General features: G+C 44.1%; 2 protein-coding genes across 6 annotated transcripts in view; both read left to right on the top strand.

Annotated features, from left to right (window-relative positions):
• The first annotated feature begins 12,494 nt into the window (after positions 1 to 12,494).
• Positions 12,495 to 53,015, top strand: LOC106579545 (carboxypeptidase A6). 2 transcript variants are annotated; one of them, XM_045702693.1, is made up of 11 exons: positions 12,495 to 13,062; positions 29,717 to 29,792; positions 37,949 to 38,073; positions 40,296 to 40,410; positions 46,516 to 46,617; positions 46,720 to 46,824; positions 48,870 to 48,980; positions 49,150 to 49,240; positions 50,847 to 51,049; positions 51,160 to 51,244; positions 51,430 to 53,015. In XM_045702693.1, exons 1-11 carry the CDS (start codon positions 12,947 to 12,949, stop codon positions 51,657 to 51,659), a joined length of 1,359 nt encoding a protein of 452 aa, XP_045558649.1. In that variant the 5' UTR covers positions 12,495 to 12,946; the 3' UTR covers positions 51,660 to 53,015. The 2 variants fall into 2 exon arrangements, with proteins under 2 accessions (XP_045558649.1, XP_045558650.1); XM_045702694.1 differs by lacking the exons at positions 46,516 to 46,617; positions 46,720 to 46,824 and having other exon boundaries at positions 12,496 to 13,062.
• Positions 53,016 to 63,243: 10,228 nt separating this feature from the next.
• LOC106579520 (brefeldin A-inhibited guanine nucleotide-exchange protein 1) overlaps positions 63,244 to 72,089 on the top strand; it is a 113,605-nt gene continuing 104,759 nt past the window's right edge. For all 4 annotated transcript variants that reach the window (XM_014159496.2, XM_014159495.2, XM_014159494.2 and 1 more), the window contains exon 1: positions 63,244 to 63,613. In XM_014159496.2, the coding sequence (XP_014014971.1) occupies positions 63,490 to 63,613 (124 nt within the window). In that variant the 5' untranslated portion in view covers positions 63,244 to 63,489. The remainder of the gene's footprint in view (positions 63,614 to 72,089) is intronic.

Below are 72,089 nucleotides of genomic sequence, written 5' to 3'. Positions count from 1 at the left end.
TTCTAGTGCCCTCTGCAATTCTTTGATATATATGTTGAAGAGGGTGGGGCTTAAGCTGCATCTCTGTCTCACCCCATGGCCCTTGGGAAGAAACGCGTGTTTTTTACCTATTTTAACCGCACAGTTGTTGTTTGGTAACATGTATTTTATAATGTCATATGTTTTTCCTCCAACATCACTTTCCATCAATTTGTATAGCAGACCCTCATGCCAAATTGAGTTGAAGGCTTTTTTGAAATCAACAAAGCATGAGAAGACTGCCTTTGCTTTGGTTTGTTTGTTTGTCAATTAGGGTGTGCAGGGTGAATACGTGGTCTGTCGTATGATAATTTGGTAAAAAGCCAATTTGACATTTGCTCAGTACATTGCTTTCACTGAGGAAATGTACAAGTCTGCTGTTAATGATAATGCAGAGGATTTTCCCAAGGTTGCTGTTGACGCATATCCCACGGTAGTTATTGGGGTCAAATTTGTCTCCACTTTTGTGGATTGGGGTGATCAGTCCTTGGTTCCAAATATTGGGGAAGATGCCAGAGCTAAGGATGATGTTAAAGAGTTTTAGTATAGCCAATTGGAATTTGTTGTCTGTATATTTGATCATTTCATTGAGGATACCATCAACACCACATGCCTTTTTGGGTTGGAGGGTTTTTATTTTGTCCTGTAGCTCATTCAAGGTAATTGGAGAATCCAGTGCGTTCTGGTAGTCTTTAATTGTTGATTCTAAGATTTGTATTTGATCATATATATGTTTTTGCTGTTTGTTCTTTGTTATAGGGCCAAAAAGATTGGAGAAGTGGTTTACCCTTTTATCTCCATTTTGGATAGATAAGTCTTCATGTTGTTGTTTGTTTAGTGTTTTCCAATTTTCCCAGAAGTGGTTAGAGTCCATGGATTCTTCAATTACATTAAGCTGATTTCTGGCGTGCTGTTCCTTCTTTTTCCGTGGTGTATTTCTGTATTGTTTTAGTGATTCACCATAGTGAAGGCGTAGACTCAGGTTTTCCGGGTCTCTATGTTTTTGGTTGGACAGGTTTCTCAATTTCTTTCTTAGATTTTTGCATTCTTCATCAAACCTTTTGTCATTGTTGTTCATTTTCTTCGGTTATCTATTTTAGATTTTTAGATTTGATAGTGAAGCTGAGAGGTCAAATTACTGTTAAGATTTTCTACTGCCAAGTTTACACCTTCACTATTACAGTGGAACGTTTTACCCAGGAAGTTGTCTAAAAGGAATTGAATTTGTTGTTGCCCAATTGTTTTTTTGTAGGTTTCCAAACTACATCCCTTCCATCTATAGCATTTCTTAATATTACTCAGTTCCTTTGGCTTTGATGCCTCCTGATTGAGTATTGCTCTGTTCAAGTAGACTGTGATTTTGCTGTCGTCTGACAGGGGTGTCAGTGGACTGACTGTGAACGCTCTGAGAGACTCTGGGTTGAGGTCAGTGATAAAGTAGTCTACAGTACTACTGCCAAGAGATGAGCTATAGGTGTACCTACCATATGAGTCCCCTCGAAGCCTACCATTGGCTATGTACATACCCAGCGTGCAACAGAGCTGCAGGAGTTGTGACCCGTTTCTGTTGGTTATGTTGTCATATTTGTGCCTAGGGGGGCATATGGGGGAGGGAATGCTGTCACCTCCAGGCAGGTGTTTGTCCCCCTGTGTGCTGAGGGTGACAGGTTCTTGTCCGGTTCTGGCATTTAGGTCACCACAGACTAGTACATGTCCCTGGGCCTGGAAATGATTGATTTCCCCCTCCAGGATGGAGAAGCTGTCTTTATTAAAGTATGGGGATTCTAGTGGGGGGATATATGTTGCACACATGAGGACATTTTTCTCTGTTAAGATAATTTCCTTTAGAATTTCTAGCCAAATGTAAAATGTTCCTGTTTTGATTAATTTAATGGAGTGAGTTAGGTCTGCTCTATACCAAATTAGCATACCCCCTGAGTCCCTTCCCTGTTTCACACCTGGTCGTTTGGTGGATGGAACTACCAGCTCTCTGTAACCTAGAGGGCAACCAGTGGGTCCGTCTCCTCTATACCAGGTTTCTTGTAGGATGACAATGTCTGTATTTCCGATTTCTTTGATGAAGTCCAGGTTCCTGCTCTTTAGGCCAAAGGCAGATGACCTCAGGCCTTGGATATTCCAGGATGAGATAGTGAAGGCTTTGTGTTCCATAAAGTGTCCAATGTTGTTGGTCGTGTGGTTTGGCCTCAGACCAGTAAGTGTGAGCAGCCTATCTCTACCCCCCTTATACCATTCACACATAGCAATTAGGTTTGTGCCAAGCACAACAGACCTCCATCTCACATCACTTAGATGGGTCTCAAATTCATAATCCGATACCCATTTATCAGACTAGTCACAGCTTCAGGTCAGGACCTACGTACGTATGGGATGTTAAAGGAATATTACCCACTGTGACACCTTTAAAAAGTTCAGGATATGTTATACTTGAGGTGGATCAAAGTAGCTTTGAAAGGATAGCAACACCACATTTTTTCACTCAATGATGGAAGTACAGCACTCTTATGGAAATACGGAGATGGTTTCGTGTCCCACCTCCACCTTCAGTGTAATACAATATCTGTGGTAAGTTCCTATATCTGTGTTTAGTGTTGTGTGATGTAGCTACCATTGCAGGATGAATCATTCTCAGAATGGTGGGTGAACGTCCAAACATGTTGCTCTTGACAACATCACACCAACCCTGGGTGAGCTAACCTCAACCACATCTATCTCTGTGTACATCATCTCAATGTCAGAGTAGACAGACCTCAGCTGTTACTCTCCTCCCTCTCTCATCCCACTCGCTAAACGCTTACTAAGTTTCAAAATCCCACACAATAAGTGACTGTGGGTAACAGCCATGAAGGGCAACTATAAAGTGTTGAGTCCTTTTGAGTTCATCTGACACTTAAAAAAAAAAATTGATCTTCGGTCTTTTATGCTGCCCTTTCATATTTTTAATACCAGTGACAGACACACTGGTTCCTATTAACAGAGAGCTTCATTGTGTGTGGAGATGGAAGGCAGAAGTCTTTATTCTAACACTTCTTTTCCTGTCAAACACCCCTCTCTCTCTCCTTCCCCCAAGCTGTTGTGTTATGTACCCTCTACATCTCTATATCCAGGATCAGGGTGAAACAACTTCTCTAACCACTGAGTCAATCTCTGGATCTAGTCTAGTGTGTTTCCAATCAACTCTGATGTCCCTAATGTTGAGAGAATATTTCAGGACCTCAAAAGGGCTTCAGAATTCAGGCCCCTAACTAGCGCAACTAAAGCAAGTCCTGTCAATCCCTATGAAACCCCGAGTAACGACATTGCTGAATTTCATCACATTTAGGGATGAATATGACTGATTTTTCCCACAATTAATCCCTACACACACTCACTCACTCACTCCATCCCTACACACACACACACACACTCACTCACTCACTCACTCACTCACTCACTCACTCACTCACTCACTCACTCACTCACTCACCACCACTCACTCACTCACTCACTCACTCACTCACACCCTCCCCCCAAAAGGTCAAAGGTTGTAGATGTGTACTCACAGTCCGGCTCAGACTTAATCTCTGACCCAGCAGAGAAACAGGGGGGTTGGACATAAAGAACTGCAGTCACCCCCAGAGCATAGCAGAGTCAATCTGACCAGATGCTCCCTACAGAGCATAGCAGAGTCAATCTGACCAGATGCTCCCTACAGAGCATAGCAGAGTCAATCTGACCAGATGCTCCCTACAGAGCATAGCAGAGTCAATCTGACCAGATGCTCCCTACAGAGCATAGCAGAGTCAATCTGACCAGATGCTCCCTACAGAGCATAGCAGAGTCAATCTGACCAGATGCTCCCTACAGAGCATAGCAGAGTCAGTCTGACCAGATGCTCCCTACAGAGCATAGCAGAGTCAGTCTGACCAGATGTTCCCTACAGAGCATGCCCACAGCCCCAGGCCAACAGAGACATATTAAAGAACTCATTCACACCCTCGTTTCCACTCACAACACACTGTCCGCCTGAGAGAGAAAACACTCTAATTCACTGGCCCCCAGTGCCAGCAGTGACATTTTATCCGTACCAGGTTGTATAGACCCTGGCTCTGTGAGAGCCAGAGTGAGTGGGTCCTCCACATATCCCACAAACCACAGGAAGAGCTCAACGGTACACCGGAGCACTGCGTTCCTGTGCTTCAAAAACAACATGGAAACCACAGCGACTCCCAGAGAGGTAGCAGTGGCCTCCCTCTACATCTCAGAGTCTTTGACCGATCAACAAGTCATGGCTCAGTATTACTGCCAGTCCGCCAAGCAAGCAACACAGTCTTCATATATGCAACATATTTGTGTCCTCCCACAAACCCAGAACATGATATATACACACTAATACGCAAAGCAGGAGTCTTATGAATATGCTACTGTATGTGTGGCTGTCAAGGTACTCAAAAACACTTCCGTTGGGGTTTTATGTTATTTTGTAAACTGGCTATGGGGTATGTCAACGGCCCTCTGCATTGACCATATTGGTCTACTAAATGTACCTGTGAAGGTCACAAAAGTAGGAGGATTTCAATGATGTGTTTTCAATGGACGTCAGCTAAAACACATACCACTCTGCCTTTTATACCTGCCCAAAAAGACCAGTTCACATTTTGATTCAATGCTTCTGACAGGCAAAAATTACTGCTCTATTTCTCATGAACGTGCTTTTCTCTTTGAATGTGGCAGACAGATTTTGTTCAAATAGGCCGGTGGAATGTGCCAAAGCAGACTAAATGCAGAGCATGCTACACATCGGTGTCAAGACAGGCTGAGTTCCAATTATGATTCCATGATCACATTATATCTTCAGGAGGAAGGACGCCCAGCACACACACTCATTCACACCCCCTAAAAATCTGTTTTATTTTACAGTGAGCATAGCTGTCAGTCATTCTAATAGTACTTCATTATCCAGCACCTGAGAGATAATGGATGTTCACACTCGACTATCAGATTCTGACCCCGTTATTTTTTGGAGGTATGATTTGCAGTCAACTCGGTGAGCAGTGGTACTCACAGAATGATTGATTGAAAAACCATTACATTTCACAGCAAGCACACCATTTGATCCCATGATAATTGGTTCCACTTTGGGGCCCTGAATACTTGTCGATAGCAGGGACATCATCCCCAAACTGTGTCTTGTGGAATCACTTTTTCTGTAGATATATTTCAGTTGTATCCAATTGTAAATGGTGCATGGGAAGAAGTTCTCTATAGGAGAAGTTTCTTTACACTAAAATGAATATATAGACACCAACTTTTGCCACGATAATTATCATTATTAAGATAGTAGAACGATGCCTTCTACCAATGTAGAGAACCCATACCGTTTTCTATTACATGTACAAAGCTTCTCTCCTTCAGCTCACTGTCTGGGCAGGAACCAGAGCATTCCTGTCTGTGTCTGTTTGGGGGGAATAAAGTGTTGTACAGTAATCAGGTGTAAAACAGGTGGAGCAGTGTTGACATAGGAGGGAAGCATGTGAAAAATGTGCTGCTGCCATGCAATCACAAAGGGAAAAGCCAGGCGGTTGATTTAGACGTTTAATCACAGTGCTGGATGATAAGTATAGGATCAAACGAAGGCACGCGATGCCTGGAATAACTGGGAGAGCCACCTAAAGCCTACACAGGGATTCCTGGTGGAAACATGCCAACGCAGTAGCAGTGGGCTGGGATGGATGCCCCCATCATCAGGCCAGGCAGAACTGTATCACCTTCAATGGGTCTGAAGATTTGATGGGTGTCACGCTTGTCGTATGATGAAGGAGACCAAGGCGCAGCGTGTGTATCTTTCCACATTTTATTAAAACTGTGAAACTATGCAAGACATACAAATAAACTAATAAACAAAACAACAAACCGTGACAAAGAGGTGCAACATACACTAACTCAAAACAATCTCCCACAAGACCTAGTGGGAAAAACAACAACTTAAATATGATCCCCAATTAGAGACAACGATGACCAGCTGCCTCTAATTGGAGATCATCCCAAAAAAACAACATAGAAATACAGAAACTAGAACCCCACAAAGAAATACAGAAACTAGACAAAACTCCCAACATAGAAAAAAGAAACTAGAACCAACATAGACATAGACATAAATAAACTAGACAAAACCCCCTGTCACGCCCTGATGTACTCTACCATAGAAAATAAAAGCTTTCTATGGTCAGGACGTTACAGTACCCCCCCCCAAAGGTGCGGACTCCGAACGCACAACCTCAAACAACAACAAAAAAAACAAGGAGGGTTAGGGTGGGTGTCTAATGTCTGTGGTGGCTCTGGTGCAGGACGAAGAACCTTCACATCCCGCGGATCCTCCTGCATCGGAGGCGGTTCTGGTGCGGGACGAAAAACCCTCACATCCTGCTTATTCGCCAGAATAGGAGGCGGCTCCGGTTCGGGGCATAGCCCCCGCTCCTCCAGCTGATCCCTCCGCTTTTGTGTCACCGGACCTCGGGCCGCCGCCGGAGGCTCCGGACCGCGGGCCGTCTCGGGAGGCTCCGGACTGTAAAACGTCGCCGGAAGCTCTGGACTGTAAAACGTTGCGCGAAGCTCTGGACTGGGAACTGTCAGCGGAAGCTCTGGACTGGGAACTGTCGCCGGAAGCTCTGGACTGGGAACTGTCGCCGGAAGCTCTGGACTGGGAAGGTGCACTGGAGGCCTGATGCGTGGGGCTGGCACAGGTGGCGCCAGACTGGTAACACGCACCTCAGGGCGAGTGCGGAGAGCAGGAACAGGACACACCAGACTGGGCAGGCGCACTAGAGGCCTGATGCGGGGGCTGGCACAGGTGGCACCAGACTGGTGACACACACCTCAGGGCAAGTGCGAGGAGCAGGCACAGCGCGTACCAGGCTGGATAGACTCACTGGAGGCCGGGTGCGTGGGGCAGGTACAGGACACACTGGGCCGTGGAGGCACACTGGGCCGTGGAGGCGCACCGGAGGTCTCGAGCGTAGAACTGGCACAACCCGTCCTGGCTGGATGCTTACTTTTGCTCGGCAAATGCGGGGCGCTGGCACAGGACGCACTGGGCTGTGAATGCGCATAGGCGACACAGTGCGCGGAGCCGGCGCAGGATATCCTGGACCGAGGAGGCGTACTGGAGACCAGGAGCGCTGAGCTGGCACCACCCTTCCTGGCTGAATGCTCATTCTAGCCCGGCAAATGCGGGGTGCTGGCAACGAGAGCACCGGGCTGTGAATGCACACTGGAGATACAGTGCGCATCACCGCATAACACGGTGCCGACTGGTAACATGCTCCCTACGATAAGCACGGGGAGTTGGCTCAGGTCTGAACCCTGACTCTGCCAATCTCCCCGTGTGCCCCCCAATTTTTGGGGGGGCTGCCTCTCGGGCTTCCGTTGTTGCCGTGACTCCCTGTCTCGTCGCTGTTCCTCTCTCGCTGCTTCCACCTGTTCCCATGGGAGGCGATCCCATCCGGCCTGGATCTCCTCCCACGTCCAGGATCCCTTTCCGTCCAGTATGTCCTCCCATGTCCATTGGTCCTGACCACGCTGCTTGGTCTTTTGGTGGTGGGAGATTCTTTCACATTTGTCGTACGATGAAGGAGACCAAGGTGCAGCGTGTGTATCGTTCCACATTTTATTAAAACTGTGAAACTATGCAAGACATACAAATAAACTAATAAACAAAACAACAAACCGTGACAAAGAGGTGCAACATACACTAACTCAAAACAATCTCCCACAAAACCTAGTTTGAAAAACAACAACTTAAATATGATCCCCAATTAGAGACAACGATGACCAGCTGCCTCTAATTGGAGATCATCCCAAAAAACATCAATATAGAAATACAGAAACTAGAACCCCACATAGAAATACATAAACTAGACAAAAACCCAACATAGAAAAAAGAAACTGGAACCAACATAGAAATAAATAAACTAGACAAAACCCCCTGTCACGCCCTGACCTACTCTACCATAAAAAATAAAAGCTTTCTATGGTCAGGACGTGACAATGGGTAGCTGGGTAGCTACAATGCATTCGTAAAGTATTCACACTCCTTGACTTTTTCCACATTTTTGTAAAATGTTCGAAAATAAATAAATATGTTTTCGTTTTGTCGTTATGGGGTATTGTGTATAGTGTGATGAGCAAAAAAACAATTTAATCAATTTTAGAACAAGGCTGTAACATAACAAAATGTGGAAAAAGTAAAGTGGTCAGAATACTTTCACTGTAAGTTATTTCACAACAATCTAGTATTTCTAGCTCTATCTGAGCATTTGGGGAGATATTCTGTTCTCGTCCCAGTTCTAACACAGGGTCTGGCTTCACTCATTCCCCCATAGTCTGGGGCACACATTGACTGACTGATGGACTGATTAAATGGCACAAACCTCTATTGAACTCAGGGCTGGGGACAATTACATTATTCCAGTCAAGGAATGAAACCCCACAGATCTGTGTTTCCATTGAGACATGTTCTATAATGTGTAGAACTGCAGAAAATGAGCTTTAAAGCTGCACTTTTTTCTCTCTGGCAACAAGAGGGGTGTGAACAATTTGAACAGTTTCTGGTCGCATGCGTTGTAAGGTCGGTGTTTGTTACTAAGCCGATAAATGACATTATCCAGCCCGTCCTTTGCCACCTAGGAAATTTGTGTAGGAAACCTTCTCAAATAGTATTTGAATACCCTTGTAGGGTCTATGATTTACAGTCTAAATTAGGGTATATTAATATATAGACTTAACAGTCTTAATTAGGGCTCCTAAGTGGCGTAGCGGTCTAAGGCACTGCATCTCAGTGCTAGAGGCGTCACCACAGACCCTGGCTCCATTCCAGGCTGTATCACAACTGGCTGTGATTGGGAGTCCTATAGGGCGGCGCACAATTGGCCCAGCGTTGTTAGGGTTTGGCTGGGGTAGGCTGTCATTGTAAATAAGAATTTCTTCTTAACTGACTTGCTAGTTAAATAAAGGTTAAAAAATGTAAATATTTCAGTGTGCAGGAGCTCAGCAAACACTGAGTGGATTCATTTTTTAATAAAAAAAAGTGTTTTACAGAGTATGCCGACAGAAAGGACATATGAAGATTATCACTTTAGCTGTGCTTTATAAATATGCGTAAGGCTATGCTGTCAAAATAGTTGCATACTAAAACTGCTAAACAACTTATATTAAAGAAAATAGGCTACTGTATGGATAAACATTCTAAGTGTGAAATTAGGGGGTCAATATTGGGAGGGGGAAGAACAGTAGATGGGGGGGGGGGTCCTCCCCGTGATATATATACAGTACCAGTCAAAAGTTTGGTCACACCTACTCATTCAAGGGTTTTTCTTTATTTTTATATTTTCTACATTGTAGAATAATAGTGAATACATCAAACTTATGAAATAGCACATATGGAATCATGTAGTAACCAAAAAAGTGTTAAACAAATAAAAATATATTTTATATTTCAGTTTCTTCAAAGTAGCCACCGTTTGCCTTGATGACAGCTTTGCACACTCTTGGCATTCTCTCAACCATATTCATGAGGTAGTCACCTGGAATGCATTTCAATAAATAGGTGTGCCTTGATAAAAGTTAATATGTGGAATTTCTTTCCTTATTAATGCGTTTGAGCCAATCACTTGTGTTGTGACAAGGTAGGGGTGGTATACAGCCCTATTTGGTAAAAGACCAAGTCCATATTATGGCAAGAACAGCTCAAATAAGCAAAGAGAAACAATAGTCCATCATTACTTTAAGACATGAAGGTCAGTCAATCTGGTACATTTCAAGAACTTGCAGTCACAAAAACCATCAAGCGCTAAGATGAAACTGGCTCTCATGAGGACCGCCACAGGAAAGGAAGACCCAGAGTTCCCTCTGCTGCAAAGGATATGTTTGTTAGAGTTAAGTGCACCTCAGATTGGAGCCCAAATAAATGATTCACAGAGTTCAAGTAACAGACACATCTCAACATCACCTGTTCAGAGGAGACTGTGTGAATCAGGCCTTCATGGTTGAATTGCTGCAAAGAAACCACCACTAAAGGACACCAATAAGAAGAAGAGACTTGCTTGGGCCAAGAAACACGAGCAATGGACATTAGACTGGTGAAAATCTGTCTTTTGGACTGATGAGTCCAAATTTGAGATTTTAGTTCCAACCGATGTGTCTTTGTTAGATGCAAAGTAGGCGAACGGATGATCTCCACATGTGTGGTTCCCACCGTGAAGCATGGAGGAGGAGGTGTAATGGTGTGGGGGTGCTTTGCTGGTGACACTGTCAGTGATTTATTTAAAATTCAAGGCATACTTAACCAGCATGGCTACCACAACACGCCATACGCCATTCCATTTGGTTTGTGCTTAGTGGGACTATCGTTTGTTTTTCAACAGGACAATGACCCAACACACCTCCAGGCTGTGTAAGGGCTATTTGATAAAGAAGGATAGTGATGGAGCGCTGCATCAGATGACCTGGCCTCCACAATCACCCGACCTCAACCCAACTGAGATGGTTTAGGATGACTTGGACCGCAGAGTGAAGGAAAAGCAGCCAACAATTGCTCAGAATATGTGGGATCTCCTTCAAGAATGTTGGAAAAGCATTCCAGGTGAAGCTGGTTGAGAGAATGCCAAGTCTGTGCAAAGCTGTCGTCAAGGCAAAGGGTGGCTATTTTGAAGAATCTATAATATATTTTGATTTGTTTAACACTTTTTTGGTTACTACATGATTCCATATGTGTTATTTCATAGTGTTGATGTCATAACTATTATTCTACAATGTAGAAAATAGTAAAAATAAAGAACAACCCTTGAATGAGTAGGTGTGTCCAAGCTTTTGACCTGTACTGTATACAGTATATATATATTTGAAATGCATTTCTTGCAATTCTACACAGTTTGACATTACTTATTAACCCTCTGTTGAGGTTTATTTTGAGGGGTATATGGAGGGGTATTTTGAAAACACAGTATAAGTGAAAGGATAAGTAGAAATATTTATTTTAGGAATAAACAAACTTCCTGCATTTCAACACATTTTGCCATGGTGCAGAGAGAAAAATGTGCGGTTTATAATGCTATTCTATACATTTTGTCATGAGTCTGAGATAAAATGTTGCCGTTTTAAAGCTAATTTCCTGCAATTTTACACATTTTGCCATGAGGCAGAGAGAAACATTTTCTGTTTTAAAGTAACTGCCCTGGAAACATCTCACGTTTAAAAGTTAATATTCTGTTAACTGATACCCAAATAATGTTGATGACTTATCCTATACTCTTATTTGTGGCCAATGCATAACCACCTCAAGCTTCTATCTCAAACAGACCATTTAAAAAAATGCTTGCTATTTCCTCATAGAGGATGATGTCATTGCATTAATATGTTTTATGACCGGTATACGCCCACACCATTCCAACACAGAAAAGCTGCTTTTTAACATACTTGATTAAAATTTTTTGGAAGGAAACTATTTCACTTATATTGCAACTACAGTGCCTTCAGAAAGTATTCACACCCCTTTATTTATTCCACATTTTGTTGTGTTGCAACCTGATTAAATAAATACAAATTCTCGCCCATCTACACACAATACCCCAGTATGACATTTTACATTTTAACAAATGAATTGAAAATGAAATACAGAAATATCTAATTTACATAAGTATTCCCACCTCTGAGTCAATACCTTGTAGAAGCACCAGTTTTCACTTCATTATGGGTTATTGTGTGTAGATAGGTAAGAGAAAAAATATTGAATCCATTTTGAGTTCAGTCTATAACACAACAAAATGTGGAATAAGTCAAGGGGCATGAATACTTTCTGAAGGCACCATAATTATAGATCATATTTCATAGACATCTGGAAACAGTGGAAAGTTATTTTAAAGGTCGACTTTGTGCATAAATGCAAAAAAATGGCTCTAACTGATTAATGCACCATCATACCAGGTTATTTAATACCTACATTTTTTTTATATAAATGGAATAATATCTGTTCTCCAAAATGTATTTAAAGATTAAATAGTTCTTTTTTTGTTAGAGTTAATTCTGTCAGGCAGGCTATTATAGCCTGTCTACACATCCACACTGCTCTTGCCAAACTGACGTTTCTTCTCCGATAGAGCACCGGGAATTAAATTCAGGGTGAGTCGTCAGGCAAAGCCTATTTTGCAAGAGGCATATGGTCCTGTTCACAGTGTAACTAAACGATGCTATCGATTTAAATACCTCGCTTCAGTAACACGCGCATCGTCTCTGCTATTTGGAATCATCGGGAAGTCCCTACCCCATTGAAGTTGACATTTAACATTTTACATTTACATTTTAGTCATTTAGCAGACGCTCTTATCCAGAGCGACTTACAGTAGTGAATGCATACATTTCATACATTTTTTCTCCGGTTAAGGTAACGGTTAATGTTAGGGTTAAGGTTAGGGTTAAGCTAGGTGTTAAGGTTAAGGTTAGGGAGGGTTCCATGTATAGACGTCCCAAGGATACAGCATAGCACTATTCGTATCCAAACGGGATAGGGATCCATTTACCGTCCTCCTTGACACACACCGGGTCACGTGACAGATCCTGCACATTTTAAAAAGAACGGGATATCCTACAATTCACGCCAGGGCTTCACAGAGGTGGCAAAATGACTCCAGGTGCCAGTTGACCGACTTTCGCACCTCCGCAGCCCTTTTGTGCAATTGTCAGAGGAGCGTCAACGGGACAACGCGCTGAACGCACCAACGACCCATGAGACTTCATAATCAAACCTGTTGACGAGGCCCCGTCCTAATTTTTATCCCCGTTTCTATTCTTATACGAAGTTGATCTACAGCTTGCAGAGAAATCATATTGGAGGCCGAAAAGTGGGGCTATCCTCTGTCATTATTAATATTTGCTCGGGATGGCAGTGAACTTTAGATGCGCAGTTCAAGTCTTGGTTTTACTGGGCTGTGTGATTATCCTCAGTAACGTGCTATGTCCCGTCGGTGCGTACCTCTACAACAACCGCTATGCAGGGTAAGTAAGGATTCTCATTCATTTCTGCGCTTTGTGACTGGAAGAGTAAGTTGAATCCTGAGCTCTCATTCATGTTGAAGACTTGGAGTTGAACACCTATGTGGTAAAAAAAAGAAGGGTAAAACATCAAAGGAATTATCTGTATTTTAAAGTGGCAGTTGCTACATCCAGTTTTGGATTCATACATTCATGAACTATAGCCTACCCATTGATTCTGTAAGATTAGAACACAGGCTATAAATGAGTCATGAGCTTAGTTAAACTGTCGTTTCCCATCAGAACTCAAAATATAAGCTTGTTTTACCCCAATGTTGGTAAACAAAACAAAGTAAATGTCAACAACCTCTAAAAACATAGTGAAAACAATACATGTGATATCATGGATGGTAGTCTTTGCATCCATAGCTCCTACGAATTTGAGAGTGGTTAGGCCTACATTTTTCTAGCCCTATCCCTCAGCTTTTTACCGAAACAGAGGTGCGGAGTACGCTTTGTTATTGTTTCTACTTTGCCGATTTAAGTTGGTCTACTGAAAGTAATTCTATCTGCAGATCAAGCATGGGGTTTACTTCCTCTCATCTCCTGTTGAAAAGAGATGGATTTTTCAAAGCAACTTTGTATGTGTGACTACACGTTTTTCTCTCATATGGATAGTAAATAATCCCTGCTGGAGGCACGTGTTTTCTACTTTGTATATTCGAGACATATGGGACACCAAAATGTTCTGATGGATGTAAGATAAGCCTATAGTTGTCACGTTTTGGCCCAGCAGCTCTTATGATAAGTGCTGGCTAGTTAGAGATGCAGCAACTGCAGTTGATACCAGACAGATCCTGGGGAACTGGAACATTAGGAGACAGCCTCTTTTGGGACAGAGAACCTCAGCAAAGAACCTGCCTGTGTTGAAGATCTGGAATTCCCAGAGTTCTGTCAAGGTGCATGGGGCACACCGTGGGGGCACAGTGGGAACATTTTGGTTGCCTGAAGCACATTGGGGAACTGAGGGATAGTTCAGAGTACACTTTGGGGAATTTTGGAGGGTATTCCTGAGCAAGTAATTGCTCTCCTCTAGGCATAATTTCAGGGAGCTTTGGGGTAATTTTGGGAGGCACAGCAGGATCCCATCTGTCCTTCCATAGCCCCACCCCCCTCTTTCCCCTGCACCCTGGACTTGTTCCAAAAGCCCCTGTAACCCACCCAAACCTAGCTGCTCAGCACAGACGATCCCACTTTATCAAGGTAGGAGGGAACAGGGCAAGGGAACAAGACTCCCGACGTGGACACTGTAGGGAACTCTGTGCCGTTCTGTTCGGAATTCCTTATACAGTATGATAGTGGGTGTTGTCCCACTTAGTTTTAATCCATTGAAGGATTGCACAATGAGCCTTCAGTCTTAAGGACTAAATGGTCACTATTGTTGTTAAATCTTTGTGATTACATGAGTTTACTTTCGGTAATTATCATGTCTCCTGTTGGTTGAGCATGGTCTAATACCAGTGTTTCCCCTATGATTTTTTTCAGCAGAGGGGGTAAAGTTAGCATGGGGGGGTGAGTAGTGAGCGTGGCCAATTGCGCGGTTTTAAAGCTAATTCCCTGCAATTCCACACATTTTGCTATGGGGCGGAGAGAACATTTTACAGTTTTAAAGCTAGTTTCCTGCAATGCAAATGTTTTTTTTCATGGGGCTGAGAGAAACATTTCTGTTTTAAAGCTAATTTCCTGCAATTCTACAACCTTTTCCATGGCTTATTGTCATGATAATATAAATAGATCTGGAGACAGGCGCAGGAATGTGTAATAGGGGGTTTTATTTCCCAAATTACAGTGTGCCGTGTAAAGGCACGGGGACGAATACCAAACAAACACGTATACAAAACACAGGGTAGAAACCCAAACAAAAGAGCGAGGAGTACCTCGAGTAAATACACAATCTCACCATGATTATCACACGGGACGAGACCCGTAATCACCTGCACAATATACGTGGCACGAAAGCCAAAACAACATAGCACAGGTACTCACACGACCAATGGACATAGCAACAATAATCAACAGGACAATGGTGAACAAAGGGCACACTTATACAATTACTAATCAATGGGAATAGGGACCCGGTGTGCGTAATGACAGTTCCGGAGGGATCCATGACAGTACCCCACCCCGATGCGCTGCCCCCGCAGCGCAACGACCTCGAGGGCGATCACAGGAACGCAGTGCGGGTCGATCAGGATTTCGCCGATTTCAAGTTTTCATAACAATCGGTAATCGTCATTTTTGGACACCGATTATGGCCGATTACATTGCACTCCACGAGGAGACTGCGTGGCAGGCTGACTACCTGTTATGTCAGTGCAGCAAGGAGCCAAGGTAAGGTGCTAGCTAGCATTAAACTTATCTTATAAAAAAAACTATCAATCTTAACATAATCACTAGTTAACTACACATGGTTGATGATATTACTAGTTTATCTAGCTTGTCCTGCGTTGCATATAATCGATGCGGTGCCTGTTCATTTATCATTGAATCATAGCCTACTTCGCCAAACGGGTGATTTAACAAGCGCATTCGCGAAAAAAAATCACTCGTTGCACCAGTGTGTACCTAACCATAAACATCAATGCCTTTCTTAAAATCAATACACAAGTATATATTTTTAAACCTGCATATTTAGTTAATATTGCCTGCTAACATGAATTTCTTTTAACTAGGGAAATTGTGTCACTTCTCTTGCGTTCTGTGCAAGCAGAGTCAGGGTATATGCAGCAGTTTGGGCCGCCTGGCTCGTTGAGAACTGTGTGAAGACCATTTCTTCCTAACAAAGACCGTAATTAATTTGCCAGAATTTTACATAATTATGACATAGCATTGAAGGTTGTGCAATGTAACAGCAATATTTAGACTTAGGGATGCCACCCGTTAGATAAAATATGGAACGGTTCCGTATTTCACTGAAAGAATAAACGTTTTGTTTTCGAAATGACAGTTTGCGGATTTGACCATATTAATGACCTAAGGCTCGTATTTCTGTGCGTTATTATAATTAAGTCTATGATTTGAAAGAGCAGTCTGAGTGGTGGTAGGCACCAGCAGGCTCGTAAGCATTCATTCAAACAGCACTTTCTTCCATTTGCCAGCAGCTCTTCGCTGTGCTTCAAGCATTGCGCTGTTTATGACTTCAAGCCTATCAACTCCCGAGATTAGGCTGGCAATACTAAAGTACCTATTAGAACATCCAATAGTCAAAGGTATGTGAAATACAAATGGTATAGAGAGAAATAGTCCTATAATAACTACAACCTAAAACTTCTTACCTGGGAATATTGAAGACTCGTGTTAAAAGGAACCACCAGCTTTCATATGTTCTCATGTTCTGAGCAAGGAACTTAAACGTTAGCTTTTTTACATGGCACATATTGCACTTTTACTTTCTTCTCCAACACTTTGTTTTTGCATTATTTAAACCAAATGTAACTTTTCATTATTTATTTGGGACTAAATTGATTTTATTGATGTATTATATTAAGTTAAAATAAGTGTTCATTCAGTATTGTTGTAATTATCATTATTACAAATATATATATAAAAATCGTCCGATTAATCGGTATAGGCTTTTTTGGCCCTCCAATAATCGGTATCGGCGTTGAAAAATCATAATCAGTCGACCTCTAGTTGAAACCCAAACAAAAGAGCGAGGAGTACCTCGAATAAATACACAATCTCACCATGATTATCACACGGGACGAGACCCGTAATCACCTGCACAATATACGTGGCACGAAAGCCAAAACAACATAGCACAGGTACTCACACGACCAATGGACATAGCAACAATAATCAACAGGACAATGGTGAACAAAGGGCACACTTATACAATTACTAATCAATGGGAATAGGGGCCACGTGTGCGTAATGACAGTTCCGGAGGGATCCGTGACACTAATGCCGTGTTCTTATGCTATCTGAGTGACTCAAACATTATAACAAAATCCATCGGGGCCCCATACCACAACATTTTTTTCATACATACTTTATATCTGGTTTTAGTTGTTTAAGTTTACACTGAAAACGATCAAAATCATGACATTACCCTGAAGAAGGCACAGCGATGCCGAAACGTTGGTAAATACCCATTACATTGCTGGGAGATTACACATGGAGTGTGCGACTTTCTTTATTTTGACAGTTTCCAGTTTATTCGCCGTTAGTCAGCACCTCCACACAAACTATTATTCTGGGTGTGCGCCAGCTCATGTTTTTTATCTAAGTTTACACTGAACACATTTTATCATCCCGAAACAAAATATTATTATTATTATTATTATTATTATTATAATATATTTTAGTTTTTTTGCAGTGGCAGCCACAATTTGTGTGCCGCAACTAAATGCATAAAGGGGAAACACTGAATACAGTACACTTGTCAGATCTTGATATTGTGATACAGAAGTACTATGTGCCCCTATTCCCTCAACAATGGGACACACAGAGTTGGGTATATTGAAGGTGGGCCCACAGAGTGGAGCGATAATAGAATTTCTCTCAGTATCCAAAAAGACTACAGAGTTCCTTCTGTCTTAGTGCCAAGGGCTCAGTTAAAAGGTTACTGCCATAGAGAGAGCTGAGTGAAATGTCAGATTGACAGCTTAAAAGACAGCTTTAGCCTAGAAAGGAAAGCTACCAGTGCACAGCAGGCTTTTAACACACTGAGACACACTGAGACACACTGAGACACACTGAGACACACCGAGACACACCGAGACACACCGAGACACACCGAGACACACCGAGACACACCGAGACACACCGAGACACACCGAGACACACCGAGACACACTGAGACACACTGAGACACACCGAGACACACCGAGACACACCAAGAAGGCAGTGCCAGCGTTTTGACAGAGAGTCTATGATCCATGGGGATCGCTATGACAAGGAAAAGATGGGTCAATTTGGGTGATGATAAAACGCTTTTCTGGAGTAGAACTAAATGGTGTATTGGAAGTTGCATGAGCTACACAGTTTTCATGTTTGGGATGGAAAGGGATTTTGCCCTAGATAAACTGTCTCTAAGTCATACTCTAACCTGTAGGCATTGAGGCTGCATGTAGCATTGGGGACAGGCTGTTGGTGGCATTTCTTGTGGCCGCTGGAGTGGGGTGTAATGCCCTTTTGTTCCCTCTCTCCCTCATCCCTATAAGCGGCCCTGGGCCACCTTTGTTTAAGGGGGCCACAACACCCTGTGTCACAGTGTGAAAGACCTGGTGGAAAATGGAAACATGATAGAGAAAGGGATAAATAGACAGAGGGAGAGAGAGAGTACTATAAGGAGTGAGGAAGAGAAATAGAGAGGGGGAGAGAGAGTGCTATAGGGAGTGAGGAAGATAAATAGAGAGGGGGAGAGAGAGTGCTATAGGGAGTGAGAGAGATAAATAGAGAGGGGGAGAGAGAGTGCTATAGGGAGTGAGAGAGATAAATAGAGAGGGGGAGAGAGAGTGCTATAGGGAGTGAGGAAGAGAAATAGAGAGGGGGAGAGAGAGTGCTATAGGGAGTGAGGAAGAGAAATAGAGAGGGGGAGAGAGAGTGCTATAGGGAGTGAGGAAGAGAAATAGAGAGGGGGAGAGAGAGTGCTATAGGGAGTGAGGGAGAAAAATAGAGAGGGGGAGAGTGAGAGTGCTATAGGGAGTGAGGAAGAGAAATAGAGAGGGGGAGAGTGAGGAAGAGAAATAGAGAGGGGGAGAGAGAGAGCTATAGGGAGTGAGGAAGATAAATAGAGAGGGGGAGAGAGAGTGCTATAGGGAGTGAGGAAGAGAAATACAGAGGGGGAGAGTGAGAGCTATAGGGAGTGAGGAAGAGAAATAGAGAGGGGGAGAGAGAGTGCTATAGGGAGTGAGGAAGAGAAATAGAGAGGGGGAGAGAGAGTGCTATAGGGAGTGAGGAAGAGAAATAGAGAGGGGGAGAGAGAGTACTATAGGGAGTGAGGAAGAGAAATAGAGAGGGGGGAGAGAGAGTGCTATAGGGAGTGAGAGAGATAAATAGAGAGGGGGAGAGAGAGTGCTATAGGGGAGTGAGGAAGAGAAATAGAGAGGGGGAGAGAGAGTGCTATAGGGAGTGAGAGAGATAAATAGAGAGGGGGAGAGAGAGTGCTATAGGGAGTGAGGAAGAGAAATAGAGAGGGGGAGAGAGAGTGCTATAGGGAGTGAGAGAGAGAAATAGAGAGGGGGAGAGAGAGTGCTATAGGGAGTGAGGAAGAGAAATAGAGAGGGGGAGAGAGAGTACTATAGGGAGTGAGGAAGAGAAATAGAGAGGGGGGAGAGAGAGTGCTATAGGGAGTGAGAGAGATAAATAGAGAGGGGGAGAGAGAGTGCTATAGGGAGTGAGGAAGAGAAATAGAGAGGGGGAGAGAGAGTGCTATAGGGAGTGAGAGAGATAAATAGAGAGGGGGAGAGAGAGTGCTATAGGGAGTGAGGAAGAGAAATAGAGAGGGGGAGAGAGAGTGCTATAGGGAGTGAGAGAGATAAATAGAGAGGGGGAGAGAGAGTGCTATAGGGAGTGAGAGAGATAAATAGAGAGGGGGAGAGAGAGTGCTATAGGGAGTGAGAGAGATAAATAGAGAGGGGGAGAGAGAGTGCTATAGGGAGTGAGGAAGAGAAATAGAGAGGGGGAGAGAGAGTGCTATAGGGAGTGAGAGAGATAAATAGAGAGGGGGAGAGAGAGTGCTATAGGGAGTGAGGACGAGAAATAGAGAGGGGGAGAGAGAGTGCTATAGGGAGTGAGGAAGAGAAATAGAGAGGGGGAGAGTGCTATAGGGAGTGAGGAAGAGAAATAGAGAGGGGGAGAGAGAGTGCTATAGGGAGTGAGGAAGATAAATAGAGAGGGGGAGAGAGAGTGCTATAGGGAGTGAGGAAGAGAAATAGAGAGGGGGAGAGAGAGTGCTATAGGGAGTGAGGAAGAGAAATAGAGAGGGGGAGAGAGAGTGCTATAGGGAGTGAGGAAGAGAAATAGAGAGGGGGAGAGAGAGTGCTATAGGGAGTGAGGAAGATAAATAGAGAGGGGGAGAGAGAGTGCTATAGGGAGTGAGGAAGAGAAATAGAGAGGGGGAGAGAGAGTGCTATAGGGAGTGAGGAAGATAAATAGAGAGGGGGAGAGAGAGTGCTATAGGGAGTGAGGAAGAGAAATAGAGAGGGGGAGAGAGAGTGCTATAGGGAGTGAGGAAGATAAATAGAGAGGGGGAGAGAGAGTGCTATAGGGAGTGAGGAAGAGAAATAGAGAGGGGGAGAGTGAGAGCTATAGGGAGTGAGGAAGAGAAATAGAGAGAGAGCTATAGGGAGTGAGAGATAGAGAGAGTGAGAGAGAGAGAGTGATAGAGAGAGAGAGGGAGTGAGAGATAGATAGAGAGAGGGAGTGAAAGATAGAGAGAGATCTATTTGTATTATTATATTGCATTACAATGTATATTGTATACATTGTTGCTTTGGCAATATTGACACAATGTTTTTCATGCCAATAAAGCAGCTTGAATTTGAATTTGAGAGAGGGAGTGAGACAGGGAGTGAGAGAGAGAGAGATATAGAGAGCGAGAGCTGAGTTCCAGAAACTTCAATGTTCTACTGCTTGAGCTCCTGTTCCTCTTATAGAATATTAGCTCAACAGTATTGTGGAGCACCTGCACCTAAATATAAACAGTACCAGGACCTATTTCAGTCCAAGTCAAGCACTGTGTGCGTCTGTGTGTGCTTGTGTGTGTGTGTGTGTGTGTGTGTGTGTGTGTGTGTGTGTGTGTGTGTGTGTGTGTGTGTGTGTGTGTGTGTGTGTGTGTGTGTGTGTGTGTGTGTGTGTGTGTGTGTGTGTGTTAGTGATTGCTCTTCATCTGTCAGTGGCACCGACAAATCCTTGGAAACCCAGGCAATCTCGCAAGCACTTACAACTAGTGGATCATGGACATGAACATGGGCGTGTTGTACTGCACAGGTCTATAGCCTAGTTGTGATGGCTTTTTAAGTTTATAATAAAGTTAATATTATGAGTTCCCACAGGAATGTAACATTGAAGAGAGCTTGGATATAGCCTAACGAAAGGTGTCTGTGACAGGTGCTGAACTATGCCAAGTCCCATTTGTGACACACTTTCATTAAGAGTTTATAGGGAACAGTTGTTTCCGTTTTGTTGAAATACCACACTCATGCAGCTATACTGTTAATAGTTTCATTTCAAATGTCATTTAAACCGGACTGGAAATGGATTCCTATGCAAAGCTTTACAGTACAGTATGAATCTGGTCGCTGAGTTGATTTACTGTGTGGAGAAATATGAAAGCCAATCCATGAAACCAGATACTAAGCTTAGGTGGTTGATATGGTTTCAGTTAGTCAAACACAAGGGATAGTTGTGGGTCTAGCAGAGTGGTTTCCTTCTTATGATGTTGTTGTCTTTATGATGGTATCGTTAGTGTAGATACATTTTCAGTGTGTCTAGGGATTGCCTTTATATCCTATGAAGACAGGAGATTCAGAAGCAGTGTTAGACAGATGAGAATAAGAATTGACTACTAGCCCCCATGGAACATCAGAATCAGATTACCGTAATTTCCAGACTATGAAGCGCACCTGAACATAAGCCGCACCCACTGAATTAAAAAATATATATTATTTTGAACATAAATAAGCCGCACGTCTATAAGCCGCAGGTGCCTACCGGTACATTGAAACAAATGAACTTTACACAGGCTTTAACGAAACACGGCTTGTAACAAAAATAAATAGGCTTTAACGAAACACGGCTTGTAACAAAAATAAATAGGCTTTAACGAAACACGGCTTGTAACAAAAATAAATAGGCTTTAACGAAACACGGCTTGTAACAAAAATAAATAGGCTTTAACGAAACACGCCTTGTAACAAAAATAAATAGGCTTTAACGAAACACGGCTTGTAACAAAAATAAATAGGCTTTAACGAAACACGGCTTGTAACAAAAATAAATAGGCTTTAACGAAACACGGCTTGTAACAAAAATAAAAAGGCTTTAACGAAACACGGCTTGTAACAAAAAATAAAAAATTAGCAGTAAGCTTTAGTTGTCTTTTTGCACTGAGTCAATTCCTCACGCTGCTGTTTCCAACGTCTTATCATCGACTCATTAAGACCAAGCTCCCGTGCAGCAGCTCTATTTCCTTTTCCAACAGCCAGATCAATCGCCTTCAACTTGAAAGCTGCATCATATGCATTTCTCCGTGTCTTTACCATGATGAGGGTGACAAAATGACTACCGTAATCAGAATGATGGGAAGTTTGAGAGCGCTCGATTTAATCTAAACAGTAAACAAAAAAGTTGTTTGACCTTAACCCGTTCGGCAATTTCATTGGTCTAATGAAAGCTTCATGCCGCCCAAAAACTGAGCACGTCACAGAATGTGTTTTTTTGGAGAGAAAAAAAATTGAAAGCGGGAAAAATCCATATATTAGCCGCGTCATTTTTTAAGCCGCAAGGTTCAAAGCCTGGGAAAAAAAGTTGCGGCTTTTAGTCCGGAATTTACGGTAAGTGTTTTTCATTCATCTGTTTCCCATGTTTACACCTGAAAGGAATTGCCAGGGCTTCAAACAGTCATATGATTGATGTTGTTTGCTACTGAATCTAATAATGTGGTATGGATTTTTTGGTTATTTTCACCAATGTGTTTCATAGTCAGGGTCAGGGCTCTAAATTGTGACCATATTGTTCGTACATCCCCCTAAGTATTTTGCTGTGTGACCTGGAATTTATATTTAGCACCATTGCGCCTAGAGAAATATTCACCCAGATAATAAGCTACATTGAATGGCAAAATGATATGTGCCGTTGGGAGCAAAGTTGTTACATTTGTATTGACCGGTGCGTGCAAAGTCAATAGGCTAGACTACATTGTATAATTTCACCTCACCTGTGAGAGTAAACAGAACATTCAGGAACTCTTGGAGGACAGTGGATTGGAAGTTGATAAAGGTGCTTCGGCTCTCAGCCACAGAGTTTTCAAACCTATAGTTTTATAGGCTATAGGCTCTTTGCCTCAGACTTTAGGTCTAACAGATGGGGAAGTTAAGATGGGTTTTATACATTTCTACATTGTCTTTATGGGTTCAGGGACCAATCAAAATAGGAATACAAAAGATAACATGATGTGATTGGTAAATTATTTTTAAAAAATTGGCCAATTTGAAATATATAAAAACCCTCTTCATTTGCCGCTCTGTAAACCCTTTCTTACCTGGAAAGTCCGGTACTCCAGTGCTCACTTCCCTTTGCACCTCACCTGCGAAAAGCATGATGCACACGGGCAAGTCTGATTAGGCTTCACTGTACCATCTGTGAGAAGCATGATGCACACGGGCAAGTCTGATTAGGCTTCACTGTACCACCTGTGAGCAGGGCCTACTATACACTGGGTGCACAATTATTAGGCAAGTGAGTATTCTGATCTTATCATTGTTTCTATTCACATTTTCCAACTCCAAACCATATAAACTTGAATGCTTATTGGATTTAATCATTTTCAGGTGATATGTATTTGTGCAATGAGGGAGGGTGTGGCGAAAGTGAATAACACCTTATATCAAGGTGTGCATAATTATTAGGCAGCCTCATTACCTCAGGTAAAATGGGCCAAAAAATTAATTTAACTGACACTGAAAAACCAAAAATGTAAAATGCCTTTCAGACGGATGCGACACTCTTTAAATAGCTAAACTATTGAGGTGTGATCACCGGACATTCAAACGTTTTGTTGCGAATGGTCAACTGGGGCGCAAAAAACGCATGGGGAAGAAAAGGCGCAAATTAACTGCAAAAGACTTGAGAAGAATTAAACGTCAAACTACCAGGAACCCATTATCCTCCAGTGCCACCGTATTCCAGAACTGCAACCTACCTGGAGTGTTCAGAAGTACAAGGTGTCAAGTGCTCAGAGACATGGCCAAGGTCAAGAAGACTGAAACAAGACCACCACTGAATAAGATTCACAAGTTGAAGCGTCAAGATTGGGCAAAGAAATACCTGAAGACAGATTTTTCAAAGGTTCTATGGACAGATGAAATGAAAGTGACTCTTGATGGACCAAATGGATGGGCCCGTGGCTGGATCAGTAATGGACACAGGGCACCACTTTGAGTCAGGTGCCAGCAAGGTGAAGGAGGGGTACTGGTATGGGCTGCTATCATTGAGGATGAGGTAGTTGGACCTTTTCGGGTTGAAGATGGACTGAAACTCAACTCCCAAACCTACTGCCAGTTTCTGGAAGATTCTTTCGTCAAACAGTGGTACAGGAAGAAGTCCTCAGCATTCTAAAAGGCCATGATATTTATGCAGGACAATGCTCCATCACATGCATCCAAGTACTCCACTGCTTGGCTAGCCAGCAAGGGCCTCAAAGATGCCTGAATAATGACCTGGCCCCCTTCCTCACCTGACTTAAATCATATTGAGAACTTGTGGGCCCTTCTCAAACGTGAGATTTACAGTGATGCAAGACAATTCACCTTTTTGAACAGCATTTGGGAGGCTGTGGTTGCTGCTTCAGCGAAAATTGATCGTGAACAGATCAAGAAACGATGGAAGGCTTATGGCAGTTATTGAAAATAAGGGTGGCTATATTGGTCACTGAATATTTTTGAAAGGCCAAAAATGTTATATAATTGTCATTTTGTGTTACTTATCTGTTATACTTACTCTAAAAATTGAGAATAAACTAGTGAGTTGAGAGATATTATTTTTGTAATTTAGATGCCTAATAATTCTGCACACTAATCGTTGCCTAATAATTCTGCACACTTATATATTTCCCTGAGAAAGACACAACTCACTTTTCCTTTGTTAAACATTCAGGTTTGAGGTTCAATAACATTTTGGATTGACTGAGAGCATTGTGTTTGTTCAACAATAAAATGAATCCCGAGGAATACAATTTGCCTAATAATTGTGCACGCAGTGTATAGCCCAGCCCCTAAACCGTCATGCTTCACACCTTTACAATTGTCTCTAGTCCAAACTACTAGTCTCTAGCCCAAACCACTAGTCTCTAGCCCAAACCACTTGTCTTTAGCCCAAACCACTAGTCTCTGGCCCAGACCACTAGTCTCTAGCCCAAACCACTAGTCTCTAGCCCAAACCACTTGTCTTTATCCCAAACCATTTGTCTCTGGCCCAAACCATTTGTCTCTGGCCCAGACCACTAGTCTCTGGCTCAGACCGCTAGTCTCTAGCCCAAACCACTTGTCTCTAGCCTAAACCACTAGTCTCTAGTCCAAACCTCTTTTCTCTAGCCCAAACCTCTTTTCTCTAGGCCAAACCACTCGTCTCTGGCCCAGACCACTAGTCTCTAGCCCAAACCACTAGTCTCTAGCTCAAACCACTAGTCTCTAGCCCAAACCAATTGTCTCTATCCCAAACCGCTTGTCTCTGGCCGAAACCGCTTGTCTCTGGCCCAGACCGCTTGTCTCTGGCCCAGACCACTACTCTCTGGCCTGACCACTAGTCTCTGGCCCAGACCACTTGTCTCTAGCCTAAACCACTAGTCTCTAGTCTAAACCGCTTGTCTCAAGCCCAAACTACTTCCCTCTAGCCCAAACTGCTTGTCTGTAGGCCAAACACTTGTCTCTAGCCCAAACTGCTTGTCTCTAGCCCAAACTGCTTGTCTGTAGCCCAAACTGTTCAAACATTATAACTCTTATTACCTGATCTACATTTTATTTATTTCTATTGTGGATTTGCATGATTTATGAACTTATAATTCCATAAACCATGTCTTGGACTCTACACTAAGCCTACTTGCTGGCCGCTAACTGTTTGTTTGATAACAAACAACTTTATTCAGTTATCCTGTTGGGGATAGGGGGCAGTATTTGCACGGCCGGATAAAAAACCTACCCGATTTAATCTGGTTACTACTCCTGCCCAGTAACTAGAATATGCATATAATTATTGGCTTTGGATAGAAAACACCCTAAAGTTTCTAAAACTGTTTGAATGGTGTCTGTGAGTATAACAGAACTCATATGGCAGGCAAAAACCTGAGAAGATTCCTTACAGGAAGTGTCCTGTCTGACAAGTTCTTGTTCTTCTTGGCTCTGTTTATTGAAAACTGAGGATCTTTGCTGTAACGTGACACTTCCTACGGCTCCCATAGGCTCTCAGAACCCGGGCAAAAGCTGAATGATGTAATTCCAGCCTCTGGCTGAAAAACATTAGCGCGTTTGGATAGTGGCCGGTCAGAGTACCATCAGACTGAGGCTCGTGCACGAGTCGACCCCATGTTTTATTTTCTTTTGTCTTTGAACGTAAACTCGCTTTCCCGGTCGGAATATTATCGCTTTTTTACGAGAAAAATGGCATAAAAATTGATTTTAAACAGCGGTTGACATGCTTCGAAGTACGGTAATGGAATATTTAGATTTTTTTTGTCACGAAATGCGTCGTGCGCGTCACCCTTCTTTACCATTCGGATAGTGTCTTGAACGCACGAACAAAACAGAGGATATTTGAACATAACTATGGATTATTTTGAACCAAACCAACATTTGTTATTGAAGTAGAAGTCCTGGGAGTGCATTCTGACGAAGAACAGCAAAGGTAATAACATTTTTCTTATAGTAAATCTGACTTTGGTCAGGGCTAAACTTGGTGGGTGTCTAAATAGCTAGCCCTGTGATGCCGGGCTATCTACTCAGAATATTGCAAAATGTGCTTTCACCGAAAAGCTATTTTAAAATTAAAATTGGACATAGCGAGGAGTTCTGTATCTATAATTCTTAAAATAATTGTTATGTTTTTTGTGAACGTTTATCGTGAGTAATTTAGTAAATTCACCGGAAGTTTGCGGGGGGTATGCTAGTTCTGAACGTCACATGCTAATGTAAAAAGCTGTTTTTTGATATAAATATGAACTTGATTGAACAAAACATGCATGTATTGTATAACATAATGTCCTAGGGTTGTCATCTGATGAAGATCATCAAAGGTTAGTGCTGCATTTAGCTGTGGTTTGGGTTTATGTGACATTATATGCTAGCTTGAAAAATGGGTGTCTGATTATTTCTGGCTGGGTACTCTGCTGACATAATCTAATGTTTTGCTTTCGTTGTAAAGCCTTTTTGAAATCGGACAGTGTGGTTAGATTAACGAGAGTCTTGTCTTTAAAATGGTGTAAAATAGTCATATGTTTGAGAAATTGAAGTAATAGCATTTCTAAGGTATTTGAATAACGCGCCACGGGATTCAACTGGCTGTTGAGTAGGTGGGACGATTTCGTCCCGCCGACCCTAGAGAGGTTTTAAGTAACCCAAATACATGGCTCTGATGTAACCTAGCTGGATAACAACTTAAGATGGCATTAGAAGAAAGGAATGGGTCTCCGAATAGTTTCTCAGGAGACGAGCTTCAAAAATAATCTAGGCGTAGCTATATCTAAATCAATTTAAATAAAAAAAGATGTTCTGGTGCTAAATGCTGTTCACTGGTGCTCCTAACCAGTGCTACCAATGAACAAAGTTCATTTAGGGCACCAGTTAATAAGGGAAATTCAATACAATGATATACAGTAGTAGGCTAAACAATATCTTTGGTTTTATATTTTCTATGAGTCATAGTTGTGAATCAGAGCTAAGGCTTACTACTGGCATGCTTTATTTTCCTGAAATCTCACCAGGTATGTAAAGGTTATGTTAAGTTCGCCTTGTCTACATTTAGATGTTTTCAAATGATGTAAATGTGTGTTGTAGGTCTTTAGTTTAATGCTTGGATCTTAATGTACATTCATGTTATTTAAGACCCCTGATTCTCAAATGTCTCAATTTAATCTGTGTTGTAAAAACAAATCTCTGTCCCATCACATCACCTGTTTGTGGAACACAAGATGCGGTAACACTATCCTATAATGATCTGTCAGCCAAATTGTTTGGCACTGGTATGACCCTGTCATCTATCCCAGATCTTACACTGAAACAGGACCCAGCCCTTTCCTTCCCTTAACCCTCTCTCTCTCGCAATTAAGCGTCATTCTCCAGTCATGTAAAAAGGGAGAATGCATTAACTGACACTATGGCTGAGAAATGTCATAGAGTGATGTGCTCTTGGTGAAGTAATTTATAATCTGACTGAATTCATGAAACTCTTTCATTCTGACTGTGGTTTGTATAGGGGACAGATGACTTACAGACACAGATAGGTGGGCATTATGAGGTAGTTAGTAGCACCAGTACCACACCCTCTGCCTACTCTACGGAGTCCTCAGCCGCACAAAGATCCTCTCACGTCACTAGGGAATTAAAGATGCCTTATAAAGATTTTGTATAATTTCAGACAGTAGTTTTGAAAGTAACCCTCAGGAGCCAAAACCTGTCCCCGAAAGTGTTGCACAATTGTGTTCACAACGTCACCCATTTCTTGTGATATGTTCTGTGATGCAAAAAAAGATAAATACAATTAAATAAATTAAATCCTGCAATTCGTACACTATGTTATGAATTTGTAAGTGCTTAAGATCCTGTTCAATCACTTTAGAAATGTAAAGGAGAACGATAGGCGCTACGCTATCATACTGTACTGTGTAGTACAGCGGTTCCCAAACTAGGGATCGTGACCCCATGTGGGGTCGCCTGATATAAAAGTGGGGTCGTGGGAGAATTTCCCAAATCCTAAAGAAAAAAATATATACTACCATTCAAAAGTTTGGGGTCACTTAGAAATCTCCTTGTTTTCCATGAAAACATACATGAAATGAGTTACAAAATGAATAGGAAATATAGTCAAGACATTGACAAGGTTATAAATAGTGATTTTTAATTGAAATAATAATTGTGTCCTTCTAACTTTGCTATCGTCAAAGAATCATCCATTTGCAGCAATTAGAGCCTTGCAGACCTTTGGCATTCTAATTGTCAGTTTGTTGAGGTGATATGAAGAGATTTCACCCCATGCTCCCTGAAGCACCTCCCACAAGTTGGATTGGCTTGATGGGCACTTCTTACGAACCATATGGTCAAGCAGCATGAAACGGCATAGTGTGCTGTGCAGTGTGCTGAGTGGCTATACTGATAAAAAACAAATGCTATATGGAATCGAATGGTGGGCTTTTGCACAGATGGGGCTCCATCTATGGCGGGACAGCGGCAGGCCTCTGCACTCTAGTTATAAATGTCTCTTCCTCTGCCATATGGACGCATTGTATGATACACGAGAACAACTGGCAGCAAAAGAGCTGAGCATCTGTGGCATTGTGTTGTGTGACAAAACTGCACATTTTAGGGTGGCCTTTTATTGTCCCCAGCACAAGGTGCACCTGTTGAATGATCATGCTGTTTAATCAGCTTCTTGATATGCCACACCAGTCAGGTGGATGGATTATCTTGGCAAAGGAGAAATTCTCACTAACAGGGATGTAAATACATTTGTGCACAACATTTTAGAGAAACAAGCTTTTTGTGAGTATGGAACATTTCTGGGATCTTTTATTTCAGCTCATGAAACATTGGACCAACACTTTGCGTTTATATTTGTTTTCAGTATAGTAACTTCCTTGACTGTATAGTAGAAGCAGCATATAGAACATGTTACTTAACTGCTTCCCTCTGCTTCTTCAGTGATCAAGTCTTCAGGATAACTTAACTGCTTCCCTCTGCCTCTTCAGGGATCAAGTCTTCAGGATAACTCCCAGCAACAAAGAGGAGGTTCAGGTGCTGAAGAAACTCCTGGGAAACATCAAGGTAATGATGTCTTGTCTTCAATAGTCTCTCTGTCTCTCTCTGTCTCACTCACTCACTCACTCACTCACTCACTCACACACACACACACACAATTATTATAAAAATCTGTTAGTTTAAGCTAGAGATTTGGATTTTTGCATTGGATGAGTTTCTGTCCACTGCATCCACCTATGTCGCACTTCCGCATCTGCGGTGAAAGGTGACAGAGCTAAAGCAGTGTTTATCAGACCATGAGACATCCTGAAAATCAGTCTTCTCACAAAAACGTCTGTAGAGTCCGAATGGTTTGGTCTACAAACTACTATGACCCCTCTATGGAAAGATGAACACAATGGTGTCAGTAGACTCGTCAAGTGTCAGGAGACTCGTCTGAAGTTGGTACTTCTGTCTGTAGCGTCCAAACCATTTGGGCTTCACACTAATATGACCCCTCTGTGCAAAGGTGAGACTCTCATGTACATGTCAGTTGTTTTGCTCTTGGACACCCACCAGGCCTCACAAGACTCGCCTGAATGTCCCCCGTACCAGTTGGAAAAATGTATGGAAATATACAGTGCCTTCAGAAAGTATTCAAACAAATCAAATCAAATCAAATGTATTTATATAGCCCTTCGTACATTAGCTGATATCTCAAAGTGCTGTACAGAAACCCAGCCTGAAACCCCAAACAGCAAGCAATGCATGTGAAAGAAGCACGGTGGCTAGGAAAAACTCCCTAGGAAAAACTCCCTCGAAAGGCCAAAACCTAGGAAGAAACCTAGAGAGGAACCAGGCTATGAGGGGTGGTCAGTCCTCTTCTGGCTGTGCCGGGTGTTTATTATAACAGAACATGGTCAAGATGTTAAAATGTTCATAAATGACCAGCATGGTCAAATAATAATAATCATAGTAGTTGTCGAGGGTGCAACAAGTCAGCAACTCAAGAGTAAGTTTCAGTTGGCTTTTTCATAGCCGATCTTTGAGAGTATCTCTACCGCTCCTGCTGTCTCTAGAGAGTTGAGAACAGCAGGTCGGGGACAGGTAGCACGTCCGGTGAACAGGTCAGAGTTCCATAGCCGCAGGCAGAACAGTTCATAGCCGCAGGCAGAACAAACCCCTTGACTTTTTCCACATTTTGTACGTTACAGCCTTATTCTGAAAACGATTAAATAAAAAAAATCCTCAGCAATCTACACACAATACTCTATATTGACATAGAAAAAACTATTTTTTTGTTGTTGCAAAAAATTCTAAAATACCCTATTTACATAAGTATTCAGACATTTTGCTATAAGACTCGAAATTGAGCTCAGGTGCATCCTGTTTCCATTGATCATCGTTGAGATGTTTCTACAACTTGATTAGAGTCCATCTGTGATACATTTAATTGATTGGACATGATTTGGAAAGGCACACACCTGTCTATATAAGGTCCCACAGTTGACAGTGCATGTCAGAGCAAAAACCAAGCCATGAGGTTGAAGGAATTGTCCGTAGAGCTCCGAGACAGGATTGTGTTGAGGCACAGATCTGGAAAAGGGTACCAAAACATTTCTGCAGCATTGAAGGTCCCCAGGAACACAGTGTCCTCCATCATTCTTATATGGAAGAAGTTTAGAACCACCAAGACTCGTCCTAGAGCTGGCCACCCGACCAGCCTCAGCAATCTGGGGAGAAAGGCCTTGGTCAGGGAGGTGACCAAGAACCAGATGGTCACTCTGACAGACCTCTAGAGTTCCTCTGTGGAGATGGGAGAACCTTCCAGAAGGACAACCATTTCTGCAGCACTCCACCAATCAGGCCTTTACGGTAGAGTGGCCAGACGGAAGCCACTCCTCAGTAGTTTGCCAAAAGGCACCTAAAGACTCTCAGAACATGAGAAACAAGATTCTCTGGTCTGATGAAACCAAGATTGAACTCTTTGGCCTGAATGCCAAGCGTCACATCTAGAGGAAACCTGGCACCATCCCTACGGTGAAGCATGGTGGTGGCAGCATCATGCTGTGGGGATGTTTTTCAGCGGCAGGGACTGGGAGACTATTCAGGATCGAGGGAAAGATGAACGGAGCAAAATACAGAGAGATCATTGATGAAAACCTGCTCCAGATCGCTCAGGACCTCAGACTGGGGTGATGGTTCACCTTCCAACAGGACAACGACCCTAAGCACACAGCCAAGACAATGCAGGAGTGGCTACGGGAACAAGTCTCTGAATGTCCTTGAGTGGCCCAGCCAGAGCCCGTACTAGAATCCAATCGAACATCTCTGGAGAGACCTGAAAATAGCTGTGCAGCGACCCTCCCCATCCAACCTGACAGAGCTTGAGTGGATGTGCAGAGAAGAATGGGAGAAACTCACCAAATACAGGTGTGCCAAACTTGTAGCGTCATACCCAATAATAGGAGGGACACTTCAGAACAAACTTCCTTTTTATATTTTTTGGGGACTATCTGTTGTTCCATGTAGTGAATCTGTTATTCAATGCGTTTTGTATGGGCTAATGGCAGTAAGGCCAAAAATATTTGTTAATAAAAAAAAATATATATATATAATTTTTTTTTTATACTTCAAGAGATCTTAAAATGCAAAATCAAATAGCTAAATTATCCTTGGTATGACCTTCTTAAAACAATTCTACATAGCTTACTTGTCATGTCCTGACCATAGAAAGATGTTCTTTTCTAGGGTAGAGTAGGTCAGGGCGTGACAGGTTTTTTTCTTATATGTTTTGTATTTCTATGTTCAGGTTCTAGTTTTGTATTTCTATGTTGGGGTTTTGTTTGGGGTGATCTCCAATTAGAGGCAGCTGGTCCTCGTTGTCTCTAATTGGAGATCATACTTAAGTAGGGTTTTTTCCACCTGGGATTGTGGGAGATTATCTTTGAGTCAGTGTATGTTTCACCTCTGCGTCACGGTTTGTTGTTTTTGTCATTCAGTTTATTTATATGTATTGCATAGTTTCACAGTGTAAATAAAATATGGAATGACACACACGTTGCACTTTGGTCCGCTTCTCCTTACGACAACCGTGACAGAATCTCCCACCACCAAAGGACCAAGCAGCGTGCCCAGGAGAAACAGGAATGGACTTGGGAGGAAATTCTGGACGGGAAAGGACCCTGGAGTCAGGCTGGGGAGTATCGCCGTCCAAAGGAGGAAATTGAGGCAGCTAAAGCGGAGCGGCGATATTACGAGGTACTATACCAGCCACGAGGCAAGTGCGAGAGGGGGGGGGGGCACACGGGGAGATTGGCAGAGTAAGGTTGGAGACCTGAGCCAACTCCCCGTACTTACTGTGGGGAGCGAGTGATGAAGCAAGCACCGCGTTATGCGGTGATGCGCACTGTGTCGCCAGGGCGCATTCACAGGCTGGTGCGATCTGTGCCCGCGCCCCGCATTTGTCGAGCTAGGTTGAGCATCCAGCCAGGGCGGATTGTGCCAGCTCTACGCTCGAGATCTCCAGTGCGCCTCCACGGCCCAGTATATCCTGTGTCTGCCCCACGTACCCGGCCTCCTGTGAGTCTATTCAGCCTGGTACGCCCTGTGACTGCTCCTCGCACTTGCCCTGAGGTGCGTGTTACTAGTCTTGCGCCACCTGTGCCAGCCCCACGCATCAGGCCTCCAGTGCGCAGTCCCAGTCCAGAGCTTCCGGCGACAGTTCCCATTCCCGAGCTTCCGGCGACAGTTCCCATTCCCGAGCTTCCGGCGACAGTTCCCATTCCCGAGCTTCCGGCGACAGTTCCCAGTCCCGAGCTTCCGGCGACAGTTCCCAGTCCCGAGCTTCCAGCGACAGTTCCCAGTCCAGATCTTCCGGCGACAGTTCCCAGTCCAGAGCTTCCGGCGACAGTTCCCAGTCCAGAGCTTCCGGCGACAGTTCCCAGTCCAGAGCTTCCGGCGACAGTTCCCAGTCCAGAGCTTCCGGCGACTGCCCCCAGTCCGGAGCCTCCTGAGACTGCCCCCAGTCCGGAGCCTCCTGAGACGGCCCCCAGTCCGGAGCCTCCTGAGACGGCCCCCAGTCCGGAGTCCAGAGTCTTCAGCGGCGGTCCGCAGTCCAGAACTTCCAGCGGCGGTCCGCAGTCCAGAACTTCCAGCGGCGGTCCGCAGTCCAGAACTTCCAGCGGCGGTCCGCAGTCCAGAACCTCCAGCGGCAGTCGGCAGTCCAGAACCCCCGGTGATGATCCACAGTCCGGTGACACAAAATCGGAGGGATCAGCGGGCGGAGTGGGGGTTACGCCCTGAACCGGAGCCGCCTCCTCTGTAGGAGGATCTGCGGGATGAGAAGGTTCTGCTTACTGCACCAGAGCCGCCGTATTTCTATGTTGGGGTTTTGTTTGGGATGATCTCCAATATGTATTGCATAGTTTCACAGTGTAAATAAAATGTGGGACGACACACACGCTCCGCTTCTCCTTACGACAACCGTGACATTAGTAGAACGGTAAAATAGGCCATGATAAAACCAAAAGAGAACCATAGTAATCATAATGTAGTTAGTGTACATTCTTCTTCTGGCTAATTTTACAGAGGGGTAAATGAGGCAGTTCACGGTGCAGTCAGAAAGGCATCTGGTTCATTGACCGTTGTAGTTGAAAAAACCTTCAAGCTCCCCGGAGAAGGCGAGAAAGCGTCTGCTGTGGCCTGTGACATTCCCAATACCATTTGGGAACAATTACACAGCAATGCCGAGAACACCGGTGACCTTCCTACTCTTTCCTTCCCTTGAAGATAAACTCCCAGCAGTGGGACTGATGTTATTAGTGAAGTATGAAAATGGGCCTGGATCCTGCCTGGGTGGTCAAGGTTAATATATGAAAACTGAGTCGAATTGATAAATTCACATTTGCCTGTGGATGCAGCCGTCCCAGTTTAGAATGTTTTGAGCAGTGGTGGGATATGTTGAGCAGTGTTTGTCAGTGGTGGGATATGTTGAACAGTGTTTGTCAGTGGTAGGATATGTTGAGCAGTGTTTGTCAGTGGTGGGATATGTTGAGCAGTGTTTGTCAGTGGTGGGATATGTTGAGCAGTGTTTGTCAGTGGTGGGATATGTTGAGCAGTGTTTGTCAGTGGTGGGATATGTTGAGCAGTGTTTGCCAGTGGTGGGATATGTTGAGCAGTGTTTGTCAGTGGTGGGATATGTTGAGCAGTGTTTGCCAGTGGTGGGATATGTTGAGCAGTGTTTGCCAGTGGTGGGATATGTTGAGCAGTGTTTGCCAGTGGTGGGATATGTTGAGCCGTGTTTGTCAGTGGTGGGATATGTTGAGCAGTGTTTGCCAGTGGTGGGATATGTTGAGCCGTGTTTGTCAGTGGTGGGATATGTTGAGCAGTGTTTGTCAGTGGTGGGATATGTTGAGCAGTGTTTGTCAGTGGTGGGATATGTTGAGCAGTGTTTGCCAGTGGTGGGATATGTTGAGCAGTGTTTGTCAGTGGTGGGATATGTTGAGCAGTGTTTGTCAGTGGTGGGATATGTTGAGCAGTGTTTGTCAGTGGTGGGATATGTTGAGCAGTGTTTGCCAGTGGTGGGATATGTTGAGCAGTGTTTGTCAGTGGTGGGATATGTTGAGCAGTGTTTGTCAGTGGTGGGATATGTTGAGCAGTGTTTGTCAGTGGTGGGATATGTTGAGCAGTGTTTGTCAGTGGTGGGATATGTTGAGCAGTGTTTGTCAGTGGTGGGATATGTTGAGCCGTGTTTGTCAGTGGTGGGATATGTTGAGCAGTGTTTGTCAGTGGTGGGATATGTTGAACAGTGTTTGTCAGTGGTGGGATATGTTGAGCAGTGTTTGTCAGTGGTGGGATATGTTGAGCAGTGTTTGTCAGTGGTGGGATATGTTGAGCAGTGTTTGCCAGTGGTGGGATATGTTGAGCAGTGTTTGTCAGTGGTGGGATATGTTGAGCAGTGTTTGTCAGTGGTGGGATATGTTGAGCAGTGTTTGTCAGTGGTGGGCTGTCATTAGTTGGTTTGGCTTTGGCTGTTATGGACTGTGTTTGGTCGTATTTCACGGCTATGGGCTATTTGGTAGTGTTTGAGATATGTTTGGGGTGTGTTGGGAACTGTTTGGGCTGTTATAGTTATCCTTAGCAAGGTTCAGATAGATGTAGGATCTTAATTTGATCACCCTTTTTCAAGAGAAATGTCCTGCAGTACATTTTAAACGTTTAATGTATTTGAGGTTTAAAAATGCTTTTGAATGTATCAACCCCCACAATAATGTCCATTAATTATAATCAACATAATAATTGACATTTCCTGTTGCTGCAGGATTAGAAGTGTAGCAAACTGGCTCAAATTAAGATCCTACATCTGTGTTAGGGTTCAGGGTTGGGCTGAACTGTCCTGACAACCAGAAATACTAGCTCAGAGAAACAAGGGACAGATAGGGGGAAAGGTCAACTGACGACTAAATAACCAGATATTGTTTGGTGGACCCCCCATGTTGGTCTTGGTCTGGCCTGAGTCTGTGTCTAAGGAGGGACAGTGGGCCTGAAGACCCTGGAGATGGCGGCTACTGTTTGGACAGCTGCTGTTGAGACATGTTTTTCTTAGTTTATCCGCGTTGTGCCAAAGTCACACTCCTCACCTTCACAGAGAGTGAAGCCAAACAGAGAGAGGCCCTTGAGTGTCACAATATTTAATTGTTGATTCTTATAAATGGATGCCTGTCCACAAAAATACTGAATATGTTGTGCTAGAAATTGTGATATAAGTAAAGATGTTCCCTTCCGTGCTTTGAATTGTTGATACTGAGACCGTCAAGTGCTACGTCTATGATAGATCTGTCTAGTGTCAAATGATAGATTGGTCTAGCTTCTCCTGAATCATAAACACTCCAATTGAATTTCACCTTAGCTGCCTTTTGTAGGAGCCAAACGTCTCCAATATGTCTCAGAACTGAACTAACTCTGCAGTAGGCCCACTACCTTCCTTTACTCCTTCTCAGGATTGCCATAAACCATAACAAAACTACCTCAATCTAAAGGTATCCTATAACCGCAAATAAAATCATGTAAACAATCAAGTGATAAAGGATCTAATCCACTGGGATTATATTTCCTAATAAAGCCAAGGAATGCATCTATAAGAGCCTTTACTGTAAACAATTATTGAAAACCGTAACTTGGATCATAGGAGGGCTTCGTAGAGTGAACCATGTTATCTGATAGTGATACACAAGTGATGCTTGGGCATGTGCTGTTTGATTTGTGAGACCAACAAAGAGATGGAGATGTGGAAACATTTACAGTAACAATAGTGCTCTTGGTCATTTGGAAATGCAGCATATAAATTGCAACCGTATCCATTTATGTTGGCTTGGAGTAGCAGAGAAAAGCTGAGGGACCCCATACCATTCACATGTGGAACGTTTTTTTTTACCCCTTGTAGCTTGTAGTTTATTTCAAAGCGGGTGCATGGCTTTCTGTTAACTATTAAATTAATGATCTCTTAATAGGCATTTGTGCCAGTCTGTATGATTCTACTCCCGTACTGAAACCAGAGCCAGCTGGAGCTATGAGACGCTCAGTTCCCGTCAAAGTAAATCACTGAATCGCTTATTCATGATCCCAAAAAGGTTTATTTTAGAGCGTGGTTGGTTATTATCTTTATGTAAAACCTTGGTTTTGGAGAGCATCAATGGCTGGTCCAGGGTCGACATATCTGTGTTTATTTGGCTGCTAATAGCTGGCTAATGTGTAGGTTATACCAGCTCCAGCTAGCGGTGCTATTTCTTGGCAGGAACTGAAAGGAGAGGCTTTGCTGGCTGCTAACCTGGGGTCAAACAGCAGGGTGTGGGATGTAGAAGGCAGGGGGATGGCTTGACTGGGCTATTAATTGTGTGTGTGTGTGTGTGTGTGTGTGTGTGTGTGTGTGTGGTCATCAGCATTCCCTTGACCTGCTCGTCAATCCGTAACCCATAGCATTGATCTCGACTCCAGGTCATAGTGTGCTGTGGAGAACAGCCTTGAATGTTAAAGCTTTGCTATTGTCTATCTCCCCAGAAGCCCTGGGTTTATTAGCAGGAGGAACTGTGGGTTCAGGAAGGGGAGCAAGGTTGTTTGGGTGGTGCAGGAGTGTCTCACCATGTCTTACGGACAATCTGTGTGTGTCCGTGGATCCCTATTACTAACTCTCTCTCTGTGTCTCGGTCTCTGTCTCTCTCTCTCTCTCTCTCTCTCCCTCTCAGGTCGACCTATGGCAGCCCAACAGTGCCTCTCTGATCCGACACAATGCCACTGTGGACGTGCACGTGAGACGGAACGACACACGAGGGCTACGGACACGCCTCCAGAGAGAACACATAGATTTTAAGTAAGGGCTTAGAGACTACTCCATATTTCACCCTGAACAGTAAAGACAATGACCATCATAACACCAGAGCCATTCCTAGCCCGGTGCCCCTCCGCCTCACCACTCCCCCTGTCGTTAACCCATCCACCCCCACAGGAAGAGAAACATCTGTTCCCCAAAGGGTGTCGTGAGGTGCCTTTTCAAAGCACACATGCACACATGCACACACACAAAACACACACACAAACACGCACCACAACCCTATTCGCTTTCAAAAGCAGCCCTTTCATCTTTTCTCCCCATCAATCCTCACAATGATGGAGTTTATCAAAGAAGCCATAGCCAGAAATACTCCCATTGTCATCCCTATCCCCAGGGAAGACTTTTTACTCCTCTCTCTCTCTCTTTTGCTCTCGCTCTCTCTTGCTCTCGCTCTCTCTTGCTCTCGCTCTCTCTTGCTCTCGCTCTCTCTTGCTCTCGCTCTCTCTGGCTCGCTCTCTCTGTCTCTGGCTCTCTGTCTCTGGCTCTGGCTCTCTGTCTCTGGCTCTCTGTCTCTGGCCCTCTCTCTCTCTCTCTGGCCCTCTCTCTGGCCCTCTCTCTCTCTGGCCCTCTCTCTCTCTCTGGCCCTCTCTCTCTCTCTCTGGCCCTCTCTCTCTCTCTCTGACCCTCTCTCTCTGGCCCTCTCCCTCTCTCTCTCTCTCTCTCTCTCTGGCCCTCTCTCTCTCTCTCTCTCTCTGGCCCTCTCTCTCTCTCTCTCTCTCTCTCTGGCTCTCTCTCTCTCTCTCTCTCTCTCTGGCCCTCTCTCTCTCTCTCTGGCTCTCTCTCTCTCGCTCTCTGGCTCTCTCTCGCTCTGGCTCTCTCTCTCTCTGGCTCTCTCTCTGGCCCTGGCTCTCTCTCTGGCTCTCTCTCTGGCCCTCGCTCTCTCTCTGGCTCTCTCTCTGGCTCTCTCGCTCGCTCTCTCTCTGGCTCTCTGGCTCGCTCTCTCTCTGGCTCTCTCTCTGGCCCTGGCTCTCTCTCTGGCTCTCTCTCTGGCTCTCTCTCTGGCTCTCTCTCTGGCTCTCTCTCTGGCTCTCTGGCTCGCTCGCTCTCTGGCTCGCTCGCTCTGTGGCTCGCTCGCTCTGTGGCTCGCTCACTCTGTGGCTCGCTCGCTCGCTGGCTCGCTCGCTCTCTGGCTCTCTCTCGCTCTCCTCTCTTTCGCTCTCCTCTCTTTCGCTCTCACTCGCTCTCCTCTCTTTCGCTCTCACTCGCTCTCCTCTCTTTCTCTCTCGCTCGCTCTCCTGTCTTGCTCGCTCGCTCTCTCTTGCTCTCGCTCTCTCTTTCTCTCTCGCTCTCCTCTTGCTCTCGCTCTCTCTCTTGCTCTCTCTCTCTCTCACGCTCTTTTGCTCTCTCATCTCTCCTTCCTTTGACTATTCATAGATGTATATTTCCTCAGTATGGGCCGGGGAGCCACAGAGATCTGAGGCTGGTGGGGTGATGGGTTTCAGTATTTACAGTCTGAGAGCGTTTGGGGGATAATTTGTATTAGATGGAAAAAGCTATGGGTGATGGGTTCACATGAGAGGGGACTAAAATCACGCATCTTATCTGGAAAATACAATTGCGTGTAGTTATTCATAAAATGTAATGCATTCAAACACTTTGATTTCTGTCCACATTTTTCTGTTTTGTCGTCCTGTGGTCAATGTTAGCTGAGCTAGACTATGACAAAACTACTCTCATCTCATTTGTGAAGAGAGACGTTTTCTCAAAGAATGTCAATGACAGATGTAGCCTTTCCTGATGTTATGATAATAGTTTTTACCAAATAAGTGAATGTGACTCATCAAATACAACAAATTCATGGACAGCATGAAGAATACAAACCTAGTAGACTGTCTGCACGCTGTCTCTCCACGCTAGGACACGCTGTCTCTCCGTGCAAGGACACGCTGTCTCTCCGTGCAAGGACACGCTGTCTCTCCGTGCAAGGACACGCTGTCTCTCCGTGCTAGGACACGCTGTCTCTCCGTGCTAGGACACGCTGTCTCTCCACGCTAGGACACGCTGTCTCTCCACGCTAGGACACGCTGTCTCTCCACACAAAGACACGCTGTCTCTCCACAGAAGGACAAAGTCACTGGTCTCTCTGCTTAGTTTTCTTACTTGAATAAACAAAGTTATGATAAGAGGACGATCATCAAGACTAAAATGTATTTTCAATAAAAACATGACCCTAAAACACACTGATGCTCCTCTCTCCACAGGGTGTTCATATCTAACCTTCAGAAGGAAATTGAAAAGCAGACAGGACATCGCTCTTCCCGCAAGAGGAGGTCTGAATCCCAATATGACTATGAGGTGTACCACTCTCTGGAGGAGGTAGGTGGGAGACACACACACATACACATACACACACACACACACACACTTTTCACCCCAAACCCACAGCTCTTTGCTGTTTATTTCCCTCGAGAAACCGGGAGTCTTTGAGATGTGTGCATTTGCATCCAGCTTCCTGAATATTGAATCTATGATCCCCATTGTCAGTATTCAAGCACATTTCATATCTTAAGTCTCTATTGTGATACATCTTGAACCTTTTGAAGTGGGCAAAAAACATCCCTTTACATTCACCATCTGTATGTAGCATGGCCATACGTTCTCTACACACCATTCTAGAGAGGGGGAAATACTTTCCATCACCTCCGTCCAGGGCTGTTAGATTAAGGGTCTGTATTTCAGTGTGTTAGATTAAGGGTCTGAATTTCAGTGTGTTAGATTAAGGGTCTGAATTTCAGTGTGTTAGATTAAGGGTCTGTAGTTCAGTGTGTTAGATTAAGGGTCTGTATAGTTCAGTGTGTTAGATTAAGGGTCTGTATAGTTCAGTGTGTTAGATTAAGGGTCTGTAGTTCAGTGTGTTAGATTAAGGGTCTGTATAGTTCAGTGTGTTAGATTAAGGGTCTGTATGGTTCAGTGTGTTAGATTAAGGGTCTGTATAGTTCAGTGTGTTAGATTAAGGGTCTGTATGGTTCAGTGTGTTAGATTAAGGGTCTGTATGGTTCAGTGTGTTAGATTAAGGGTCTGTATGGTTCAGTGTGTTAGATTAAGGGTCTGTATGGTTCAGTGTGTTAGATTAAGGGTCTGTATGGTTCAGTGTGTTAGATTAAGGGTCTGTATGGTTCAGTGTGTTAGATTAAGGGTCTGTATAGTTCAGTGTGTTAGATTAAGGGTCTGTATAGTTCAGTGTGTTAGATTAAGGGTCTGTATGGTTCAGTGTGTTAGATTAAGGGTCTGTATAGTTCAGTGTGTTAGATTAAGGGTCTGTATAGTTCAGTGTGTTAGATTAAGGGTCTGTATGGTTCAGTGTGTTAGATTAAGGGTCTGTATGGTTCAGTGTGTTAGATTAAGGGTCTGTATGGTTCAGTGTGTTAGATTAAGGGTCTGTATAGTTCAGTGTGTTAGATTAAGGGTCTGTATAGTTCAGTGTGTTAGATTAAGGGTCTGTATGGTTCAGTGTGTTAGATTAAGGGTCTGTATAGTTCAGTGTGTTAGATTAAGGGTCTGTATGGTTCAGTGTGTTAGATTAAGGGTCTGTATAGTTCAGTGTGTTAGATTAAGGGTCTGTATGGTTCAGTGTGTTAGATTAAGGGTCTGTATGGTTCAGTGTGTTAGATTAAGGGTCTGTATGGTTCAGTGTGTTAGATTAAGGGTCTGTATAGTTCAGTGTGTTAGATTAAGGGTCTGTAGAGTTCAGTGTGTTAGATTAAGGGTCTGTATGGTTCAGTGTGTTAGATTAAGGGTCTGTATAGTTCAGTGTGTTAGATTAAGGGTCTGTATAGTTCAGTGTGTTAGATTAAGGGTCTGTATGGTTCAGTGTGTTAGATTAAGGGTCTGTATAGTTCAGTGTGTTAGATTAAGGGTCTGTATAGTTCAGTGTGTTAGATTAAGGGTCTGTATAGTTCAGTGTGTTAGATTAAGGGTCTGTAGTTCAGTGTGTTAGATTAAGGGTCTGTATGGTTCAGTGTGTTAGATTAAGGGTCTGTAGTTCAGTGTGTTAGATTAAGGGTCTGTATAGTTCAGTGTGTTAGATTAAGGGTCTGTAGTTCAGTGTGTTAGATTAAGGGTCTGTATAGTTCAGTGTGTTAGATTAAGGGTCTGTATGGTTCAGTGTGTTAGATTAAGGGTCTGTATAGTTCAGTGTGTTAGATTAAGGGTCTGTATAGTTCAGTGTGTTAGATTAAGGGTCTGTAGTTCAGTGTGTTAGATTAAGGGTCTGTATAGTTCAGTGTGTTAGATTAAGGGTCTGTATGGTTCAGTGTGTTAGATTAAGGGTCTGTATGGTTCAGTGTGTTAGATTAAGGGTCTGTATGGTTCAGTGTGTTAGATTAAGGGTCTGTATAGTTCAGTGTGTTAGATTAAGGGTCTGTATGGTTCAGTGTGTTAGATTAAGGGTCTGTATAGTTCAGTGTGTTAGATTAAGGGTCTGTATGGTTCAGTGTGTTAGATTAAGGGTCTGTATGGTTCAGTGTGTTAGATTAAGGGTCTGTATGGTTCAGTGTGTTAGATTAAGGGTCTGTATAGTTCAGTGTGTTAGATTAAGGGTCTGTAGAGTTCAGTGTGTTAGATTAAGGGTCTGTATGGTTCAGTGTGTTAGATTAAGGGTCTGTATGGTTCAGTGTGTTAGATTAAGGGTCTGTATGGTTCAGTGTGTTAGATTAAGGGTCTGTAGAGTTCAGTGTGTTAGATTAAGGGTCTGTATGGTTCAGTGTGTTAGATTAAGGGTCTGTATGGTTCAGTGTGTTAGATTAAGGGTCTGTATAGTTCAGTGTGTTAGATTAAGGGTCTGTATGGTTCAGTGTGTTAGATTAAGGGTCTGTATAGTTCAGTGTGTTAGATTAAGGGTCTGTATAGTTCAGTGTGTTAGATTAAGGGTCTGTATAGTTCAGTGTGTTAGATTAAGGGTCTGTATGGTTCAGTGTGTTAGATTAAGGGTCTGTATGGTTCAGTGTGTTAGATTAAGGGTCTGATAGTTCAGTGTGTTAGATTAAGGGTCTGTATAGTTCAGTGTGTTAGATTAAGGGTCTGTAGTTCAGTGTGTTAGATTAAGGGTCTGTATGGTTCAGTGTGTTAGATTAAGGGTCTGTAGTTCAGTGTGTTAGATTAAGGGTCTGTATAGTTCAGTGTGTTAGATTAAGGGTCTGTATGGTTCAGTGTGTTAGATTAAGGGTCTGTATGGTTCAGTGTGTTAGATTAAGGGTCTGTATGGTTCAGTGTGTTAGATTAAGGGTCTGTATGGTTCAGTGTGTTAGATTAAGGGTCTGTATAGTTCAGTGTGTTAGATTAAGGGTCTGTATGGTTCAGTGTGTTAGATTAAGGGTCTGTATGGTTCAGTGTGTTAGATTAAGGGTCTGTATGGTTCAGTGTGTTAGATTAAGGGTCTGTATGGTTCAGTGTGTTAGATTAAGGGTCTGTATGGTTCAGTGTGTTAGATTAAGGGTCTGTATGGTTCAGTGTGTTAGATTAAGGGTCTGTATGGTTCAGTGTGTTAGATTAAGGGTCTGTATGGTTCAGTGTGTTAGATTAAGGGTCTGTATAGTTCAGTGTGTTAGATTAAGGGTCTGTATAGTTCAGTGTGTTAGATTAAGGGTCTGTATGGTTCAGTGTGTTAGATTAAGGGTCTGTATGGTTCAGTGTGTTAGATTAAGGGTCTGTATGGTTCAGTGTGTTAGATTAAGGGTCTGTATGGTTCAGTGTGTTAGATTAAGGGTCTGTATAGTTCAGTGTGTTAGATTAAGGGTCTGTATGGTTCAGTGTGTTAGATTAAGGGTCTGTATAGTTCAGTGTGTTAGATTAAGGGTCTGTAGTTCAGTGTGTTAGATTAAGGGTCTGTATGGTTCAGTGTGTTAGATTAAGGGTCTGTATGGTTCAGTGTGTTAGATTAAGGGTCTGTATAGTTCAGTGTGTTAGATTAAGGGTCTGTATGGTTCAGTGTGTTAGATTAAGGGTCTGTATAGTTCAGTGTGTTAGATTAAGGGTCTGTATGGTTCAGTGTGTTAGATTAAGGGTCTGTATAGTCCAGTGTGTTAGATTAAGGGTCTGTATAGTTCAGTGTGTTAGATTAAGGGTCTGTATGGTTCAGTGTGTTAGATTAAGGGTCTGTATAGTTCAGTGTGTTAGATTAAGGGTCTGTATAGTTCAGTGTGTTAGATTAAGGGTCTGTATGGTTCAGTGTGTTAGATTAAGGGTCTGTATAGTTCAGTGTGTTAGATTAAGGGTCTGTAGTTCAGTGTGTTAGATTAAGGGTCTGTATAGTTCAGTGTGTTAGATTAAGGGTCTGTAGTTCAGTGTGTTAGATTAAGGGTCTGTATGGTTCAGTGTGTTAGATTAAGGGTCTGTATGGTTCAGTGTGTTAGATTAAGGGTCTGTATGGTTCAGTGTGTTAGATTAAGGGTCTGTATAGTTCAGTGTGTTAGATTAAGGGTCTGTATAGTTCAGTGTGTTAGATTAAGGGTCTGTATAGTTCAGTGTGTTAGATTAAGGGTCTGTATGGTTCAGTGTGTTAGATTAAGGGTCTGTATGGTTCAGTGTGTTAGATTAAGGGTCTGTAGTTCAGTGTGTTAGATTAAGGGTCTGTATGGTTCAGTGTGTTAGATTAAGGGTCTGTATGGTTCAGTGTGTTAGATTAAGGGTCTGTAGTTCAGTGTGTTAGATTAAGGGTCTGTATGGTTCAGTGTGTTAGATTAAGGGTCTGTATGGTTCAGTGTGTTAGATTAAGGGTCTGTATAGTTCAGTGTGTTAGATTAAGGGTCTGTATGGTTCAGTGTGTTAGATTAAGGGTCTGTATAGTTCAGTGTGTTAGATTAAGGGTCTGTATGGTTCAGTGTGTTAGATTAAGGGTCTGTATAGTTCAGTGTGTTAGATTAAGGGTCTGTATGGTTCAGTGTGTTAGATTAAGGGTCTGTATGGTTCAGTGTGTTAGATTAAGGGTCTGTATAGTTCAGTGTGTTAGATTAAGGGTCTGTATGGTTCAGTGTGTTAGATTAAGGGTCTGTATAGTTCAGTGTGTTAGATTAAGGGTCTGTATAGTTCAGTGTGTTAGATTAAGGGTCTGTATAGTTCAGTGTGTTAGATTAAGGGTCTGTATGGTTCAGTGTGTTAGATTAAGGGTCTGTATAGTTCAGTGTGTTAGATTAAGGGTCTGTATAGTTCAGTGTGTTAGATTAAGGGTCTGTATGGTTCAGTGTGTTAGATTAAGGGTCTGTATAGTTCAGTGTGTTAGATTAAGGGTCTGTATGGTTCAGTGTGTTAGATTAAGGGTCTGTATAGTTCAGTGTGTTAGATTAAGGGTCTGTATGGTTCAGTGTGTTAGATTAAGGGTCTGTAGTTCAGTGTGTTAGATTAAGGGTCTGTATGGTTCAGTGTGTTAGATTAAGGGTCTGTATGGTTCAGTGTGTTAGATTAAGGGTCTGTATAGTTCAGTGTGTTAGATTAAGGGTCTGTATGGTTCAGTGTGTTAGATTAAGGGTCTGTTAGTTCAGTGTGTTAGATTAAGGGTCTGTATGGTTCAGTGTGTTAGATTAAGGGTCTGTATGGTTCAGTGTGTTAGATTAAGGGTCTGTATAGTTCAGTGTGTTAGATTAAGGGTCTGTATGGTTCAGTGTGTTAGATTAAGGGTCTGTATGGTTCAGTGTGTTAGATTAAGGGTCTGTATGGTTCAGTGTGTTAGATTAAGGTTCTGTAGTTCAGTGTGTTAGATTAAGGGTCTGTATAGTTCAGTGTGTTAGATTAAGGGTCTGTATAGTTCAGTGTGTTAGATTAAGGGTCTGTATGGTTCAGTGTGTTAGATTAAAGGAAAACATAGGGGTAACTGAGTGGGTGTGAAGACACATGGAAGGAATTGAATGGTTATATTACCACAGTGGGGACCTATGTGATATCAGCTCCAGGGTGTGTGTGTGTGTGTGTGTGTGTGTGTGTGTGTGTGTGTGTGTGTGTGTGTGTGTGTGTGTGCCTACAACAAAGATTTACTGCCTGGCGTGAAATGTGAAGGCCTACTGTTATAGGATGGCTTATCCTGGTGCCTTGTTATCTGATAGCCTGGCTTACCCTGGTGCCTTGTTTATCTGATAGGCTGGCTTACCCTGGTGCCTTGTTATCTGATAGCCTGGCTTACCCTGGTGCCTTGTTATCTGATAGGCTGGCCTACCCTGGTGCCTTGTTATCTGATAGGCTGGCTTACCCTGGTGCCTTGTTATCTGATAGCCTGGCTTACCCTGGTGCCTTGTTATCTGATAGCCTGGCTTACCCTGGTGCCTTGTTATCTGATAGCCTGGCTTACCCTGGTGCCTTGTTATCTGATAGGCTGGTTTACCCTGGTGCCTTGTTATCTGATAGCCTGGTTTACCCTGGTGCCTTGTTATCCTCATTCTAATGGCTAAATGACCATATCATTAGTCTTTTAGCTTTTTGAATTTCTCTACTCAGATCCAGAGTTGGATGTTTGAGATGAACAGGACACATCGTCACCTGGTGGACATGTTCTCTATAGGGAGGTCATATGAAGGCAGACCCCTCTATATACTCCAGGTAGGAGACACACACACACACACACACACACACACACACACACACACACACACACACACACACACACACACTATGTTGGTTAACTGACTGTTGTCCTGTTAGCTAGGAAAGAGAACACGGTCCTATGAGAAGGCCGTGTGGATAGACTGTGGGGTCCACGCCAGAGAGTGGATTGGACCAGCCTTCTGTCAGTGGTTTGTCAAAGAGGTAAGTTCCTTTTGTCTGCCTTGACAAGTCCTTGAGGGAAGCAGTGTCTGCTCTGCTGTGTTTTTACCTTGCTTTCTAATATGAGACTGACCAGTAGGACTGTGGTCCTGGAGGCTTGGAGTTGTGCACCTCTTACTTACTTACTTACTTACTGTAGGCAACATTGGAAATCACAGTGTTTTAACCTTTTTAAACCTGTGTTGCTCTGTAGTCAAATTAGTCCATACGTGAGCAGTTTCACAATCCAACTGATCTGAACAACACTTTGGTTGTTGAACGTCTCCAAAATAATATCTGGGGAAGCTGCTGCCTGCCGTCTGTCCCTGGTGCTGTCTGCCTCTGGTGCTGTCTGCCTCTGGTGCCGTCTGCCTCTGGTGCCGTCTGCCTCTGGTGCCGTCTGCCCCTGGTGCCGTCTGCCTCTGGTGCCGTCTGCCTCTGGTGCTGTCTGCCCCTGGTGCTGTCTGCCTCTGGTGTTGTCTGCCTCTGGTGTTGTCTGCCTCTGGTGCTGTCTGCCTCCGGTGCTGTCTGTCCCTGGTGCTGTCTGCCTCTGGTGCCGTCTGCCTCTGGTGCCGTCTGCCTCTGGTGCCGTCTGCCTCTGGTGCCGTCTGCCTCTGGTGCCGTCTGCCTCTGGTGCCGTCTGTCCCTGGTGCTGTCTGCCTCTGGTGCCGTCTGCCTCTGGTGCCGTCTGTCCCTGGTGCCGTCTGCCTCTGGTGCCGTCTGCCTCTGGTGCCGTCTGCCTCTGGTGCCGTCTGCCTCTGGTGCCGTCTGCCTCTGGTGCTGAATCACTACTATATGCATCAGTCAAACTCTCTTGTCAACATAGTGAACATCTGTCAAATGTAGTTGCACAATGTTGTAGACATTTCAGAGGGCCTGTTCAAGATTAAAACAATGTGAAACATTGTGTAACCTTTGGCTCTTGAACACACCCCGGACGTTCAGTTGCATCCAATCACCACCAGCATGACTTATCAATATCCTCTGCAGTTAATTAGTGGAACTGTCATAACTAACACACACACACACACACACACACACCACACACACACACACACCCCAACACACACACACCCCAAACACACACACACACACATTTCTGGCTGTACTCTGTATATCCTGTCTCTGTTTGGAACCCTTACAACCATTTCAACAGAGAGCAGGGAGAGTGAAGCATCACACATGATTAGGTCAAATGGAATCATCCCAAACTATCTTGAAATGCCAGACCTCTACTATAACATTGTTAGACCATAGCATATCATGTCTAGCAGGGGATTATGTAACTCCAGATGAGTGCGTACAAGGAGGGTATTGAGAGACATTGAGAGTTTGTACAAGGACACACTTATGATGGAGAAGACCAATGTGCTGTGGAGGTCAGTAGCGTTAATATCTAACTTTGGCCACTTGGGGGCAGAGCTCTGTCTCTCTACAAGTCTACAAAATCAGATTAACCTTGGCCTGAGCCTGATTACCGTGAAGGTACAGTATTACCTCACCAACAATCTGCTTTCTCCAATCCTCCACTGGAGCCTGAGTCAATTAACACACTCCTGGGGTAACGTGTGTCTGTCTGTAGTAGTCCTCTACCTCAGTGAAACTGTTCAGTCACAGGTGTGTCTTATCATTGGCTAATCCTCTGCCATTACCCCCACTGGTCCCCTCATACAATTATTGTATAGACATAAAATGGAGTGTGACCACCCTTGGGATAGTTTGGGATTTTTATGTATCTGTGTCCAGTATGAAGGAAGTTAGAGGTCTTTTTTATCCTAACCGACTTACAGTCATGAGTGCATTATTATTTTTTACCTATGGGTGGTCCCAGGAATCGAACCCACTATACTCTACCAACTGAGCTACAGGTGACCACTTACTGCCTACATTCTCCATTCCCACTCCACACTACCTTAGTACTATTAATTCTGAATTATTATTCACCAACTGGAAAGTATTCTGACTGGTGAAATACACAGGTGATATAGCTTATGGTTCATTGTGATCATGTTACCTGTAATGGTATTATAAACCTGTTGTTGCTGTAGGCTCTGCATTCCTACCAGTATGACTCTGTGATGAGACGACTGATGAACCAGCTCAACTTTTACATCATGCCTGTCTTCAACGTTGACGGATATCACTTCAGCTGGACTACGGTAGCTACAAATACCCTTCTCTCTCTCTCTCCCTGCCCTAGCTAGCGTTTGACACAACCCATGTATTTAAGGAGACATGTTATTAATATCTTCATAGCTACTTTGTGTCACTGTATGCACCGTATGTGGATAGACTATGGTTGCCAGTGGTAATTATTTTGGCCCCCAGGATCGTTTCTGGAGAAAAACCAGGTCCAAAAACGCCAAGTACCACTGCAGAGGTGTTGACGCCAACAGGAACTGGAAAGTCAAATGGTGTGGTGAGTTTATTTTTTAAACTATCCTGTATGGAGGCCCCAATAATGAAACTATTTAAGAGACAGTGGTGTGTGTGTCTTTCCTCTCTCTGTCCTCTGGTTTTCCTTCCCATACTGTTGGGAGATGTGTCTCCTGGCGCTCTGCCTGCTTAATTAGTGTAAGCTGTGGATTAAATGTTTGTGTGGTGATGACACCACCCGTTTGATATGATTTTGGTGGTGCTGAGCTGGGGGTGGGGGGGGTCCTCTGGGGGGGTGGGCTGGTAATTCGTAACTCCGGGAGGTTGGTTTCATGTGTGGTAATTGGAATCTGAAATGAGAAAGGATAGATATTTACAGCAAAAAAAGAGAAGTAAAGGGTAACATAGGGTAATATATAAGGGCGCAACAGGGTAATATAGAAAGTGTGATACTAATTATCTCCAAGGTCTGTACAAGACACTGGCTGGTGTTAAAGATATTCTCGCATGTAGCAGATATGGCTATAGGCCCTGAGTTTTTCCTGACCGTGGGACCTAACCAGGAAAACTCTGGGCCCTTAAATCAAACCTGCTACATTGGATTATCCAGCTGCTGTAAATGCAGGCTAGAATACAATAAAAGATCCACTGCCTTGACCTTTAACCTGACCAGGAAAACTCTTGGCCCTAACTATAGCATGAAAAGAGGCCCTAATTATGAGAATAGGCAATAGGCAAATGGTTACTGAAGCATTTGTTTTTTTCTGGGAACCCATCATAGACTCTCAATGTTGGATGATACCAGGGGTAATTTACTGTCTAATTTGAATCCGTTAATTAATTTAGGATATTGTTTATCACGCTGTTTGAACTATACATAGACATGGCTCATTCCCTGTTGGATTTGCATATGCAAATGTTAATTAGACCCAGTGTTTTGAGGTGCTGCTTGTTGCTCACGGGCAAATCTCTTAGATCATGCTCAGTCTTGTCTGTCAGCAGGTTACACCAAGTTGAGATTCTCACATTTTATTTTGGGATTATTCATTTACATAATTCAAGGAGACATACTGTAGTTGGAGGGTTTGAATATTTGTGGATAGAATACATGCATATTGAAAAGCGAATGAGAAAGAGAGAGAGGCCATTTTGTGAGTTATCATGTATAAAACAATTGTTCGCAGGCAACTGTGTGACAGTTGGTCCTAAGAACATTTTGAATTGATAACAAAATGTCAACAGGCTGTGTGGAATAAAAATATGTCCTGGTGTGTTTCTAATGCTGTAACTCCCATTTACCATGAACAATTTGTCATCTAGCAGACGGCAGTCACTCTCACCCAGTGCAACTTACGTTACACCAAATGCACTCAAATAAGGAAGCTGAAACAACCGCATCCCGACATTTTTGTGTATTGTATCCTCTGCAATTTTTGGTATATGTATCTGTTGCCTGGTGTAAAACGTTTATGTATTTTAAATTGTCACATAAAATAAAATCAAACCTAACCCAATACTAATATCCTATTAAAAAAAAAATGTTTTGGGTATAAACTCCAGTATAAACTGTAACCTCTCTGTATGTACACCGCTTAATACTGTATGATCATACTAAGTAACAATACCTTCCCTGTTGTTCCCCCTACCAGAGGAGGGTGCATCCTCCCAGCCCTGTGATGACACGTACTGCGGACCCTTCCCCGAGTCCGAGCCGGAGGTCAAGGCGGTTGCCAAGTTCCTGCGCAAGCACAAGAAGCGTGTCAAGGCCTACATCTCCATCCACGCCTACGCCCAAATGTTGCTCTACCCCTACTCCTATAAATACGCCACCATCCCTAACTTCAACTGTGTGGTGAGAGACCGATCTGTGACCACAATCAATCAATGAATCAATGTTGTTCCAACACATATTGGAATTTAATAAATAATTGGAATGGAATGATTGTTTAACCCCTCTTACAGGAGTCAGCTGCACACAATGCAGTGACTGCCCTGTACTCTGCCTATGGAGTGAGGTATAGATATGGACCTGCCTCCACCACACTGTGTGAGTTATACACACGCTCTACTTCCTGACATTACCTTACTTCAGCAGAACACTGGAAAACACTCCGAACACTTTGATCGCATAATATTAAGATCAAATATTAGAATTCCTCCCATACACATGTTTACCTGTGGTAAAATCCCCTCCTTGAATCCAAACTGTTTTATTTCATCTGACTCCAACAGATGTCAGCTCAGGCAGCTCCATGGACTGGGCCTATCGGAACGGGATCCCTTATGCCTTTGCCTTTGAACTGCGGGACACAGGCTACTTTGGCTTCCTGTTACCTGAAGCCCTGATCAACCCCACCTGCACTGAGACCATGAGAGCAGTGAAGACCATCTCATCAGGCCTACTGAAGAAGTGTGAGACAGGGATGCATCAGCTGGACAGGGAGAGATATCCATATCTCTGAGATATACAGACAATTTTCTCTGCATCTGCTAGCAAATATCTACAGGCAGTGGGTTATTGTGTCAAAAAGGATTATGCGAGCCTTAAGGGGATAGTTCGGGATTTTATCTACTCACCTAGAGTGAGATTAAAATGTTTATGTATCTGCATGCAGTTTGAAAGAAGTTGCTAACTAGTTTTAGGGCAATTGCTAACTTGCTTTAGCGCAATGACTAAGTCTATGGGAACAGCTTGCATGCTAGCTGTTCCTATAGACTTCCAGTCATTTTGCTAATGCTAATTGGCATTGGCTCTTGAAATTATCTCTAACTTCCTTCATATTGGATGCAGATACATAAAAATCCCGAGCTGTCCCTTTAATGTTTACCCAAGAGTGGTCACACTCCCTTTTATGTCTGTATCTTAGAGGCTATAATAGTAGTACTTGAAAATGACCTCAAACAATTATTTAGATGTCAGATGACATAACTTCACCATGTACTATAATAACTCCACTATTTACAAAGCGTACAGCGGACATAAGCACTTGAATGCCATTTTCAAGAGACTGATATTGCATTTCACAGCACTTTTTTAAAACCAAGACTTTCTCCTGAATTTACTGTTTTCACCCTTCAAAACTTCACAATCTGGAGCACCATCAGCTAACTGCTAGATGTCTTCCAAATGTATTTTACATTAATTGTGGTAGAACATCAGCTTATTTAGCAAAGCAAATTTAGTTTCTATGGTACAAACAACAAGAATGCTATAGTATCATTAAAGGGATTGTTCACCCAAATTACAAAATTACATATTGGTTTCCTTACCCTGTAAGCAGTCTATGGACAAGGTATGACAGCACTCGAAGTTTTGGTTTTGTTTAGCTGGCCACTGTTTTGAAATACTAACTTTTGTCCAATGCAAGTCAATGGTACATATATTAACATTTTCACTCTTCATGTCCAAGTCATCCTAAAGTATCAAAAATGTATTGTGTAACTCAATTAGGTTACTAACAGATCATTTGGACATGAAGCGTGAAAATGCTAATATGTGACTTGCAATAGATTTTTCCACTAATGCAAAAAAAGTTAGCATTTCAAACAGTGGCCAGTTATACAAAACCAAAGCATGGATTGCTGTCATACCTTGTCCATAGACTGCTTACTTGGTGAGAATGTGTCATTTGAGTGAACTTTTCCTTTAACAAACTGCCTTCAAATGGACTTTACATCTCTTTATGCTTTTCAGTTGCTGACTTATATAGTCAGTGGTAAAGGACAAGTTTATCATTTTTTTAAAGCGGAAATGTTTACTTTTGATAGAAAGTGCCCAGGACATTTACTGAATTGTAATAAACGGTATTTCATTTTTATGAGGTTGTCACATGTGGATACTTTCGTTGTCATTACTAACATTATACGTATTTCAATAACATCATTTTACAGGAGTGTACAGGAGTGTAATATCATGGGTAACAGTGATGCAACAGCATATGTTTTCAAGGGATGCAATGAAGCAAGTTTAAAAGGTCAAAAAAACATATTGGCTCAACCTCGTCCCAATCCTGTCTCTTGCAGTTTTATTTGAGAACTGTCTGCTATTGTTATTTCCATAGTAATGAGCAAGTGTCTGTTTTTCCCTGGAAGTCTAGCTTTGTTATTAATTCGTTCTAACAAGACGCAGCGTGGCGTGTTTCTGGGGCCCTGCAACTACACACTCATATACCACCCTGTTTAATCCAATCATTGTGTATTTGTGCAAACAGTTGCTGCCCACTCTCACAATTGACAAAGATTCATTTGGATCAATTACTGTTCCAATTTGATGTGGATGACAATGATGACTTGGCACCAGATGGATCAGAGTTCGGTTTCTTTCTACTTCTGAAGTTGTTGTTCTCCCTCCCTCCCTCACCCCGCCACACCAAAACACTCTTGGTCACAACACTAAATCATTAACGAAGAAGGATCCTTGTACTGAATGTTTTGTCTGTCTCTTTGCTAGACATCCTGTGTGGGTGTGAGAGACTGCATGTGTGAGACTAGTAAGAATGTAGTGGGATTGTCCCCTCTTGCCTACCACCTGGGTGTAAAGTGCTAGTAGTTGCTCTGGAAAAGCAACCGAGACACAGAGAGACGTTCATCTTCAAAATTGTCAGGTGATGTTCCAGTATTGACAGATTTAGAGGTGTCAGGGTTTTTCCATTCTAGGCTTAAATAAAGCACAAAATGCTTTGCTACCACCATATTATTTCTCTATCATATAATTTTTTATCTAAGACGCAAAATGGTAAGGTAAGAGTGCCACTTTCAATAGCAGCACTTTGTGTGCCAGTGAGCAAATCACAGCTTTTAGCTTCAATTGCGATCAGGTACTCTCTTCCATAGTGCCTTCCTTAGCTGACACTGCAGTTTTGGTTGCCTTTCACTTCTCAACAAGTAAACAACATCATGGCTCACTTTCAAGAGTGCAGCATCACCGTCCCTTTGGTGAAACGGCTTGATTGCAGGTACCAAACAAAGGAAAAAGCGTAGTATTTTGTAGTATTTTGTTCAAATCAAAAATCACATCAAATTTTATTGGTCACATACATGTGTTTAGCAGATGTTATTTTGGGTGAAGCAAAATGCTTGTACTTCTAGCTCCGACAGTGCAGTAATAGCTAACAATTACACAACATATACCCAATACACACAAATCTAGCAAAGGAATGGAATTAAGAATATACAAATATTGTCAGAGCGGCATAGAATTCGATACAGTAGAATAGTATAGAATACAGTATATACATATGAGATGGGTAATGCAAGATATGTAGACATTAAAGTGACTAGTGTTCCATTTATAAAAGTGGACAGTGATTTCAAGTCTATGTATCTAGGCAGCAGCCTCTATATGCTAGTGATGGCTGTTTAACAGTCTGATGGCCTTGAGATAGAAGCTGTTTTTCAGTCTCTCGGTCCCAGCTTTGATGCACCTGTACTGACCTCGCCTTCTGGATGATAGCGGGGTGAACAGGCAGTGGCTCAGGTGGTTGTTGTCCTTGATGATCTTTTTGGCCTTCCTGTGAAATTGGGTGCTGTAGGTATCCTGGAGGGCAGGTAGTTTTCCCCCGGTGACGTGTTGGGCAGACTGCACCATCCTCTGGAGAGCCCTGTGGTTGCGGGTGGTGCAGTTGCTGTACCAAGCGGTGATACAGCCTGACAGGATGCTCTCGATATAGTTTGTGAGGGTTTTAGGTGAGAATAAAAATTTCTTCAGCCTCTTGCGGTTGAAGAGGCGCTGTTGCGCCTTCTTCACCACACTGTCTGCGTGAGTGGACCACTCAGACCAGAGCATACCGGACCTATTCTCTCTCCTTTCCCCGATTTCTACCGCAGGCTCTGGACATTTACACCTGGATCTTGCAGCTAACTATCTGCTACCTGAGTGACTATTGGCAACGTCGGTCACGGAATTAACACACATTATTACGGAGCTAGCCAGCTAGCCAGCTGAAGAGTTCTGTCAGCCACTCCTGGGCTATTCCTGAGCTAGCCAGCTGAAGTGTCTCCTGGGCTACAACTCACCTATCCTGACCCGTTTTACTGCCGATGTGGAGCCCCATCGGGTCTTCACGACTGGACCACCGACGTTATCTGCCCGAGGGAGTTATCCAACTGGCCCCTCCGTCGCGACGTAACCTGATCGCCCATCTGCGGCCCGCTAATCGTTAGCTGTCTTTTCGGCTGCGATCTGAATAGGTCTATCGGACACTTTTCTTGGGCCACTATAACTAACTATTTTGCCAACTTGGACTGGTCCCCCCTTCCACACGGAACCCCACTAACCCACAGACGGAAACGCACGAGGTGGCTAAAAACAGACCTCCCTCCCATCTTCCACCAGCTTGCTACCTATGGCCCGGCTAGCTGTCTGAATCTCACTGGACCCTTTGATCACTCGGCTAAGCATGCCTCTCCTTAATGTCAATATGCCTTCTCCATTGCTGTTCTGGTTAGTGTTTATTGGCTTATTTCACTGTAGAGCCTCTAGCCCTGCTCATTATACCTTATCCAACCTCTCAGTTCCTCCACCCACACATGCTATGACATCTTCTGGTTTCAATGATGTTTCTAGAGACAATATCTCTCTCATAATCACTAAATGCCTAGGTTTACCTCCTCTGTACTCACATCCCACCATACCTTTGTCTGTACATTATACCTTGAAGCTATTTTATCGCCCCCAGAAACCTGCTCCTTTTTCTCTCTATTCTGGACGTCACAGACGACCAATTCTTATAGCTTTTAGCCGTACCCTCATACTTATTCTTCTCTGCTCCTCTGGGGATGTAGAGGTGAATCCAGGCCCTGCAGTGCCTGGCTCCACTCCTACTCCCCAGGCACTCTCTTTTGATGACTTCTGTAACCGTAATAACCTTGGTTTCATGCATGTTAACATTAGAAGCCTCCTCCCTAAGTTTGTTTTATTCACTGCTTTAGCACACTCTGCCAACCCGGATGTCCTAGCTGTGTCTGAATCTTGGCTTAGGAAGTCCACCAAAAACTCTGAAATCTTCATCCCTAACTACAACGTTTTCAGACAAGATAGAACGACCAAAGGGGGCGGTGTTGCAATCTACTGTAGAGATAGCCTGCAGAGTTCTGTCCTGCTATCCAGGTCTGTACCCAAACAATTTGAACTTCTACTTTTAAAAATCCACCTCTCCAAAAACAAGTCTCTCACCGTTGCCGCCTGCTATAGACCCCCCCTCGGCCCCTAGTTGTGCTCTGGACACCATATGTGAACTGATTGCCCCCATCTATCTTCAGAGCTCGTGCTACTAGGTGACCTAAACTGGGACATGCTTAACACCCCAGCCATCCTACAATCCAAGCTTGATGCCCTCAATCTCACACAAATTATTAATGAACCCACCAGGTACAACCCCAAAGCCGCAAACACTGGCACCCTCATAGATATCATCCTAACCAACGTGCCCTCTAAATACACCTCTGCTGTTTTCAACCAAGATCTCAGCGATCACTGCCTCATTGCCTGCACCCGTAATGGGTCAGCGGTCAAACGACCTCCACTCATCACTGTCAAACGCTCCCTGAAACATTTCAACGAGCAAGCCTTTCTAATCGACCTGGCCCTGGTATCCTGGAAGGATATTGACCTCATCCCGTCAGTAGAGGATGCCTGGTTATTTTTTTTAAAATGCCTTCCTCTCCATCTTAAATAAGCATGCCCCTTTCAAGAAATTTAGAACCAGGAACAGATATAGCCCTTGGTTCTCCCCAGACCTGACTGCCCTTAACCAACACAAAAATATCCTGTGGCGTTCTGCATTAGCATCGAACTGCCCCCGCGATATGCAACTTTTTAGGGAAGTTAGAAACCAATACACACAGGCAGTTAGAAACGCCAAGGCTAGCTTTTTCAAACAGAAATTCGCTTCGTGCAACTCCAACTCTAAAAAGTTCTGGGACATTGTAAAGTCCATGGAGAATAAGAACACCTCCTCCCAACTGCCCACTGCACTGAGGATAGGAAACTCTGTCACCACCGATAAGCCCACTATAATTGAGAATTTCAATAAGCATTTTTCTACAGCTGGCCATGCTTTCCACCTAACTACCCCTACTGCATTCAACAGCACTGCACCCCCCACAGCTACTCGCCCAAGCCTCCCCCATTTCTCCTTCTCCCAAATCCATTCAGCTGATGTTCTGAAAGAGCTGCAAAATCTGGACCCCTACAAATCAGCTGGGCTTGACAATCTGGACCCTTTCTTTCTAAAATTATCTGCCAAAATTATTGCAACCCCTATTACTAGCCTGTTCAACCTCTCTTTCGTGTCGTCTGAGATTCCCATAGATTGGAAAGCAGCTGCTGTCATCCCCCTCTTCAAAGGAGGTGACACTCTTGACCCAAATTGCTACAGACCTATATCCATCCTACCCTGCCTTTCTAAGGTCTTCAAAAGCCAAGTCAACAAACAGATTACCGACCATTTCGAATCCCACCGCACCCTCTCCGCTATGCAATCTGGTTTCAGAGCTGGTCATGGGTGCACCTCAGCCACGCTCAAGGTCCTAAACGACATCGTAACCGCCATCGATAAGAAACAATACTGTGCTGCCGTATTCATTGACCTGGCCAAAGCTTTTGACTCTGTTAATCACCACATCCTCATCGGCAGACTCAGTAGCCTTGGTTTCTCAAACGATTGCGTCGCCTGGTTCACCAACTACTTCTCTGACAGAGTTCAGTGTGTCAAATCGGAGGGCCTACTGTCTGGACCTCTGGCAGTCTCTATGGGGGTACCACAGGGTTCAATTCTTGGGCCAACTCTTTTCTCTGTATACATAAATGATGTCGCTCTTGCTGCTGGTGAATCTCTGATCCACCTCTACGCAGACGACACCATTCTGTACACTTCTGGCCCTTCTTTGGACACTGTGTTAACAACCCTCCAGACGAGCTTCAATGCCATTCAACTCTCCTTCCGTGGTCTCCAACTGCTCCTAAACACAAGTAAAACTAAATGCATGCTCTTCAACCGATCGCTGCCTGCACCTGCCCGCCTGTCCAGCATCACTTCTCTGGACGGTTCTAACTTAGAATTTGTGGACAACTACAAATACCTAGGTGTCTGGTTAGACTGTAAACTCTCCTTCCAGACTCACATCAATCATCTCCAATCCAAAGTGAAATCTCGAATTGGCTTCCTATTTCGCAACAAAGCATCCTTCACTCATGCTGCCAAACATACCCTCGTAAAACTGACCATCCTACCAATCCTCGACTTCGGCGATGTCATTTACAAAATAGCTTCCAATACCCTACTCAACAAGCTGGATGCAGTCTATCACAGTGCCATCCGTTTTGTCACCAAAGCCCCATATACTACCCACCACTGCGACCTGTACGCTCTCGTTGGCTGGCCTTCGCTTCATAATCGTCGCCAAACACATTGGCTCCAGGTCATCTACAAGATCCTGCTAGGTAAAGTCCCCCCTTATCTCCGCTCACTGGTCACCATAGCAGCACCCACCTGTAGCACGCGCTCCAGCAGGTATATCTCTCTGGTCACCCCTAAAGCCAACTCCTCCTTTGGTCGTCTCTCCTTCCAGTTCTCTGCTGCCAATGACTGGAACGAACTACAAAAATCTCTGAAACTGGAAACACTTATCTCCCTCACTAGCTTTAAGCACCAGCTGTCAGAGCAGCTCACAGATCACTGCACCTGTACATAGCCCATCTATAATTTAGCCCAAACTACTACCTCTTCCCCTACTGTATTTATTTATTTTATTTATTTTGCTCCTTTGCACCATATTATTTATATTTTATCTCTGAACTTTCTTCAAACTACAAATCTACCATTCCAGTGTTTTTCTTGCTATACTTTATTTACTTTGCCACCATGGCATTTTTTTGCCTTTACCTCCCTTATCTCACATCATTTGCTCACATTGTATATAGTCTTATTTATTTATTTATTTTTTCTACTGCATCATTGATTGTATGTTGTTTTACTCCATGTGTAACTCTGTGTTTTTGTATGTTGTCGAACTGCTTTGCTTTATCTTGGCCAGGTCGCAATTGTAAATGAGAACTTGTTCTCAACTTGCCTACCTGGTTAAATAAAGGTGAAATAAAATAAATAAATACAATTTCAGTTTGTCAGTGACGTGCACGCCGAGGAACTTCAAGCTTTCCACCATCTCCACTGTGGTCCCATCGATGTGGATGGGGGGGTGCTCCCTCTGCTGTTTCCTAAAGTCCACGAACATCTCCTTTGTTGTGTTGACGTTGAGTGAAAGTGTCACGTTCGTCGTAAAGATGGGACCAAGGCGCAGCGGGAATGTGAATACTCATCTTCCCTATTAAGAAGAAAACTAAAATAAACACTTGAACAAAACAACGACGAATAAACAGTCCTGTGAGGCACACAGCTACACAATACGGAACAACTGCCCACAAAAACCCATGAAAAAACACCCCTACTAAATAGGACCTTCAATTAGAGGCAACAAGGAACAGCTGCCTCCAATTGAAGGTCAATCCAATAAACGAAACATAGAAATAGAAAGACTAGAACTAACATAGAAATAGACTAACATAGAACATTAACCAAAAAACCCCGAAACACATAAAACAAACACCCCCTGCCATGTCCTGACCAAACTACAATAACAAATAACCCCTTTACTGGTCAGGACGTGACAGTCCCCCTCCCCCCCAAAGGTGCAGACCCCGGAGGCACCTCAAACAAAAAAAACACAAAAATAAACCCCAAAACAAAAATAATCCCAAACTAAAGGGAGGGAAGGGAGGGTGGTCACCGTCACCGTCACTGTCTCCAACCTAACCTGTCCACCCCCGCTGAAGGCTCAGGGCTAAGGCGCGTCGCAGGAGACCTCGGGCTGATGCGCGTCGATGGAGACCTCAGGCTGATGCGCGTCGATGGAGATCTCGGGCTGATGCGCGTCGCTGGAGACCTCGGGCTGATGCGCGTCGCTGGAGACCTCGGGCTGATGCGCGTCGCTGGAGACCTCGGGCTGATGCGCGTCGCTGGAGACCTCGGGCTGATGCGTGACTCTGGGAGCTCCGGACTGGAGGGCGACTCTGGCTGCGCCGGTTCCGGACTGGAGGGCGACTCTGGCTGCGCCAGTTCCGGAATGGAGGGCGACTCTGGCTGCGCCGGTTCCGGACTGTGGGCCGTCTTTGCAGGCTCCGGACTGTGGGCCGTCTCTGCAGGCTCCGGACTGTGGGCCGTCTCTGCAGGCTCCGGACTGTGGGCCGTCTCCGCCGGTTCCGGACTGTGGGCCGTCTCCGTCGGTTCCGGACTGTGGGCCGTCTCCGTAGGTTCCGGACTGTGGGCCGTCTTTGCAGGCTCCGGACTGTAGGACGTCGCCGGAAGCACCGGATGGGGCACTGTCGCCGGAAGCTCCAGACGGGGAACTATCGCCGGAAGCTCCAGACGGGGAACTGTCGCCGGAAGCTCCAGACGGGGAACTGTCGCCGGAAGCTCCAGACGGGGAACTGTCGCCGGAAGCTCCAGACGGGGAACTGTCGCCAGAAGCTCTAGATGGGGAACTGTCTCCGGAAGCTCTGGACGGGGAACTGTCTCCGGAAGTTCTGGACTGGACAGGCGCACTACAGGCCTGGTGCGTGGGACTGGCTTTGGAGGCGCCAGACTGGTAACACGCACCTCAAGGCCAGTGCGAGGAGCAGGAGCAGGACGTACTGGACTGGGCTGACGCACTGGAAGCCTGGTGCGTGGGACTGGCTTTGGAGGCGCCAGACTGGAGACACGCACCTCAAGGCTAGTGCGAGGAGCAGGAACTGGATACACAGGGCCATGAACAAGCACTGGAGATCTGGAGTGCACAGCCTGCACAACCCGTCCTGGCTGGGTGGTAACAGTAGCCCTGCACGGGCGGAGTGCTGGCACAGGGCGAATTGGGCTGTGCAGAGGCCTGATGGCTGCCGTGCGTAGAGCAGGCGTAGGGTAGCCTGGGCCTAGGAGACGTACTGGTGGCCAGATGTACTGCACAGGCATACTCCTACCTGGCTGTATGCCCACTCTAGCACGGCACTTGCGAGGGGCTGGAATCGCTCGCACCGGACTGTGCGTGCGCATGGGTGAGATCGTGCACACTTCCGCATAGACCGGCGCTCTTCTGATCCGCTGCTTCCCATAATAAGCATGGGGAGTTGGCTCAGGTCTATTGCCTGACCTAGCCACACTCCCCGTGTGCCCCCCCAAAATGTATTGGGGGTGCCTCTCGGGTTTGCCAATCGGCACGTATAATGCCTCGTAATGGCGCCGCTCCACCTTGGCTGCCTCCAGCTCCTCCTTAGGGCATCGGTATTCCCCAGCCTGGTACCATGGTCCTGCCCTGTCCAAAATCTCCTCCCATGTCCACGATTCCAGATACCGCTGCTGCTCCTTCCTCCGCTGCTTGGTCCGTTGGTGGTGGGTAGTTCTGTCACGTTTGTCGTAAAGATGGGACCAAGGCGCAGCGGGAATGTGAATACTCATCTTCTTTATTATGAAGAAAACCAAAATAAACACTTGAACAAAACAACGACGAAGAAACAGTCCTGTGAGGCACACAGCTACACAATACTACCCACAAAACTACCCACAAAAACCCATGAAAAAACACCCCTACTAAATAGGACCTTCAATTAGAGGCAACGAGGAACAGCTGACTCCAATTGAAGGTCAACCCAATAAACTAAACATAGAAATAGAAAGACTAGAACTAACATAGAAATAGACTAACATAGAACATTAACCCCAAAAAAACGAAACACATAAAACAAACACCCCCTGCCATGTCCTGACCAAACTACAATAACAAATAACCCCTTTACTGGTCAGGACGTGACAGAAAGGTTATTTTCCTGGCACCACACTCCCAGAGTCCTCACTTCATCCCTGTAGGCTGTCTCATCATTGTTGGTAATCAAGCACAACTAGCTATTATGTTAGTTGTGCTTAGTTTAATGAGTGTTTGTTAGATTAAACATCAACAACAACAAAAATACATTTTGTTTTCATTTTTTGTTTGTCCTGACTGATCATTGAGGGCCTTATTCAGGAAGTCTGATATGGGCCTCATTGTGCAGGTGTTTCTTCAGGATGGCTCCCACTGTAATGTCAGATAGGTCCCCTCTCTGAATGGTCTGTCCAGGTAAGTGTCACCTCTGGTTGAGAGGACCCAGGGTTCTACAGAGTGCCCTTTAGGTTCCCCAGTAGGAGGTTGTCTTTAATCCAGTATGCCTTAGTAAAGGTGTCACAACACATGACCATTGTCTAGATGTGTATGACCTTATAATGTGAAAAATGGCCTTACAGTTAAATGTTACAGAATGAAGACTCACAGGTTATTGTCAAACTCTGCTGTTGACCTTATGTTTGATAGCCCCTTATTATATACATGAAATATTACCAGAAATAAACCCTATACTTAACTAATCAATAGTCACAGTGGAAGCTTTAAGTTAAAAAAAGACTATCTAAATATCATGGCTCTTCAACAGTGGTGTAAAGTAATGAAGTCAACATAATTTAAAGTACTACTTAAGTCGTTTTGGGGGTATCTGTACTTTACTATATATTTTTTACAACTTTTTATTTTACTACACTACATTCCTAAAGAAAATAATGTACTTTGTATTTTCCCTGACCCCCAAAAGTATTTTGAATGCTTAGCAGGACAGGAAAACTGTACTTTTACTTTTGATACTTAAGTATATTTTTGCAATTACATTAACTTTTGATACTTAAGTATATTTAAAACAAAATACTTTTAGACTTTTACTCAAGCAGTATTTTACTGGGTGACTTTCACTTTTACATAAGTCATTTTCTATTAAGGTGTCTTTACTTTTTCTCAAGTATGAACGTAATATCATGATTAGGTATACAATATTTATTCAAAAGGAGACCATCGTGCGCTCCCAGAAGTTGCGTATAGTATTCCTATACCATACGCACAAACACACACACAGCCCTTCTCTCTCTCTCTCTCTCTCTCTCTCTCTCTCTCTCTCTCTCTCTCTCTCTCTCTCTCTCTCTCCATTTCCGCTCCTTGAACCGCTGCCTGGATCATCCTGCTGCCTCACTGCGGCCAGTTTTAAAGTGCGTGACGTCGCTTCCTTTCAACATGGCGCAGCTAGGCAGGTTGCTAATGGAAATCTGAGGGATTTACCCCACCTTCTGTCTTTATTTATGTCTGTATGTTAGAGAAACTGCCGCTGTCATCTCGAACAGAATACATCGGTCTGAAACGGCTGCTGCCCCTTGGACAGGCTCCTCGCCCCAATTCTGGTGCGTCATGTATGAGGGCAAAAAGACGAAAAACATGTTTTTAACAAGAGCTTTGGAGAAGATCCTGGCCGACAAGGAGGTTAAAAAGTCTCATCATTCACAATTGCGCAAAGCCTGCGAGGTGGCACTTGGTAAGTTCTGGCATTAACACAATCTTAGGTTGTCATTGATTTGCCCACGTCATGCATCTCTGCTTATCCTGCTTGATAGGTTTTCGGCTGCTACAATGTCGCAAAAAATCTTTCTACAATCTGTTGGCAACATTGTAGAGCTAAACGGGTTAAATGGCTTTTCGCCCGACAATTTGGGTGTTATTCTGGTGAAGGATGGGATGTAAGTGTTGAATATACAACTATCGAGGTTGCGTTATAGGCTCTGAGATAATCATTGCTTAGTTACTATGTGAATACGGAAATGGTGCAAGTGACAGGGGTGGGTGCCTCCTTTGACATTTGCAAGCTGCTACACTAGTTTATTACGCATGTAACTGATAATTCAGCCCTTTTGAAATAAATAGACAGCTATTACCTGAAAGCAAACTGGCACTGTTATTATTACCAATGATACAACCTAATGGAACTGCATTTGTCTGAAAGTCTTAGCCTCTATAGCTACAATTCTTCCTCCGAGAAGAAGCTACCGACAATTTCAAAGGGATCATTCTTCATTAAATTGTTAGAACGATATGTGCAAATAATTTAGCCTCAACACTTTTACTTTTTCTGGTGGGATGTTCTGTGTCATACGAAGCATTGTCTGTCTGCTCTGCTCTGGAAATCCAGACTGCCCTGCGTGGCTGGAGAGGGAGTGGTGTTGAAAGAATGTAGTCTATCGCCTGGCAGTGAATGTTGGCAACTGTGGTATCTTTGGAGACTGGATCTGCGTTTATGTCCAGGTCTGGGTTGTCCCCAAAAACACCTGCACCACGGCGGGCAAGTGGCAGATACTTTTGGCCATGTAGTGTTTGTTGACACCTGCTCGTCGAACATCTTATTATAAAATCATGGGCATTAATATGGAGTTGGTCCCCTCTTGCTGCTTGCCATAACAGCCTCCACTCTTCTGGGAAGGCTTTCCACTAGATGTTGGAACATTGCTGCGGGGACTTGCTTCCATTCAGGCACAAGAATATTAGTGAGGTCGGCCACTGATGTTGGGCGATTAGGCCTGGCTCACAGTTGGAGTTCCAATTCATCCCAGAGGTGTTCAATGGGCTTGAGGTCTGGACTCTGTGCAGGCCAGTCAAGTTCTTCCACACCGATTTCAACAAACCATTTCTGAAAGGACCTTGCTTTGTGCACTGGGGCATTGTCATGCTGAAACTGGAAAGGGCCTTCCCCAAACTGTTGCCACAAAGTTGGAAACACAGAATCGTCTAGAATGTCATTGTATGCTGTAGTGTTAAGATTTCCCTTCACTGGAAGTAAGGGGCCTAGCCCTAACCATGAAAAACAGCCCCAGACCATTATTCCTCCTCCAACAAACTTTACAGTTGGCACGATGCATTCGGGCAGGAAGCGTTCTCCTGACATCCTCCTAACCCAGATTCGTCTGTCTGACTGCCAGATGGTGAAGCGTGATTCATCACTCCACAGAATGTGTTTCTACTACTCCAGAGTCCAATGGTGGTGAGCTTTACACCAGTCCAGCCAACGCTTGGCATTGTGCATGGTGATCTTAGGCTTGTGTGGCTGCTCGGCCATGGAAATTTATTTCATGAAGCTCCCGATGAACAGTTCTTGTGCTGACGTTGCTTCCTGAGGCAGTTTGGAACTCGGTAGTGAGTGTTGCAACCGAGGACAGACAAGTTTTACGTATTACGCGCTTCAGCACTCAGTGGTCCCGTTCTGTGAGCTTGTGTGGCCTACCACTTCGTGGCTGAGCCGTTGTTGCTCCTAGACGTTTCCACTTCACAATAACAGCACTTACAGTTGACTGGGGAAGCTCTAGCAGAGCAGAAATTTGACAAACTGACTTGTTGTAAAGGTGGCATTCTATGACGGTGTCACGTTGAAAGTCATTGAGCTCTTCAGTAAGGCCATTCTACTGCCAATGTTTGTCTATGGAGATTGCATGGCTGTGTGCTCGATTTTATACACCTGTCAGCAATGGGTGTGGCTGAAATAACCAAATCCACTAATTTGAAGGGGTGTCCACATACTTCTGTCTATATAGTGTATCATGTTACATTATCAGCATGGCATCATTGACACTCGCAGCAGGTGCATTAAGCAGAGGCTCGTCTTTACACTATAGCCTTATCTCCATTGGTCCTATGCCGGGTTGCATTATGTTGGATATAGAAAGAGGAAGGCTCAACTAAACTTTACGGGAATCATTTTAATCTGTCATGCAACTCAGAACAGGTTTTGTTCTGATAGTTTCTGGTCCGTGTCTCAACACCAGGATGTGTGCTAGGCCTGTTTGGAACAAGTTAGGCTCTCTTCTGCTATACCTGTAATCTGACACTGCTTGTGAAACAAATTTGCCCACCTTTGTTGTTGAGCAGCCAGTGAGTCTAGTCTGTCTTTGTCTTACTGTACCTGTCTCTCATCGGTTTTGGGGGATAGGGTATGCACAATACTAGACTACATTGGTATTAGCCAATATGCAATGATATTATAATGTTATTACACGGTTAGTAACACCATTGAGTATTCACTGCATGTTTACTAAAACTTGCTCTTCTAATGTAAATTATCTGAACTATGATAATACAAATATTTTATTAGACATCTCTGTATTCTTTCCCTATTGTCTTACATAGGCTACTGGGTTTATATGAGGATTAGGCTATCTTAAGTAGGAGGAGAGTTCATAGTAGGAACAACGCTGCCCCTGCATTCATAAAGTGAATAGCCCAGATTAGTCAGAGAACCACAGTGTGTGGGTGTTTTAAGAGCAGTGAGTTTACCACTGCTTTATTATGCTGTAGGCCTGTATCGTGGCCTATAAATATTACAGATTCTAAAGGTGTGCCTGAATTCGTTTAAAAAAAAAAGATAACCAGCTGTGATTCTATTTAAAAGCTTGAAGTGTATTGGAGGCATGGATGGACATTTTGAAGGCTGCTCATCCTAAAACAATGAGAAACTTTGAGTCTGAAATAACCACTTCCTGTCTAAACTGGGTGACCCATTACCAGTGATTTACGTAATCTCTCTTCTTGCCTTGAGGCACAGAGACATCTCAGAGAGAATGCCATTACTTCCAGTCTACTGCCCTCTCAATGACAGTCCCTCTGATCATGATACATTCAGTCCTCACTGTCCCCCTCTTTGAGACACGTTGTACACACTTCCAAGACAACCCCAATCCCTACCTACTACCCCTAGTCCCCTACACACTACCTCTAGTCCCCTACACACTACCTCTAGTCCCCTACACACTACCTCTAGTTCCCTACCTACTACCCCTAGTCCCCTACACACTACCTCTAGTCCCCTACACACTACCTCTAGTCCCCTACACACTACCTCTAGTTCCCTACCTACTACCCCTAGTCCCCTACACACTACCTCTAGTCCCCTACACACTACCTCTAGTCCCCTACACACTACCTCTAGTTCCCTACCTACTACCCCTAGTCCCCTACACACTACCTCTAGTCCCCTACACACTACCTCTAGTCCCCTACACACTACCTCTAGTCCCCTACACACTACCTCTAGTCCCCTACACACTACCTCTAGTCCCCTACACACTACCTCTAGTCCCCTACACACTACCTCTAGTCCCCTACACACTACCTCTAGTTCCCTACCTACTACCCCTAGTCCCCTACACACTACCTCTAGTCCCCTACACACTACCTCTAGTCCCCTACACACTACCTCTAGTCCCCTACACACTACCTCTAGTCCCCTACACACTACCTCTAGTCCCCTACACACTACCTCTAGTTCCCTACCTACTACCCCTAGTCCCCTACACACTACCTCTAGTCCCCTACACACTACCTCTAGTCCCCTACACACTACCTCTAGTCCCCTACACACTACCTCTAGTCCCCTACACACTACCTCTAGTCCCCTACACACTACCTCTAGTCCCCTACCTACTACCTCTAGTTCCCTACCTACTACCCCTAGTCCCCTACACACTACCTCTAGTCCCCTACACACTACCTCTAGTTCCCTACACACTACCTCTAGTCCCCTACACACTACCTCTAGTCCCCTACACACTACCTCTAGTTCCCTACCTACTACCCCTAGTCCCCTACACACTACCTCTAGTCCCCTACACACTACCTCTAGTCCCCTACACACTACCTCTAGTCCCCTACACACTACCTCTAGTCCCCTACACACTACCTCTAGTCTCCTACACACTACCTCTAGTCCCCTACCTACTACCTCTAGTTCCCTACCTACTACCCCTAGTCCCCTACACACTACCTCTAGTCCCCTACACACTACCTCTAGTCCCCTACACACTACCTCTAGTCCCCTACACACTACCTCTAGTCCCCTACACACTACCTCTAGTCCCCTACACACTACCTCTAGTTCCCTACCTACTACCCCTAGTCCCCTACACACTACCTCTAGTTCCCTACACACTACCTCTAGTCCCCTACACACTACCTCTAGTTCCCTACCCACTACCCCTAGTCCCCTACACACTACCTCTAGTTCCCTACACACTACCTCTAGTTCCCTACACACTACCTCTAGTCCCCTACCTACTACCTCTAGTTCCCTACCTACTACCTCTAGTCCCCTACACACTACCTCTAGTCCCCTACACACTACCTCTAGTTCCCTACCTACTACCTCTAGTTCCCTACCTACTACCCCTAGTCCCCTACCAGCTACCCCGAGTCCCCTACCTACTACAAATATTTCCTTACCGGGTACCCTTAGTTCCCTACCTACTACCCCAGTTCCCTACCAGCTACCCCGAGTCCCCTACCTACTACAAATATTTCCTTACCGGGTACCCTTAGTTCCATACATGCTACCCCTAGTTCCCTACCTACTACCCCAGTTCCCTACCTACTACCCCTAGTGCCCTACCCACTACCCCTAGTTCCCTACCTACTACCCCTAGTTCCCAACCTACTACCCCTAGTTCCCTACCTACTACCCCTAGTTCCCTACCTACTTCCCCTACCAGCTACCCCTAGTCCCCTACCTACTACAAATATTTCCTTACCGGCTACCCTTAGTACCCTACCTACTTCCCCTAGTCCACTATCCCTAGTCCCCTACCATCTAGCCCTAGTCCCCTACCCCTACCCACTACCACTATAACCCTACCCTCTAGCCCTAGTCCCCTACACTCTAGCCCTAGTCCCCTACCCACTAGCCCTAGTCCCCTACCCACTAGCCCTAGTCCACTACCTACTAACCTTATGCTGATCCTGAATAGGCAGAGTGTTGTTCAAAGGTGTTGCATGTTACAGCCCTATTTTAACTCTTCTTATAGCTTTGTGATCTTCATTGTAACACTATCCAAGCCATTACATCTGTTTTGTTGAAAAACTAAGTTGTCAGCCTCAGATTTAGTTTGTTCTCATTTTCACTGTGAACTTGACCTTTGCTGTTGTTTAGGGATACACATCCTGCGTCAGCATGCATAGTGAAGGGTTCTCACATTGTCACAGAGAAGCAAAACAGTGACGGAAGCAGGAGTACATTCATCCTAAGATCAGAGTAGGTCTGATGAGAGAGCTAGGGAGAGAGAGGGAGGGAGAACGGTAGATGGATGGAAGAGAGACTCTGGAGACATCAAAGATGCCTAGGTGAAGTAGCTGGCGCTCTCCTCCTATTCTGAGAATGCGGTTTATGGTCCATTTCATTCATGATGAATAAATAGTTTGCCAACGCCGGGCTGACTTCCAAGTCCGTAACCAATATATGATTTTTCTGCAGTGAGATAAATCAGCATATTTACATCCTCCTGAAAACAACCCCAAGTATTTTGGTGCTTGCAGTATGGACCAAATGGGCTAAAAAAATATAACAGATGCTTTCTATCAGTCCAGTGGAAGGTGAGGTAGAGATACCATAATGCTTGTAAACACCTACCTGACTCTCCAAACAGTTAAGGGGGAAGGGGAGGGGCTACTGTGATCAACTTTAAATCCAGATGTTGAGTCACGGGGAGGGAAGAAGCTGCCAGCCGCAGCGAGGTCAGGGCTCTTCCAGAGGTCAGGGCTCTTCCAGAGTTCAGTAGGGCCGCTGCACATTTCTCTCATTCCACAGTCCTCTGCTTTCCCAGCTCACTGCAGCCTGTGAATACATGCAGTTCACACACACACAAGGGCCTGCTGCGGGGATATAGCAGTCTGTCCACAGTATATGCCTACACTGTACCGTATCAGTGCAGTCTTATGCAGGCTTAAACTGGCTTATGCAGTGTATAGCCGTGGTTTCATGAACTTGGTCATATCTAGGATAAGTCACTGGCAGTCCTCTTTATACAGTACTGTATTTTGTCAGTTTATATGACAAAACAAGCAATGTGTAGTGTAGAGAATCATTGTACCATCCAAACCGCTGTGAAATATGTTTTCAATAACCCAAAACATAGTATTTTCAGCTGTTCGAAGCTGGTGTACAAAACTCAAAGTAAAATACGAAGAACAAAACTTAAGAACGGGAAGCATAGAAATAGTGCACATAGAACAGATGATATACGCTTCTTAGACTTGCTTTCAATGAGAAGGACAGATCTATAACTCACATTTCTATATGAATTTGGTCAGGTCGCCCAAAAAGTTAGATATTGTAGCTTTAATCTACTATTACTACAGCAGTAACTACGAATCCTTTTAAGTGAAACAATGTGAGCTGACCCATAGTAGATCTCATTTAATTCATATGATGCGGAAAAGAGGCATGCAACAAATTTCTAATATGCTGTAATATGCTGCTTATTAACCTTCCCAAAAGTAAGGTTGACATGAACAAAGTTATGGAGCAACTACTATGGAAAACTGTTTTCCTCCTGAGTGTGGATGGTAATGAAGATGAAGCTATATATAAGTATGAACAGAATATATGATGTACTATTCAGGAAGAATGTGTGCGCTGATAGCAGAATACAATTCCTTAAAAGGCCTTTCAGGAATGTTTTTCTCTCTGAAAACTTTTAACAGCTATCTACAGCCTGTTATGGCCTATTTTTGTCACATATACTTTGGTAATTTGTTTTGCCAAACCTTACCACACACGGTGGGTACATCTGCATGTGGCCCTCAATCAGTCAATGGAATTTCATGGACAATATCTGAATACTTGGTATTAACCATGTGTTTCCATATATTTATTTATTTGATTTCTTTACCCCTTTTTCTCCCCAATTGGTAGTTAGTCTTGTCCCATCGCTGCAACTCCCATACGGACTTGGGAGAGGCGAAGGTCGAGAGCTGTGCGTCCTCCGAAACACGACCCCGCCAAGCCGCACTGCTTCCTGACTCACTGCTCGCTTAACCCGGAAGCCAGCTGCACCAATGTGTCGAAGGAAACACCGTACAGCGGCGACTGAAGTCAGTGTGCATGTGCCCGGCCACCACAATGAGTTGCTAGAGCGCGATAGAACAAGGACATCCCAGTCGGCCAAACCCTCCCCTAACCAGGACGACGCTGGGCCAATTGTGCGCCGCCTCATGGGTCTCCCGGTCGCGACCGGCTGCGACACAGCCCGGGATCGAACAGGGATCTGTAGTAATGCCTCTAGCACTGCGATGCAGTGCCTTAGACCGCTGCGCCACTCGGGAGCCCGTTTCCATTTATTTCACTCAAAGTTTGTTCTGAACAATTGTGGAGTATTGAGATGTATAATTCATCCCTAAGAGCAAAGATCTGTGTGTATCCAATGTGGTGACGCAGGCTTCCAGGACAGAGCACTTTTAACATTACCATCTGCCAGCATGGTGATGAATATTCATCCAAGTGGGATGTTTTTGCCGGTCTGTAAAATCTAAGTTCAAACCAAAGGTAAACTGTGCTGGTTGTCTCTGGTTGCATTCTGTAATAACACGTAATTTCAAGTTATTTATTGAAGGCACTGTACCAAGCCCACAAGTATTAAATAGCAAAAACAAGCACTGAAAAGACATCTTAACTATTGTACATTGACAGGAAGTAGAGGTCTATAGGCCTATGTGTAAACATACTGCATACTATAGAAATAGTTCAGTGTTCAAATAAATGTGGGCACGGCACTGGCCACGTGGTCATTAGGGGCACCTTCCTCTGGGAACAGTACACTTCTGGTCATTAGGCCCACTGAACATATGCCCTCATTAGGCCCACTGAACATATGCCCTCATTAGGCCCACTGAACATATGCCCTCATTAAGCCCACTGAACATATGCCCTCATTAGGCCCACTGAACATATGCCCTCATTAGGCCCACTGAACATATGCCCTCATTAGGCCCACTGAACATGATAAGCCCAATAAGGGATCCAAATTCTTAATGAAGCTTTTTCATTGCAACTCCCAAAGGACCAGCATGCGCTACAGTGATTATCTTGCACACAAAGCAATGGGGTGGAGAGTTTGCTCCATAGTTTTGCACAAAATATACTTACAACTGGTTATACGGACTGTACCAAATCCTCATTGGGATACTTGTTGTTGGTTTCGTTT

The sequence above is a fragment of the Salmo salar genome, chromosome ssa19, assembly GCF_905237065.1.
Source record: "Salmo salar chromosome ssa19, Ssal_v3.1, whole genome shotgun sequence".
In the NCBI taxonomy this organism is placed as follows: Eukaryota; Metazoa; Chordata; class Actinopteri; order Salmoniformes; family Salmonidae; genus Salmo; species Salmo salar.
The sequence above is the reverse complement of the archived record's forward strand: the minus strand, read 5'-3'. Positions and strand labels throughout refer to the sequence as shown.

Excerpts from the sequence above, each read along its gene's own strand:
- LOC106579545 (XM_045702693.1), top strand. The coding sequence starts at position 12,947 with ATGGCAGTGAACTTTAGATGCGCAGTTCAAGTCTTGGTTTTACTGGGC. Across the intron at positions 40,411-46,515 it reads TGTACCACTCTCTGGAGGAG|ATCCAGAGTTGGATGTTTGA; the intron begins GTAGGTGGGAGA and ends TTCTCTACTCAG. Across the intron at positions 46,618-46,719 it reads GACCCCTCTATATACTCCAG|CTAGGAAAGAGAACACGGTC; the intron begins GTAGGAGACACA and ends TTGTCCTGTTAG.